General features: G+C 40.4%; 1 protein-coding gene, 1 non-coding gene and 1 pseudogene across 2 annotated transcripts; 1 reads left to right on the top strand and 2 right to left on the bottom strand.

Annotated features, from left to right (window-relative positions):
- Window positions 1–5098: 5098 nt before the first annotated feature.
- Window positions 5099–6551, bottom strand: LOC146625198 (uncharacterized; annotated as a pseudogene).
- Window positions 6552–15950: 9399 nt separating this feature from the next.
- Window positions 15951–16022, bottom strand: trnap-ugg (transfer RNA proline (anticodon UGG)). The gene has a single exon. It is a non-coding gene; the product is annotated as a tRNA-Pro (tRNA).
- A 48094-nt stretch (window positions 16023–64116) lies between these two features.
- prmt6 (protein arginine methyltransferase 6) lies at window positions 64117–65191 on the top strand. The gene has a single exon (XM_085361952.1). It carries the CDS (start codon window positions 64130–64132, stop codon window positions 65183–65185), a length of 1056 nt encoding a protein of 351 aa, XP_085218078.1. The 5' UTR covers window positions 64117–64129; the 3' UTR covers window positions 65186–65191.
- The last annotated feature ends 6898 nt before the right edge of the window (window positions 65192–72089 follow it).

The raw sequence follows: 72089 nt of genomic DNA, 5'->3' as shown, positions 1-72089 counted from the left end.
AATAAAGTAGATTGTATTTCCACGTGGTACATCAAAACAATATTTACTGGAGACCTGAAACATTTAAGACAAATATTCTTCTATTATTGGGAATTTTACAAGAATACCTACCAAACAGTGGTTTAATAACATTCACACGACTATAAAAGTTCCTGAAAGCAGAAAATTGGCAACCAGCAGGGTACTAATTTGCCATCACACACAGTATAGCACCGGTCTTTGATATCTTTTATCACTTCATTGCAATAGCTGATAAATTTGCTGGCAAGAATTGCTTCACCTAATCAGGAAACTGGCAAAGCAATTAGCCCACCAATATTGAGAGGTGATTAAGGAGATTTTTCTGTCCATTGTCACTTCATATTTTTAAGAATAAAAGTAATCACGAGAAGCAGGATTATGGATCGACTCCACCATAACAGTGTGGAGAAATTTCTCAACTCGTGGATACGAAACACATAGTGTTTCCGGACAGCGACGATACCGTCTGATAATACTTGCCTGCAACATGATGGATCTTTCTAAAACATTCTCTTGGACTCTTACCCTGTTAAACCCCCACAAAATGGCGTAAAGCGTGTTGTGGTTCAGGGTAAAATACACTCAGTTATTGCATATAAAACCAACTTCTCTTCCTCCATATTTGAGGTGTCATGAGAAAACAGCACCGCTCATTGAGGGCTAAAACAAGGAAAGAGAAGAGAGGCACGAGGATTAGATAAAGTCTGGCACATACTGAGATGATAATAAGCAAGGCTGGAAAGTGAGGGGAGAGAGCGAGAATGGAGAGAGAAAAAGAGAGAGACAAAAACAGATGAAAACAGAGAGGGGGCGGTTATAAAATGATTAAGGGACATGCTATATAGAATTTCCTGATTTGAAAAACACAAACAGGTCTGTCAGATGGCTCTGCCTCACCATCTGTTCTCTCCTGCCAAAATGTACAAGCGATGCTTCACCTTTTTGAACATAAATAGATTTCTGATCCAGAAATATTATTGGCCTTAGAAAGTTTGGTGGTAGCTGCACATGTGGAAACAAACATGTCCGGGCACATCAAGTAAAATCAATTGTGTAAAAAAAAAAAATGTATTTGAACAATATTTTTCTGTGTAACCCTTTTTGATGTGATGTAGTTAGGAAACATTGTTGCAGTGTTTATGTTCTTAAAATGAGTACATAACCCTACCATCTGAACATCCCTAGACAGATTCAATATTTGGTAATGCTTTTAAATATAAGTCAGTCTGGTACACAAACACTAACTACATCAATAAATATAAAGTACAATTTTCCATTTTTGACAATGCCAAAAAAAGAAAAGAAAGGAAATAGAGATATTCTTTGAAAGTGGAATTAATAGCATAGCAGACTGCCAACACATGGAAAACTGCTTGGAAGTCTAATTCGCTTTGGAAAATTTGGTGTTAAAGATAATTACACTCCAAAAATGATTTCCCTTCTTTGGACTTTGAGACTGTTGGCTGTTCCACAGCAAAGACTGCTGTTTGGTTTCTGGGTTATAGTTGTTGACCCAGCTGTGACTACCACTGAAACCTCCAGATGATGGTTGGGTCATCCCAGGTTTGCACACTTCATTACAGACTTGCTTTTCATCTATGAGATCACAACTGAGCAAGATTTAGACGCGCTGAAGTTACAGCGATCACCTGTTGCAAAGATAATTGTCACACAGCAGGAAGAGTGTCTGAACGTATAAATAGCACATGTTAGCATCAGAAGCTATGGTGTCTGTGTCAAGTGATTCCCCCTTTAAAACAGTCTTACAACTACTTGTCCTGTTCTCCAGTTTGAATCATTTTCTACGGCTTCGTTTTAATAATCCCTCACTGTTCCTGAACCTTTCTTACATATTAAAGACCATACCTTAAAATGCATTGCTTTGTTTCCCAATGTCTACTTTGGGCTAGTCTCTGTGCTGCGGACCTAGCCACTAGCAAAACCAGCCCTTAAGCAGTTAGCATCACCTTAGAAACAGTCAAAATAGCTTAATAACTGTTTTGTGGTGATGGCCTGTGCTGCTTTTTTTGCAGGTCTGCTATCTAGAGCTGTTACAGATTATTAAAGCATGTCATAGATGATGTAGACAGCAAGCTTTAAGTGTATGTCACTGTAATAACTTGCATTCTTCATACATTCTTAGTATAATAGGGACACTGGCTATGGATGTCTATAGAGAGAGAAAATAGATGACTGTGATGTTTATTGCAACGTCAACTGCATTGGCTCCTAGCGACTTTATCCTAAGAGTTAAATCAGGGAATACATAGGCTGTATTTTTATTTAAACCTTGACAGTTCTGTGTTTCACATGCTGTATTATTACCATTGAGTAAAGGGTTAACAGTGCATGCTCTCTAAATACTTTGCTGGTATTTTTGCATCATACACCCTCTGGCCCCTTCTTGTCCGGAGCCTGTGAGTCTGGACACAGAGACTGAAGCCCAAAGTGCTACTGGCTGGCTAATGCTGCTTGGACACACATGTGTGCACACCTACACACACATACACACCTTCTCTCTCTAAAAGAGACATTTCTTTCGCAAAACCCTGTGGCACGTAAAGTGCACTCGGATTTGGTCACATACACTGTGTAGAGTACAGTGGGAGAACCCGATATCTCTCACAGTATCATTCAAAAACTATTGATTTTTAACGTTTCATAAAAGGAAGGTGCATTATAGTAATATGATGCCTGCTAATCTGAGCACTATAATAAATGGTTGCAGATAACTCTGTAATCATTTAAGTTTCTGCTTACTCTGAGCGTACAACTTCAAAGGTAATTATTTCAAGGGTTTTATTTAAGGTTCTACATGTAGCTTTGGAAGTATGAATGAATAACAGCAAATGCATATTTTTTTGGCATTTTAATTTGTTCGCATGCACGAGGAGAAGCAACAGGTTTCAGAACGTCTGCCATAAGTAACACCCCATTCTGGTTTTAATCCAAATGCAGATATTTTAGTGAAATCAACAAGTGCATGCAGTTTTTGAAATACTAAAATATTAAGCTCCCCACGACTTCTAAGGCAGAAAATGCACTTGACACTTTTATTAAGCCTCAAGGGGGAAAAAAACATTGCAGTTCATTGAAAAGCACTAACATAACTTTTGTTTTCCAGAAAAGCTTTGCCAAAAGATGAAACTTCATTCATGTGTCAGAGTGGGTCAGAATTTCTGCAGTTCTGCTTAAAAGAAAAAAAGCAGCACAGCATTTTATCATCCATATAATTCCACTTCAATGCCACATTTTTAATTAAGGATACTGTATGGTTCCCCAGTAAAGATAAATTAAACATTGTACACATTTACAAATCTGCAATCACAGCAGTGCTAAGCATTTACACAATCAGAGAAAATGCTCTTACTAAGCAGTATTAATTTATAAGACATTACAATAGCTGACATAAAACTAGAAGGGAAATGAGAGTCCTCATCATATTACAAGAGCTATTCCGATGGTGTTTTACCTCTGTAGTCCTCCTGGATGATTACAATAGTGCCACAGTGGGAGGTGAAATAAAGCTGTACAGCTGGATATAGCTAGCATCAGATGACTTAATCAGGCCATAAAGAAAGCCTCACTTACAGATGCTGTGTTGCCCCTGTGCTCCGCATTTCATCAGCCCCAGGGAAAGGTGAAATATGCTTCCTCTGAAGGTAATGTGCCCTATCTCCGTCCAAGCGGTGACAAATTTATCGCCCCCTCGACTATTTACAATCCGTCTGAGCCATGATGATTTGGCTTGTGTTATTTAAGCTGCAGAAGTAAAGCCATGTTACTGCTGTTCTGAGGTGCCAACAAAGGGGAACAGCAAGAAAAGGGGGAAAGTAAAAAAAAAAAAAAAGGTACCACTTTACAATAAGGCTCCCCTTATAGATGCTAATAAATAGTTTATAGCTATATTATTAATTAATTTGTAAATGCTTTATAAACCATTATTAATGGTTTATTATGCATTAGTTAAGGGTGAGAAAGAGGAAAAAAACTGACCGGTTTCTTGCCAAATAGTGAGCCAAATGTGTTCACCTATATATTTCATCTAGAGTTGCTATATTAAACATTTCAGACTAAGTTACTATCCTGTAAGCACAATCAGCATTTGTAAACATATTTTTTATCATATAAAATTGTACTTCAGAAATGCATTATAAATATCCACAACTATCAATCGGAGCTTTGTTGTAAAGTGTAAAGCATAAAACCATTTATTAATGAATAATAAATATTTATAAATGCCAAATGGGAGCCTTATTGTAAAGTGTAAAGCATGACACCATTTATGTATGACTAATAAACATTTATAAATGCCAAATGGGAGCTTTATTGTAAAGTGTAAAGCATGACACCATTTATTTATGACTAATAAACATTTATAAATGCCAAACGGGAGCCTTATTGTAAAGTGTAAAGCATAACACCATTTATTAATGACTACTAAACATAAATGACAAAAGAGAGTTTTGTTGTAAAGTTTAAAACATGTCAACATTTATTAAGGACTAATAAACATTTATAAATGCCAAATGGGAGCCTTATTGTAAAGTGTAAAGCATAACACCATTTATTAATGACTACTAAACATTATAAATGACAAAAGAGAGTTTTGTTGTAAAGTTTAAAACATGTCAACATTTATTAAGGACTAATAAACATTTATAAATGCCAAATGGGAGCCTTATTGTAAAGTGTAAAGCATAACACCATTTATTAATCACTAATAAACATTTATAAATGACAAAAGATAGCTTTGTCGTAAAGTTTAAAACATGTCAACATTTATTAATCACTAATAAACATTTATAAATGACAAAAGATAGCTTTGTCGTAAAGTTTAAAACATGTCAACATTTATTAATCACTAATAAACATTTATAATTGCCAAAAGTGAGTCTTAAATGTATAATGTCACCATTTATAACACTTAGACCTAAATTACAATCAGTGCTTGAAATAACATTTAACTACTGTCAAAAATGGCAATGTATTGTAAGAGTAACACATGTAACATTAAATGTGTTTTTTAAAACACCAAACAGTCACCCACTCCAAAAAAAGTTCATGCCAGACTGGTTCAAACTGGAAATATTTTTTGTATGTCCTTAAATAAGCGTCCCAGTGGTCCATCAGGGTGTCGCGAACCAAGCCAAGATGACCACTCAAGAACCATCAGGTGTTCCTCCAGCAACTTCTCAGTGCGATTTCCTCTTAGTCTACGGACATGTCCTTTGATGGTCATCCAAGCCCTTTCGATATGCTGTGTATGACTGCCAGATTGAGGATCTACAAACCACCTGCTGTGATTTACAGTGTAATGTCTGTACCCTATGTTTGTCAAAACATTTTTCTAGGCTCTCCACTCATCACTGATAATGGCACTACCCAACTTAACATGCTGTCTGATCAGAGGAACAAGGTGGCGCCTTGATCGTTTTTCAACAAGTTTTAACACGAGCCTTCGCCTTTTGTCTTTAATTCCCATCATTCCAAATACCCATTTCTTCCTTTTCCATGCATTTCCAAAGCGTCCACGTGCATACTGAAAACAAAAAGAATAAAATTAAACAGAATTAAAATGAAAAAGAATAAAATTAAATATCTACAAAGAAACATTCAAAAAGATGGTTGCTTCTACTAATTTTTTTTACTTATGGTAAAGGTTTCCATGTTTAGAGGACACAGTCAGATCTGCATTGATTCTAACAAACCTGTCTGACAGTTTACCAACCTTTCGCTGATGACGGAGACAGCTTTCATCTATAACCACAAATTCTCTGTCACCACCAAGACGGTGTCCATTGTTTATTCTGTGTCTTTTAATTGCACGTATACAAACATGTCGAATGTGTCTTGCCATGCTACTTAGTGTTCTGGAGCTGCCAGCCACTTCATCATCGATCATATCTACTTGTCTGAGCCTGAGCCCTTGTGAAAATCTGTGATAGAAATTGAGGCAATTATTACTTACTGAGGCCCTAATTTTATTTCACAAGTCTCGTATTGGTGTTCAATTATGAAAGGTGCATTGCTATTAATCTCTACATCTACATATACCTGTAAATGAACTTCATCCAACTGAAAAGAGATGTTTTTGATTTCTCAAAGAGGGAGCCAGTTCTAATTGTTCTGGAAACTCTCCTATGACTTGCTCTTTTGCAGCACCTGAGAACATATCAATGAGTTAAGTAAAGAAATGGACCCTTAAACAAGAGCATTAATTGAAAAGATAATCACAAAATTAAGTATGAAGAAAATAATAATGAAAAGAGGTTAATGCTCCCTCTTGCATTGATAACCGAAATATTTTGTTATATTTACTACATGCACTACATTATCATGCATTATACATACCACATATATTGGTCTTTCTTCACCACGGAAATCATTTTCATCTTATGGTGACAAACAGGACATCTAAGCTTCTTTTTTAGCAGGTGTTTCTTCTGCAGCCATTTAATGAGCCTTAGTGCCTTATATTTAGTTTGTTTTCCTTCTATTCTGGTGCGCAATCTCATTCCCAAAGACATTCTGGTGGAAAAAAATGAGTAATTTATTTTATTATCACCTCGAAACACCGTAAAATACTCTATGGGAGTCTAGTGCAAATCGGTTCAGAGTTAAAGAACTTCACATGCTATATAAAACAAGCCCTATAATCAAAAATAGTCCCACGCAAAAAAGAGGATTGTCTCACCTGTTATAATGTATCTCCGACTTTGTTATGTAGATCTAACCCGCTGGATTCATGCTAAAAAAATATGTTCTGCTGCCAAAGGGAGGGAAAACAAATTTAATTTAAACGCAGAGGAGTGTGGCAGGATGAATGTTATCCTTCGGTCCAACCCACTTTCAGCCTGGCCCATTAGGGGGCGCTGGTATAAATAGTGGCCATTTGAGTGTCTCTGCGTCGCTTGCCTGTGATCTCCTTTTTGGTCACCTGACTTCCCCTCGGTGTGGTGGAGATCATTTGCGGGTTATTCTTCTGAAGCCCCCATCGCGGCTGGTCGTAGCTATAGAAGCCTCCTCTGAGCTATTCTGCTTACGTTCTGTGACCCGGCTTATTTGGTACGTAATCAACTTTTGTTACGCTCTCTGCCTTCTATTGTTCTTTTATAGTAATTATTTATTATGTTTCGCAGGAAGTGTGGGCCTTAGTTTTGCGCCAAGCTACGCGAACTGAAGTGCTGCTGTTTTGCCTTGCTGTGCTTTTACCGTCTGTTCCCGTTGTGAGAATTCTTTCCCTGCTGCTGTCAGCTTTTACAGTGGACGTCGGCGTGGACAACGGCCATATGCATGCCGGTTATCGGAGTCAGCTGGCGTGCATATTGATTGACTGTTAACTTATCGTCGTGTGGACGGCAAGTTGGAGCAGTACGGCGATTCCGTTTGCTCCAGATTTTAGAGTTTTATTCAGATTGTATGTTGTTTTATTGCTTTTTGATTTGTAGTTTGGATTTTCTGTTACACCACTGGTGGGAGGCCCTTTTTCTAGCTGTAGATCACCAGTGTGGTCCTGCAGTTGGGTTATCCCCTGGTGCTACACATTAGTTTGTTGTAATATATTAACATTTTCTTTGTTTCTTTTATTCAGATGCGGAGTGCCGACGTGGAGGAGACTAGGGTGCCTTGGTGGTGGGATCCCTTGAGTGTACACACCTGCCTTGTCTAGTTTATTAGTGTGAGTGTGTGATAGTGTGTTGCACTTGTGTTTTGGTGTGTTTTCTTTCTTTAGTTGTGTGTGTGGCATCCCTGCCCCTCCACTGGTAAGCCTCAGCTCTGAATACCTTTTTAAGCATATTTGTATTTGAATATTTATGATTATGTTTTTATTCGGTGTTTTAAATAATTACCAATAAATTGTCAATTTGTTTATTATTGAACCTCGTCTCTGGATTGAGTATAGCGAACCTAAGTGCCTTTTTGGTGATTTAGTGTCATTTCCAGTATTCTCTGGGTGAAATTCCCAGGGTGGCGTTGTCGTTCTTTAAAACTGAAGAGTATTTACTTTATATCCCAACCTCGTCTCGCCACAAACTTGGCGTTGTCGACAGAATATACTCTTTAAAACAGAGACGTGTGTTCTTCTTTTTTTGTTTGGTGTAACGTAAATAGTTTTTTTATATTATTTTGTACAGAATAAAGGCAAAGCAGCAGCTACTTTGGTGTGGGATTTCACAGCTGTGTTACAGAGATGGAGGAAGAGTTACAGGAACTCAGGGACTTGATCGCGCAGCTGAAAGCAGACAACGAGAGGCTGCGTCAGGAGAGGGCTGTTGGGTCAGGTACTAGTGCTACACCTTCTACTTCAACTGCATCATCTGTGAACCCCCCAACGGCTGGTGTCTCTGTAGCAGAGAGACTAGTTTTTGTGCCCCGTGACAGAAAATGCCCTATGTTTAGAGGAAAATCAGGTATAGGGTTGAATGAATGGTTGGAGGAATTAGAAGGTTGTGCTAGAGCACGTCATTTGTCTTTGGCTGATAAAGCATTTTTCCTGTTTGACCACCTAGAAGGAGAAGCACGTGAGGAGATTAAATATCGCTCTAGTGCAGAGAGGACTGATCCTGCTAAGATAATTACTATATTGCAAGAACTTTATGGCTGTTCAGAATCCTATGTAGCATTGCAGGAAGCTTTCTTCTCTAGAAAACAGCAGGAAAGTGAGACACTGCAAGAGTTTTCCCTCGCTCTCTTGGGTCTTATGGAGAAAGTTAAATCGAGTGCCCCCAATGGCATGCCCAATGCTGACGTTTTATTAAGAGATCAATTTGTTGAACAGGTCTTAGATAGTACCTTGCGGCGGGAGTTAAAGCAGTTAGTAAGGAGGCAGCCCACACTGACATTGCTGGAGATTAGCGGGGAAGCTATTAGGTGGGAACGTGAAGGGTTGCCTAGTGGCGTTAGGCATAGAAGCAGTTCTGTCCCTTCTGTTTATGGCATTCAGTATGGGGTCCATAGCGGTCCCTCAGGAATAGCTCAGTCTACCCATTTGTCTGAGATGAGCGAGATGAAGGAATTGTTAAAGCGCCAGCAGGAGCAACTTAATCAGCTCACTCAGAGCATTGCTCGATTGCAGGGCCCCCATCGAATGCCTCGCTCAGGACGGGGCGACTCCATTATATGCCGTCGTTGTCAGCAACCTGGACATGTTGCTCGGGAGTGTGATGGGGAACGCGTTCCTCGTTCCCGGCCTCCTTCGCAGGCCCCTCTGCATAATCGCAGGCACTCTCCTTTAAATACGGCTTCGGAAAACTAGCACCCTCCGTATTGCCGAGCCACAGTTCGGGTGGGGTGTCTATTGGCTCAAGGGTTGTTTCTAATGGTCCAGAGGCAGTCTCGAAATTAATTTCATCCTGTCCTCATATAGATGTGGACATGGGCGGTATAAAAGTACCTTGTTTGGTTGATACGGGGTCCATGGTCTCTACCATTACTGAAAGTTTTTTCCGCCAGCATTTTGAGTCCTGGGGTCAAGAGCGTCTCCAAGCTTGTCATTGGTTGCAGCTTAAAGCGGCTAATGGGTTGTCCATTCCTTACCTTGGCTATATCGAGCTAAGTGTAGAGCTCTGTGACAAGTTTCTTCCACAGTGTGGCGTGTTGGTCGTTAAAGATCCTCCAGGTGCAGGACCTTCCACGGTTCCGGGTGTATTGGGGATGAATGTCATTCGGAAGTGTTACCACGAGCTCTTTGGGCAACACGGTGAAGCATTGTTTAGTTTGGGCTTTGTCACCGAGGCCCCTAAACCCCTTGTGCAGGCGCTGCAAAAGTGCCATGACGTTAGTATAAGAGCCCCACTGGATTTGTCTGGCCATGTGAGAGTGAGGGGTAAGCGAGCATGTTGCATTCCGGGTGGTGTAATGAAAGTAGTGGCCGCCACCTGTTCTGAGCAATATTCAGGTGCCACTGTGTTATTTGAACCTACTGATGTTAACTTGCCTGCTGGACTTTTAGCGTCCCCTGCATTGGTTCGAGTGGTTAGAGGTACTGCATACATACCAGTTGTTAATGTAGGGACTACGGCGGTCTTGCTTTACCCTAGGACCGTTATAGGGACCCTGGAAGATGTTCATGTGGTCAGTTTGCCCGCTGGTGTGACAGAAATACCCCCTAACGTAGCCACAATGGCATCTCACACCGCCACTCCTACTGTGCAGGATCAGATGGAAGGGATTGATTTGTCTAAACTGTCAGCAGAGGAACAGGGACGGGTGAGGTCTCTCCTTAAGAAATACAGCTCTGTCTTTTCTGCTCATGATACTGATTTGGGTTGCACTAACTTGATCTCCCATGACATTCCACTCTTAGACGATATCCCCGTGCGGCAGCGTTACAGGCGCATCCCCCCTTCAGAGTACGAGGTTGTGAAAGAGCATATTAACCAGTTGTTAGGGGCCAAGGTGATTAGAGAGAGTAGCAGCCCCTATGCTTCTCCCATTGTGCTCGTTAAGAAGAAGGATGGCAGCCCGCGCATGTGGTTGATTATCGGCAACTGAACAACAAGACAAGGAAAGATGCATTCCCCCTGCCGCGCATTGAAGAATCCTTAGATGCGCTGACTGGTGCCCGTTGGTTTTCCACCATGGATTTAGCAAGTGGCTATAATCAGGTCCCAGTTACGGAAGAGGATAGGCCCAAGACTGCCTTCTGTACTCCTTTCGGCCTATTTGAATGGAACCGAATGCCATTTGGGCTCTGTAATGCCCCTAGCACCTTCCAGAGACTAATGCAACGCCTTTTCGGTGATCAACAGTGCCAGTCTCTGCTTCTCTATCTTGATGACATTGTAATCTTTTCATCAACAGTATCGCAACATCTTGAGCGGCTGGATGTGGTGCTAGGTCGGCTTCAGCAGGAAGGTTTAAAAGCCAAGCTTGCCAAATGTGCCTTTTTCCAGCGGGAGGTTCGCTACCTAGGCCATGTCATCTCCGATCAAGGTGTCTCTACGGACCCTAGCAAGGTGGAAGTGGTGGCTAACTGGCAGCCTCCTAAGACTGTTTCGGAACTACGCTCCTTCCTTGGGTTTGCCAGCTATTATCGCCGTTTTGTGGAGGGTTTTGCCAAGTTGGCGGCACCTCTGCATAGACTGGTGGCAGAGTGGGGAGGCAGAAAATCAAAGAAGAGGTCAGAGCATGGTGTCGTGGAGAACTGGACTGCAGAGTGTGCTCAAAGTTTTGAGGCATTAAAGACTAAACTGACAACAGCACCAGTGCTCGCTTATGCAGATTTCTCTTTGCCTTTTATTTTAGAAGTGGATGCCAGCCATGCCGGCCTAGGGGCAGTGCTTTCCCAGGAGCAGGGAGGTAAGGTGAGGCCAATAGCCTATGCCAGTCGGGGTTTGAGGCCCACTGAGCGCAATATGCTAAATTATAGCTCAATGAAGCTGGAGTTTTTGGCACTTAAGTGGGCCATGACTGAGAAATTTAGAGAGTACTTGTTGGGCCATAAGTGTATTGTTTACACCGACAACAATCCTCTTAGTCACTTGTCTTCTGCTAAACTTGGGGCTACTGAACAGCGCTGGGCAGCTCAGCTCGCTTAGTTCGACTTCGACTTAAAGTACAGGTCAGGAAGGAGTAATAAGAACGCAGACGCTTTATCTCGCCAGCATCCACCTGATCCTCAGGAGATTAAAGCCATGGTTCCTGGTACAGCCTTGCCTGGACCTCTTCAACAAGCCTTGCGGCTGGGACCAGCTGAGGTATCACAAGCTGCCATTACGGTTTTGCCCCATCTCACTACTCCTGATCTTCATGCCCTCCAACAGGTCGACCCAGTGATAAAGGAGATCTTGGTGTTCTGGAGACGGAAGCAGCGACCCAGCTTTGAGGAGCGGCAGCAGCTTGCTCCACTTGCTCTGGTGCTGCTACGACAATGGGATCATCTGATTGAAAGGGAAGGAGTTCTGTATCGTCAGGTTCATCTCCCTGACGGTGCCGAGGTGGTACTTCAGCTTTTGCTGCCTAGTGCACTAATTGAGCAGGTGTTGACTCATGTTCATCAGGAGCACGGCCATCAAGGTGTGGAAAGGACCCTAGCGCTTCTCCGCTCACGGTGCTACTGGCCAGGTATGTCTGCTGAGGTAGCTCGTTGGTGTCAGAGATGCGAACGTTGCCAAGTTGCAAAAGACACCCAACCAGCAGCTCAAAGTTTCATGGGACATTTGTTGGCTTCTCGACCAAATGAAATCTTGGCCATTGATTACACCTTGCTCGAACCTTCCCGGAATGGGCTGGAGAACGTTTTGGTGATGACTGATGTTTTCAGCAAGTATACATTGGCTGTCCCCACTCGTGACCAATGTGCTGCTACAGTGGCCCAGGTTCTCGTGACTGAGTGGTTTTCGAAGTTTGGTGTACCAGCGCGTATCCATTCCGATCAGGGTCGTAACTTTGAAAGCTCCCTGATCCAGCAGCTCTGCAGGTTTTATGGTATCGAGAAGTCCCACACTACTCCTTATCATCCGGCTGGAAATGGTCAGTGTGAATGTTTTAATAGGACTTTGCACAATTTGTTGCGGACCCTGCCAGTGTCCAGAAAAAGAGACTGGAATGTATGTTTGCCCCAGTTACTCTACTGTTATAATACCACTCCCCATCAGGCTACTGGGGAAACTCCATTTTTATTGATGTTTGGGCAAGAACCCAGGTTGCCAGTGGACTTTCTGTTGGGCAGAGTACCGGACCCCATCAGTGGAGATGTGCACGAGTGGATTCAGGAGCATCAAGCCCGGCTACAGGTTGTACATGAAGGAGCCAAGGAACGATTGCAATTGGCTGCCGACCGCAGAAAGAGGCACCATGACAAAAAGGTGAAAGAGGCACCATTGAATGACGGCCAGTTGGTGTTCCTGCGCGATTTGAGTGGAAGAGGGAGATGTAAAATCCAAGATCGATGGAAACCAGCGGTATATAGAATCCTGAAGGCACCTAAAGGAGGTGGGGTAGTATATACCATCGCACCTGCAGATGATCCCAGCAGCGTGAAGCATGTTCATCGTACCTTGTTGAAGGCTGTGATAACGGCAGCCACACCATCAGAAGGGCCTGCTCCAAGCAGTAGCCCACGTGGCCCAGAAATATCCTCCCCAGAACCGGGACATGACTCATCAAGTGACAGTGACCTGTTATTCCTGAGCGTAGGAGCTCCTCAAGTAAATGTTTCACCATCTTACAGCCCAGTGGCAGTGATTCCACGTAGCCCTGAGTTGTTGCTCCGGCCAGAAGACCGAACTTCCGATGTCCCAGCCACTTGTACAGTTACTCCGAGTGTAGCACCAGTTCCATCTAGCTCTCTTCCTGCTCCCTCTACGAGTTCTGATACAAGAAATGTGGTGGTGCGAAAAACAACCCGGTCCACAGCTGGCCAGCATTCAAACATCCATCATCTCCCAAGACCAACAGGGGAGGTGGCACAAGGGGCTGCTGATTCTATTTCTGAGCTTAGGGTACATGCTGTCTCTGCATTTTTTAGGCCTTGGGACTAATCTGGGTGTCTTTTCATCGTCGGGGCGACGATGCAAGAAGGAGGGGTAGAATGTGGCAGGATGAATGTTATCCTTCGGTCCAACCCACTTTCAGCCTGGCCCATTAGGGGGCGCTGGTATAAATAGTGGCCATTTGAGTGTCTCTGCGTCGCTTGCCTGTGATCTCCTTTTTGGTCACCTGACTTCCCCTCGGTGTGGTGGAGATCATTTGCGGGTTATTCTTCTGAAGCCCCCATCGCGGCTGGTCGTAGCTATAGAAGCCTCCTCTGAGCTATTCTGCTTACGTTCTGTGACCCGGCTTATTTGGTACGTAATCAACTTTTGTTACGCTCTCTGCCTTCTATTGTTCTTTTATAGTAATTATTTATTATGTTTCGCAGGAAGTGTGGGCCTTAGTTTTGCGCCAAGCTACGCGAACTGAAGTGCTGCTGTTTTGCCTTGCTGTGCTTTTACCGTCTGTTCCCGTTGTGAGAATTCTTTCCCTGCTGCTGTCAGCTTTTACAGTGGACGTCGGCGTGGACAACGGCCATATGCATGCCGGTTATCGGAGTCAGCTGGCGTGCATATTGATTGACTGTTAACTTATCGTCGTGTGGACGGCAAGTTGGAGCAGTACGGCGATTCCGTTTGCTCCAGATTTTAGAGTTTTATTCAGATTGTATGTTGTTTTATTGCTTTTTGATTTGTAGTTTGGATTTTCTGTTACACCACTGGTGGGAGGCCCTTTTTCTAGCTGTAGATCACCAGTGTGGTCCTGCAGTTGGGTTATCCCCCGGTGCTACACATTAGTTTGTTGTAATATATTAACATTTTCTTTGTTTCTTTTATTCAGATGCGGAGTGCCGACGTGGAGGAGACTAGGGTGCCTTGGTGGTGGGATCCCTTGAGTGTACACACCTGCCTTGTCTAGTTTATTAGTGTGAGTGTGTGATAGTGTGTTGCACTTGTGTTTTGGTGTGTTTTCTTTCTTTAGTTGTGTGTGTGGCATCCCTGCCCCTCCACTGGTAAGCCTCAGCTCTGAATACCTTTTTAAGCATATTTGTATTTGAATATTTATGATTATGTTTTTATTCGGTGTTTTAAATAATTACCAATAAATTGTCAATTTGTTTATTATTGAACCTCGTCTCTGGATTGAGTATAGCGAACCTAAGTGCCTTTTTGGTGATTTAGTGTCATTTCCAGTATTCTCTGGGTGAAATTCCCAGGGTGGCGTTGTCGTTCTTTAAAACTGAAGAGTATTTACTTTATATCCCAACCTCGTCTCGCCACAGGAGCTTATACAACCATCCAATCACAGTTAACTTTATTAAGGAAAGCCCCTCCTCTCAGAGCGTGACAGGCAGTGGAGCGCTCTGGAAGGTCAAGCCAAAGGGGCACGAACAGACACACTGAAGGCGCTCGTTCAAGTTGCTGCGCCATGGATGGAGCAGAAGATAAAAATTTGTGTGCGTCTGCGACTTACACAGTTAGCACACGTTCGAAGAGATACAAAAAGCAGAGACTGGATGATCTAGATTGCACTAAGCCAACGACGTCAGCAGTTAGACATGAAGGTGAGTATAATGCTAGCTAGCTAGCTACCGAGCCATTTGGCTGCTAGCTACAGTGGCTAACTAACATCACATAACATGTGAATAGCTCTATTACTATTGGTTATTCCAAACGATTGATATCACTTAGTTGTATATTTTTAGTTTTGTTTATGTGCATCATTAAATTTATATTAAACACCCTGGTAAGGCAGTACACATAAGAATTATTTGCCTTGTTTTAGAAATGTCTGAACCACCACATGTGTATATAACATAATTTTTACAAAGTGGCTTTTTATAAATTCAAGTTGTAACCGTTTTTAATCAATATTTTATTTGAGTTTCCCAAGTTTAGATTATAAATTATTTTAGTATTGTAATTTAATAATTGTTTGTTCTTTAGATTCTTCTTCTAATCCTGCCCCTACTGCAACTGCCCTTCTTAACAAGGAGCGAGAGAAACTGACTTTTCTTAAGGAGGAACTGGAGCGCGACACCCTGATGGACCACTGGGACGCTTATTTAAGGACATACAAAAAATATTTCCAGTTTGAACCAGTCTGGCATGAACTTTTTTTGGAGTGGGTGACTGTTTGGTGTTTTAAAGTTTCCATTAGGTGATAGTACCTGGTTACAGGTATTTTTTTAGTACCTGCCCAGTAAGGTTTCCAAGGCAATCTCAAAATGTGACATATACAGATTGCGTGGCAGGGACTGGGCAGTCAATGGCATCACTCAATGAGTCATGAGAGTGACTCTTTCACAAAATCAAAAACGTTATTTTAGAAAGACAAATTGGTGTCAGACATCACATTGAATGGTTTGGCACCCAACACATTTACAGTGCCCCAGAAGGAATGTGTCTTACCAAAGAATTCCATGAAGCTAAGAGCCTGTGATTTTAAGGGGGCTCGTCCGGGATTTGAACCCGGGACCTCTCGCACCCAAAGCGAGAATCATACGCCTAGACCAACGAGCCACAGGAAGCCTGCGTTTAAGTCTGCAACTCTGAAAGGATAGACTTATATCGGCCTTCAATGTCACATGTCTGAACGATTTCAGACCTGTGGCACTCACCCCCATTCCCGCCAAATGCCTGGAGAGACTGGTCATTAAACACATCAGAGCTGCTTTTCCACCATCCCTGGACTCGCACCAGTTTGCATACAGGGAGAACCGGTCAACCGAGGATGCGATCGCCACAGTGCTGCACACATTACTGAAGCACTTGGAACACAGGAACACCTATGCACGGCTCCTCTTTGTAGACTACAGTTCGGCTTTTAATACCATCCGGCCATACAAACTCCGTCCCAAACTCCACCAACTGGGACTTAACTCCTCTCTGTGCAACTGGATTGTGGACTTCCTCACTAACCGTAGACAGAGTGTCAGAGTGGGTAAGAACACCTCTTCCACCCTTGTGGTCAACACCGGTGCCCCTCAGGGGTGTGTTCTGAGCCCTCTGCTATACACTCTCTTCACCCATGACTGTATTTCCTCCTGCGCGTCCAATCTCATTGTTAAGTTTGCAGATGACACTACAGTGCTCGGACTTATATCCAACAATGATGAGACAAACTATAGGACAGAGGTGCAACAACTAGAGTCATGGTGCCACGACAATAACTTGGTCTTAAACACCAAAAAGACCAAGGAGATCATTGTAGATTTCCGGAAGAGGGGTCATAACAACCATCTGCCTCTCTTCATTGGCAGTGAGGCGGTGGAGAGGGTGAGCAGTTTTAAATTCTTGGGGGTAACTGTGACCGAGGACCTGTCCTGGGGCAACCATATCACCTCAGTTGTACGGAAGGCCCAACAGCGCCTCTACTACCTGAGGAGACTGCGGAGCGCACACATTCCCAGATCTCTGATGTTGAACTTCTATAACTGTGCCATCAGCAGCGTTCTGACGTATGGATTTCTAGTGTGGTTCCCCAGCTGCACCAAGGCCGATCAGCAAGCACTCCAGCGGGTGGTGAAAGAAGCTGGCAGAATTATTGGAACAAGTCTGCCAGAGATCAGTAATATCTTCCCCACTCGCTGTCTGAGGAGGGTGCACAGTATCCTGCGGGACCAACATCACCCTGCGCGCCACCTTTTCCATCTGCTGCCCTCAGGGAGAAGGTACAGGTCTATACAGGCCAGAACATCCAGACTGGCCAACAGCCTGTATCCACAGGCTGTGAGGCTCCTGAACTCTCTGCCCCCCTCTCACGGACAATAACCATATCCAACTTCTTAATAGCAATGAACTGGTCTGCATTGGTGCATCATATCTTTATTCTCTTCCCCCTCCTGCCCCCCCCCCCCCTCTTTCTTAAATAGATAACTATCATATCTGATATCATATCTCACAGTACAATAATATTGAATGGGTTGCATTGTTGTATTTTGTCATGTTTCTCAGGTCTTTGTCTGAATTTCTACGAACATTATTGCTAAGGATTGTCTTATTGCATTGGAGTCACACTGGGTTAAATATGTACACTTGGGTTTTAAGGGGTATTTATTATTTTCTTCTTTTTTTGGGTTGTATGGAAGCCCCAAACGCAATTTCATTGTTCTTGACAATGACAATAAATAAATAAATACTAAATACTAATTTCAAGCAGGAATGGTGTTAAGCTCTCTTCAGTATTCATTTTTGTACCTTCAGGCCTTTGCTACTGACAAGCTCCAACAGGGATGACTCCAGAGGGACTGCACACAGTGAATGAGAAAAAAGGGTTCCCAGTCATCCACGTCATGGTAGTCTGATGAGCTTTGAAAGAAAGCAGCTGGAATTCTCTAAGTGCCTTGAAGACCTTTCACCTCTCCTCTGAGAACCTTCGTTAGATCTAAAACTAAATGTTGGAGAGTCCCAGGTATTTAAACCCCAGAGGGGGTTGTCTTTACCAGGGTCGTTGACCAACTATGAAACACATCACATGAGCCAAGGGGTGGAAAAAAGGTGTGGGTAATTATCAGCAGAGGTGAAACCATTATGAGACCTTCACATATGTAGTTTAACGTCTTTACACCGAAATTGAATGGCCTCAATTTCGATCAGACTTTGTGATCTCTAATAGCCCTTTTCCACTTGCACCTACCTAGCTTGGCTTAACTTGACTCAGCTCGATCTTTAAAGTTTCCATTAGGTGATAGTACCTGGTTACAGGTATTTTTTTAGTACCTGCCCAGTAAGGTTTCCAAGGCAATCTCAAAATGTGACATATACAGATTGCGTGGCAGGGACTGTGCAGTCAATGGCATCACTCAATGAGTCATGAGAGTTACTCTTTCACAAAATCAAAAACGTTATTTTAGAAGGACAAATTGGTGTCACAGATCACATTGAATGGTTTGGCACCCAACACATTTACAATGCCCCAGAAGGAATGTGTCTTACCAAAGAATTCCATGAAGGTAAGAGTCTGTGATTTTAAGGGGGCTCGTCCGGGATTTAAACCCGGGACCTCTCGCACCCAAAGCGAGAATCATACGCCTAGAACAACGATCCACAGGTAGCATGTCCTTAACTCTTCAACTCTGAAAGGATAGACTTAAATCGGCCTTCAAATTCAAGCAGGAATGGTGTTAAGCTCTCTTCAGTATTCCTTTTTGTACTTTCAGGACTTTGCTACTGACAAGCTCCAACAGGGATGACTCCAGAGGGACTGCACACAGTAAATGAGAAAAAAGGGTTCCCAGTCATCCACGTCATGGTAGTCTGATGAGCTTTGAAAGAAAGCAGCTGGAATTCTCTAAGTGCATTGAAGACCTTTCACCTCTCCTCTGAGAACCTTCGTTAGATCTAAAACTAAACGTTGGAGAGTCCCAGGTATTTAAAACCCAGAGCGGGTTGTCTTTACCAGGGTCGTTGACCAACTATGAAACACATCACATGAGCCAAGGGGTGGAAAAAAGGTGTGGGTAATTATCAGCAGAAGTCAAACCATTATGAGACCTTCACATATGTAGTTTAACGTCTTTACACCGAAATTGAATGGCCTCAATTTCGATCAGACTTTGTGATCTCTAATAGCCCTTTTCCACTTGCACCTACCTAGCTTGGCTTAACTTGACTCAGCTCGATCTTTAAAGTTTCCATTAGGTGATAGTACCTGGTTACAGGTATTTTTTTAGTACCTGCCCAGTAAGGTTTCCAAGGCAATCTCAAAATGTGACATATACAGATTGCGTGGCAGGGACTGTGCAGTCAATGGCATCACTCAATGAGTCATGAGAGTTACTCTTTCACAAAATCAAAAACGTTATTTTAGAAGGACAAATTGGTGTCACAGATCACATTGAATGGTTTGGCACCCAACACATTTACAATGCCCCAGAAGGAATGTGTCTTACCAAAGAATTCCATGAAGGTAAGAGTCTGTGATTTTAAGGGGGCTCGTCCGGGATTTAAACCCGGGACCTCTCGCACCCAAAGCGAGAATCATACGCCTAGAACAACGATCCACAGGTAGCATGTCCTTAACTCTTCAACTCTGAAAGGATAGACTTAAATCGGCCTTCAAATTCAAGCAGGAATGGTGTTAAGCTCTCTTCAGTATTCCTTTTTGTACTTTCAGGACTTTGCTACTGACAAGCTCCAACAGGGATGACTCCAGAGGGACTGCACACAGTAAATGAGAAAAAAGGGTTCCCAGTCATCCACGTCATGGTAGTCTGATGAGCTTTGAAAGAAAGCAGCTGGAATTCTCTAAGTGCATTGAAGACCTTTCACCTCTCCTCTGAGAACCTTCGTTAGATCTAAAACTAAACGTTGGAGAGTCCCAGGTATTTAAAACCCAGAGCGGGTTGTCTTTACCAGGGTCGTTGACCAACTATGAAACACATCACATGAGCCAAGGGGTGGAAAAAAGGTGTGGGTAATTATCAGCAGAAGTCAAACCATTATGAGACCTTCACATATGTAGTTTAACGTCTTTACACCGAAATTGAATGGCCTCAATTTCGATCAGACTTTTTGATCTCTAATAGTCCTTTTCCACTTGCACCTACCTAGCTTGGCTTAACTTGACTCAGCTCGATCTTTAAAAAACACATTTAATGTTACATGTGTTACTCTTACTGTCACGGTTCTGGGTCCGTTGGACCCAGTAGTTTGAGTTTTATTATGTTTTAGTTTGCATCAGGGATTGTTTTCTTGTTCTCTTGTAGTGTTGATGATGATGATGTTTATTATTTGAGTTTCATGTTTCTGTGGTGTTTAGGATTTGTTCTTCGGTTGTGTCTGCTTAGTATTTGTCTAGCTCCATGTGCCATTGTCTGTCTGTCTCTCTGTCGAGTTTGTGTCTTAGTGTGATGGTTTCTTGTTCCTGTTTTATTGTGATGGTCTGCGTCTCATGTGAGTGTGTTCAGTTTTACCTTTGTCTCGTCTTGTTGATCATTCCCAGCTGTGTCCACCACCTGTGTGTAATTCCCCTGTGATTCTCCGTGTATTTAAGTCATGTCTGCCGTCATTGTAGTTGCTGGTCCGTCTGTGTATTCCACCCTGCGTCATCTGTGTGTTTCCCTGCTGTCAACCGCCAAGTGTTTCTGCTCATGTTCAGGTTCGTGTTCTGTAGTTAGTTTGTTCCCAGTCTAGTTAGTCATAGCTCCCTTTGCCGTTTGTATTTACTTTCATGCTCAATAAACCACGACTGCCTGCGTTTGGATCCTCCTTCATTGCCTCCACACGGCTCACCTCACTCGCCGTGACACTTACAATACATTGCCATTTTTGACAGTAGTTAAATGTTATTTCAAGCACTGATTGTAATTTAGGTCTAAGTGTTATAAATGGTGACATTATACATTTAAGACTCACTTTTGGCAATTATAAATGTTTATTAGTGATTAATAAATGTTGACATGTTTTAAACTTTACGAGAAAGCTATCTTTTGTCATTTATAAATGTTTATTAGTGATTAATAAATGGTGTTATGCTTTACACTTTACAATAAGGCTCCCATTTGGCATTTATAAATGTTTATTAGTCCTTAATAAATGTTGACATGTTTTAAACTTTACGACAAAGCTATCTTTTGTCATTTATAAATGTTTATTAGTGATTAATAAATGGTTTTATGCTTTACACTTTACTACAAAGCTCCGATTGATAGTTGTGGATATTTATAATGCATTTCTGAAGTACAATTTTATATGATAAAAAATATGTTTACAAATGCTGATTGTGCTTACAGGATAGTAACTTAGTCTGAAATGTTTAATATAGCAACTCTAGATGAAATATATAGGTGAACACATTTGGCTCACTATTTGGCAAGAAACCGGTCAGTTTTTTTCCTCTTTCTCACCCTTAACTAATGCATAATAAACCATTAATAATGGTTTATAAAGCATTTACAAATTAATTAATAATATAGCTATAAACTATTTATTAGCATCTATAAGGGGAGCCTTATTGTAAAGTGGTACCAAAAAAAATTCATAAGATGTGATCATGTTCTCATAAGCTACTGCTGCTGGTTTACCATATCATCATTAAGTAAAATAAATAAATAAATAAATAAATATAAAAAAAACACCCAGCACGCCCCTGCGGGCGGTTTATCCTTCAAGCTCGGGTCCTCTACCAGAGGCCTGGGAGCTTGAGGGTCCTGCGCAGTATCTTAGCTGTTCCCAGGACTGCGCTCTTCTGGACAGAGATCTCCGATGTTGTTCCCGGGATCTGCTGGAGCCACTCGCCTAGCTTGGGAGTCACCGCACCTAGTGCTCCGATTACCACGGGGACCACTGTTACCTTCACCCTCCACATCCTCTCGAGCTCTTCTCTGAGCCCTTGGTATTTCTCCAGCTTCTCGTGTTCCTTCTTCCTGATATTGCTGTCATTCGGAACCGCTACATCGATCACTACGGCCGTCTTCTTCTGTTTGTCTACCACCACCATGTCCGGTTGGTTAGCCACCACCATTTTGTCCGTCTGTATCTGGAAGTCCCACAGGATCTTAGCTCGGTCATTCTCCACCACCCTTGGGGGCATCTCCCATTTTGACCTCGGGACTTCCAGGTTATACTCGGCACAGATGTTCCTGTACACTATGCCGGCCACTTGGTTATGGCGTTCCATGTATGCCTTGCCTGCTAGCATCTTGCACCCTGCTGTTATGTGCTGGATTGTCTCTGGGGCATCTTTACACAGCCTGCACCTGGGGTCTTGCCTGGTGTGATAGACCCCAGCCTCTATGGATCTTGTGCTCAGAGCTTGTTCTTGTGCTGCCATGATTAGTGCCTCTGTGCTGTCTTTCAGTCCAGCTTTGTCCAGCCACTGGTAGGATTTCTGGATATCAGCCACCTCCTCTATCTGCCGGTGGTACATACCGTGCAGGGGCCTGTCCTTCCATGATGGTTCCTCGTCTCCCTCCTCTTTCTTGGGTTTCTGCTGCCTGAGGTATTCACTGAGCACTCGGTCAGTTGGGGCCATCTTCCCAATGTATTCTTGGATGTTCCTTGTCTCATCCTGGACTGTGGTGCTGACACTCACCAGTCCCCGGCCCCCTTCCTTCCGCTTAGCGTACAGCCTCAGGGTGCTGGACTTGGGGTGAAACCCTCCATGCATGGTAAGGAGCTTTCTTGTCTTTATGTCAGTGGCTTCTATCTCCTCCTTTGGCCAGCCTATTACCCCAGCAGGGTACCTGATCACGGGCAGGGCGTACGTGTTGATGGCCCGGATCTTGTTCTTACCATTCAGCTGACTCCTCAGGACTTGCCTGACCCTCTGCAGGTACTTGGTGGTTGCAGCTTTTCTAGCGGCCTCTTCATGGTTCCCATTCGCCTGCGGGATCCCCAAGTACTTGTAACTGTCCTCTATGTCTGCAATGTTGCCTTCTGGTAGTTCAATCCCCTCAGTTCTGACTACCTTCCCTCTCTTTGTTACCATCCGACTACACTTCTCCAGTCCGAACAACATTCCAATGTCATTGCTGTATAGCCTGGTAGTGTGGATCAGTGAATCGATGTCTCGTTCACTCTTGGCATACAGCTTGATGTCATCCATGTACAGGAGGTGGCTGACAACTGCTCCGTTCCGTAGTCGGTATCCGTAGCCAGTCTTGTTAATGATCTCACTGAGGGGGTTCAGGCCTATGCAGAACAGCAGTGGGGACAGAGCATCTCCTTGGTAGATCCCGCACTTGATGGTGACTTGTGCTATGGGCTTGGAGTTGGCCTCTAGTGTTGTACGCCACATCCCCATTGAGTTCCTGATGAAGGCTCTTAGGGTCCCATTGATCTTGTACAATTCTAGGCATTCCAGTATCCAGCTGTGGGGCATTGAGTCATAGGCCTTCTTGTAATCAATCCAGGCAGTGCACAGGTTGGTCAGTCTGGTCTTGCAGTCTCGGCTGATTGTTCTGTCTACCAGTAGCTGGTGTTTTGCGCCTCTGGTATTCTTGCCAATTCCTTTCTGTGTCCCGCTCATGTATTGACCCATGTGCCTGTTCATCTTAGCCGATATGATGCCTGACAGGAGCTTCCATGTAGTACTGAGGCAGGTTATTGGTCGGTAGTTGGAGGGGACCGGTCCCTTCTTGGGGTCCTTGGGGATCAGGACCGTCCGGCCTTCAGTTAGCCATTCCGGGTGTCTCTCGTTAACTAGCAGCTGGTTCATTTGTGCTGCCAGACGCTCGTGGAGTGCAGTCAGCTTCTTCAGCCAGTATATATATATATGTATCTGCTGGGGACAGGAAGAGACTGAACAGGGTGATCCGAAGGGCCAGCTCTGTTCTAGGATGCCCTCTGGACCCAGTGGAGGTGGTGAGTGACAGGAGAACGGCGGCTAAGCTGTCATCCCTGATGGACAACATCTCCCACCCCATGCAGCAGACTGTGACAGCACTGAGCAGCTCCTTCAGTGGGAGACTGCGGCACCCACGGTGTGGGACGGAGAGATTTCGCAGGTCTTTCCTCCCCACTGCTGTCAGACTCCATAATAAAGACTTTAACTGATCAAGCACACACATCCATACATATGCAATAATACTAAGTGCAATAATCCTTTCTGTCATCGTTGTATTTTTACTCAGTTGTATATAGTATTTGTATTTGTATTCTATTTTTATCTTATTGTATATTTATTTTATTTTATTCTACTGTATATAGTATTTTATTTTATTCTATTCTGTACAGTTGTGTACTGTATTTATTCTTATTGTATTCTAATTTTTGCCTCATAACTTTTGCACTGTCCACTTCCTGCTGTGACAAAACAAATTTCCCACGTGTGGGACTAATAAAGGTTATCTTATCTTATCTTATCTTATCTTATCTTATCTTATCTTATCTTATATATATATATCGTGCAACCATTGCAGCTTGAATCACAAATATATATATATATATATATATATATATATATATATATATATATATATATACTGACAGTATTTCAAGGGCTAACTTGTGACTACATCATGGTCAGGTAGCCCAAGTTTTCAAAAAGCAATTAAACCAAAAGGAAGTGATATTTCTCTCAAACCCACCCTGAACTTCTCTCAGAAAGCTAATTAGCTAGTCACATTTAATGAACTTAATTAGCCACATTTTAAACTACTATCCACAACAGTATTAAGATATTGATTAACTAATACGTCCGACATGTATACAGCCATAATCAATAAAAGTTCATTTGCACTCTCTAAATTATGAATGATCTGTGCTTGCCTCAATAATTATCCAGTAATATTTTTGTATAATTAAATACACCTCATAAGCTTGAGTTACACCACACATCTTACATTCTGAACTGCTCAGTCAGCTTCATTTTAGCTCTATTTGTTTATAAAAATTTGTAGAAAAAAGAAACTTAAAGCACTAAGATATGAATACTTGAAATTAGTTTTGCATGCTCTTAATAAAAGAACATTTCAAAAGGACCATCTTTCAGATATATATACAGTTCTACATATACACACAAAAAGCCTCCGTTCCAATTATTCACCTCAGCTACTCTGTAGATTCATTGTTAACTGTGCTTATTATGCTGAGCGGCCACAGTTTGCATGCTACTGTATGAGCCAAGCTGCTGGACAGATCAAGACCAACTTCAGGTGCTCAAATAGCCGTTTGACCAGCTCTGCTTTACATTTATCATGAGCTCAGTGTCTAAATGTGACAGTCACAAACTCTATTGAACCTATTTAGGATTTATTGGCCTAAGATTTTTAAGATTGTATTCCATTTTTTTCTACTTTATTAAGCATATTATAGAAGAAATGTAGTTCTGCAAAGTTTCAAAATTTTTCTATTAAATGACAGCATTAATAGCTGCTATGCTCTGGCATATTTCTTCCTCTGTTTAATGCCTATGTAAGATAGCATTTTATAATGATCATTCGAAATAAAAGCCAGCACTGACAAAATATTTACCACAACCCTAATAATTTCTTTTTAGCACTTAATAAAAAGTACACAGTAATTATAGATTGGAATACTGAGATTACCTTTTGTTATAATCTATCCAACAAATGTTGAAATATTTCAGTTTGACGGTGTAACTAACTGACTGGCATTGCCCTACCTTTAACCATATTATATATACTATGCCAATAGCACTAGAAAATCATTAAATATTTACTAAGTTACTTTTAATAGTAATGACCAGATGCAGTTTTTAAAATAAACTACAAAACATCCGACACCACAAATCTTGGTAATATGAGGAAAGCTGCTATGGTGAATGTGAAGTCTGACAAAATGAACCTCTTGTACAACAGCAGTCTTAAAGAATACTGGAATCTGTTGAAAGCTGCTTCATAGATGTATCATCAGCTCTGTATATTCTAAACTGTATTCTCAGGAAATTTAAAGCTGACTTATCTGTAAACCCTCATTTTTTATGTAACATGATGCAGCTAGATTCTGACGATGGGGTAATAATGTTGCTCTTGAATGTCAGAACACTGCGGTGTTAGCACAATTAGAAGCAATAATGTTACAGTTCTAAAGGGCAATATAGTAGCAGAGGAGACCTCATGCCTTCATAACAGCTGAGATGTGATAGTGTGTGCTTCTCCAGATATGTTTATGGCACATTTAGAAAGTATTTTAAGTATTTTTAAAAAACATTATATTTGGATTGTCTTGAGCCCAACAATGACTGATTAGTGTGATTAGCAAAGGTCATTAACCTCCTAGGACCTGGCGTCCACATATGTGGACATCACGTTTTGGGTTATTTAGCCCAAAATACTCAATTATGCTCTACAAGGGCCTGATATCCACTTACGAGGACATTATACTGCTACTGTTCTATCAAAATTTTAAACGAATATCCTCATATGTGGCTCTTATTTGTCTTACAAACAAAAACAATGTAAAAAAAAAATCTGGTAATTCTTTGTTTTTACATTCATCGGGCCCCAATCAGCCCAAATATCAAAGAGAAATTAAAAATGCATGCCGTGGAAGAGTTCGGGTCTTAGGAGGTTAAATAGGATGACAAATTTAGCTAACTTAAAGAAGCTTAAAATATAACACATACACACCTGTAAGACTGAAGAGCTGAGTCCTTAGGGTGTTATTCTGGACAAACACTTTTAACAAGACAAAAGAACCACACACCGGTCACTCAAAGCTATTTAAAGTTATTTAATTTATATTAAAAAACTGAAGTCTTAAAATAATTTGAATTAAAACAAACTGTAGTTTCCATAAATAACTGTAGAAATAGCTGTTGTTACATAAAAGAACTCAAAGTTGTTTTCTTATGTGACTATATTGACACAAAATTAGAGATGTATCTGCCTAATCATGAATGTGTTTATCATTCAAGGGAGGTGTCGTTGTCATTTGTCTTCTTTGGATATACATGGCTATGAAGAGTTTATAGGTTATTTGCAAAAAATTGGCTTTGGGGGTGATTTTGAATACAACTGTAAAGAGGTTAAATCTTGGTTCAAACAACCTCAGTCATATTCAGTTTGGATGCTTCATCACAAGGATTCTTATGATGACAGGAAACATCACGTTTATATTTTGGAGGTATCACGGTAAAACTAAATGACTGTAGCACATATTATGAAACTCAATTACAAATAATCTATACTTCTGTTTGCATACTAAATATACCAATTTACTAATTCTGGGTTACATTCAGTGTCCAGCCAGGACATCACAGATTTGAAATTATAGATTTGAAGATACCACACGACGGCCATTTAACTGCAAATTAAAGGCATTAACCAGCCTTGGGTTTATATAGGAATATAGCTGAGTTAAGTCTCCGAAAGTGATGCATCACAGATGAGTTGCACTAATCATCGCAAAGTTCTAATAATCTGTCTTGTTTTATAAATTAGATGGTACATCTTCGCCAATGTGTCTGAGAGTATTTGCAGTCAGTCAGCACATGACCCTTTGGATGTGTTGCCTCCCACCAGGTGACCTTGCCATCAAAACAAGTTATTGCAACCACTTGCAATTAGTCCCCAAATTGGAAATCTTTTGAAGTTGCAAGGAGTCGGCGCCCACTGAAAACACTACATCCAGATGAACAGAATCAACTTTTTTGGATTTCCTTAGGTGGATGATTGAGCATGAATCAAGACAGTGGTGGTCAATGGTGTATCCAGTCCCAAAGTAACTATTGACCATGTTTGGGGCCTTTATAGTTTGCTGGTGTTTTTAACATCCTTTCTTGAGTTCGCAGCCTCTCTCAGCACATATGTTCCCAACATTCTTTGCCTCAGCCCTGTGTGAATAAGATTTCCTTCCACTTGTCCTGCTCTCCAGCTTCTCTCACTAGTGGCTTAGAAATTATGATTGCCTGTTGTACTATGACTTTGCCAGCCACTGCCTTTCAGTCACCTACACACACTTCTATTTTAGCATCAGGTCCCTTGCCTCCTTTGCTTTGTCTGTCTATACCCCACAGTTTTCTGCTTCCTCTTGCTCTTCCCCTCGTTCCTCCACTCACTTCAGTGCTCTTTACAATATGTCGGTGCAGATCTGCCTCACCTTTGATATTTCAATATAATGTCGATGAAGGGTGGTGGACCCAGCGGATACAATGACAGAAGTCTCTTCTGACTTTCTCTCCATTTCTGGGTCTCCATTTTCAGGCAAGACAAGAGGCCGAACAAATAACCACAACTAGTATTTTTTGCAGACACCATAGAGGATTACAAAAGTTACAGTGTGCCACTTGAGTAGTAGTAGTAGTAGAAGAAACTAAAAAATAACAAATGCATAAAAATGTATTTTGCAACTTCAGTAAAGTCATATCCACTGTGACTAGAATGCTAAATTGATGTATAACAAAAACATTGTACTCACTGTCACATCTTTTGCAACAATATAATGGAATTGGTCAGTGGCTCTAGCACTTGCAAAGCTCAGCAATTTTAATATTTACAAGTGTATGTGTGTAACATTTATGACCCTATGAATAAATAAACCCTAATGACTTTCCTGTTTTCAAAATAATACTGACCATATGGAATGTTTATCATGAGGTATATTAACACAAAGACATTTGTGGTTCCCAGATGACAAATTTTTATAACTGAGTAGATGCCCCAACTAAACCTGCACAAGCGCGAGCTGGTTGACTGATTGGTGTAGAATAAAATGTCGAGATGTAATGGAAGGTGATTAAATATGGTGCAAACATACATATTTTAGAAGGTAATTTCTAATGACTGCTAATGCCCTTGGTAAAAATTCTCCATCGCTTTGGTTTATGACAAAAACCAAAATATAATGACATTCCCTTTCACCTCAGTGATCTTGTGCATACCCCTATTTAATAAGTCTAGCCTGCTAATATGCTAACCTAAATACAAGTTAACAGAGAAAACAATATACTTTATAAACATCAGCGTGTTAAGCTGGTTTTAAAATCCTGCAATTGTGTCTTTCCACGTACAGAATTCCGTTCGTTAAGAGGACGGAGAGGGGTATTCACCCACTCCAGACACACCGATGCACAGTCAGAAGCTTGGACTGTGGACCTGTGTGTCTGGGGTGGAAGTGGATGATCTAAGCAACTGTCAAATGACAGTTGGAGTTCACCAGAACAGAAGAACCACGAAAAAAACTTCAGAGATAAAAAAAAAAACAAAAAAAAAACACGGCATGAAGACCACAGAGAGTCGTTGCAGTGAACATTTTTCATTGTTTTTAGCACTCGGTTTGACTTCAGCTCTTTGTGTGTTAGAATGTCACTTTTCTCTGCAGCTGACTGAACAACAACAGTATAAGCAGCAGTGGTCCACAGACTGAGTGTAGTGCTGTGGCCATCCCTGGATTGGAGCGGACAGTAAACGTGCTATCGCTGCTTGGCCACAACACCAGCTTTAGCCTTATCATTGCTAGCACGTTAGCTTGCTAATATGATGTTCATTAAATTCAGAGTTGCTAACATAGTTGAAAATATCATTCACCATTGACCAGGAGTATAGGTGAAGAACTGTTCACATCACAACAGTTCTTCACAGTTCTTCACACAAAAATGGCAAAACTCACAACAATTATTGAACCTTATAGATTTTCTAAATATCCCCAATGGAACAGAAAAGCATCAGAAAAGCATTAGGCATTAGGGCAGCATTCTCCATTTTCCTCTCAATAACCTCCATATTTTACATATCTATGAATAAATGCCAATTATGAAGCAAAACTGATATTTGTCAGACTAATCTGAGACATCTTTGAGCTAAACATGGTTAAATCTTATTGAATACCCTTCTGATAATACAGGATATCTACAATAGATTACTAAGCACCATGACTAAAGAGCATATTTTTCTTTTCCATCATTATCGTCTATCAACTTGTCTCTTTAAAAGGCTAGTGTAAAAATCAAATAATATCAGGGTTTAAACTTATTTTTATAGTAGATTTGCTAGCAGTACAGTATAGTATTATAACTAGATTTCCAGAATACTGCTATAAGATTTTCTGAGTTAGTTTGCAGTTATGATTAGGTCTCAATATCCTTACAGAGATGCAGTAGATGTATGCATATGTCTATGTACAAGAGATAAAGGGAAATAGACAGAAAGGCAGAATATTTGAGTAAAACTATTTTTCAGTGTCCAATATTAGAACATGGCCCGGGGATAATGGTTAGCGCTACGGCCTTTGGATTCCTAATCCAGAAGACAAGGGGTGCAGATTAATCATGGAGGGAATCTATCTTAGCGACAGGTCACATATGTTTGGTAGGCATTAGCAGGGTGTAGAGGGTTAATACACAAGGCCAAAGAAACTGTGATCACTTCAGCAGATGTCCTTCTGTAGGTTTGGAGTATTAAAGGCAAACAAACATTATTTTTCACGAGAAATGTAGCTGTGTTTTTCAGCCTTAGTGTTTACTGTTTACAATTCTTAATGCCACTTAAGAGCTGCATAAAGTCACTGCATCAGAATTTCCTGATACTATTAAAGTATACAGTAGAGTTCAGCTGCTGAAGCATGTGGTGTTTGGTGTTTTCATGCAGCAGATGAAGGGAACTGTGCTGGGTAGGATCTTTACCATTAGCCAGCCCCCTTGCTGTTAGGACCTTGCAGCTACAGACAGCAACGAGTCTAGAGTCTATGTCTAACTCTGGAGAAGAAAGGCGATACCTCTGTCGCCTTCCCTTCACTTCATTCAGACATGAGCTTGATCAATGCCTTGGCTCTGTATAGACTGGAAGTGGTGTACTTAGGCGTCACTGCACTCGTTTGTGTAGTCTATCCTGCCAGCTCTCCTAACCCGCACCAGTCCAATCACAGTTGTGAGGCTTTTAAATGAAGAGTTAAAAGACTCACTTGTTAGTTATTCTAAGTGGTTGCTCTATCCTTTGTCTTGATTTTTTCCCCCACAATCCATTCAAACAGTGTTGCACTTTCTGTTCCATTGCATGTGACCTCAATGGAAAGATAAACAGCAACTACTTGTTAAGTGATCAACAATGGGGATGACATCATTATGGGCTGAAATATTAGCCGAGTCTTCGCTATCTGTACATTCCTACATTCCTGTCGCTTTTCCCTGGACCCTGTTTGCATATTCATTGATGGTTTAATCTCCTTGACGTGTACCCAAGGGAATCAGGAGGATAACCTGGAGAGTTCATCTGTGCCTGTGTTTATCTCGGCCGCTGCATGGGGGGTTGGTGTTAGGGTGCAGTGCAGGTGAGCCAGGGCTCAACTGGGTGTGTGCATACATGATTTATGTGGCTTATACACAGAAAGGGGAGATAGAGACGACCTTCTTTGCAGTCAGAGCCAAAGCTCTTTCCTTACATGTTGGAATGCACTTGATTACTTGCAGGCATGAAAATACTATAGAAAAAAAATGTCACTTTAGAGCATACAGCTTTAGTTGTTGAGTGTGTTGCCTTTAAAAATGCAGCGTTTCTTTTTTATAGTCTTGCATTTTTAGCCTGTACTTGAAAGCGGCTCCGCATTGAGAAAAGGTCTGCATTTTTTATCTTCAGAAATGTTCATTTTTCTGCCACTTGTTGTTGACTGACACAACAGGAATTCAGTTCACAACCAGTTCATGACCAGTTTTACTTTTGCTTGTAAACCTCAGCTGCCAAGGATGCTAGACATTTTTTTTTTCATTTGAGGATGTAACATCATCAAGTCAGGAACTATGAAAGCATGAGGTGACACTGAAGACCGCATTAATAGAACATGAAGTGCCAGTGCTGAAGTGCAAAGCAAAATAACAAAGCTTCAAACATTTGCAATGAATTTGCTTCAGAAAAGAAAGGGGAAAAATCAACAGGTTCATAAATCACATGGTTTAAATGGAAAGTGTTTTATGAGATTTGTTGGAGGACGTCTGCAAGAGCAGAACAGTAATTATGTGTCTTCTATAGTTGCTTTAGAATACCCTCTAACCAGATTTAATATACTTCACATAAGCTTGTAATGGGGCTGCTGGTGCCCACAGCGCTCACATGTGGTTTTACAAAATGAACATGTTTCCCGTTGCTCCCTTTGCCCTTTGGTTCACTTTGACAATTCAGCATAAAATGAATCGGGTGCTTAACTGTGAGCGCTTTCTAATCCGTGGAAAAACAAGACAATGTGTAGCAAAGGTTGCATTCAGCTGTTTTGTTTGAAACCTTGCTCATAAGTTCAGTTGTTATGATTGATTCTGTGTTTTCAATGGCATACAGGTGACTGTAAAACATTCTGAACCTGTCGCCTTACAGCTTTGATACTCCTCTGTGTCTCTGAGCAGATGCGTTGTAAAGTATGTACTAGAGACACATGAAGAAGTTGGAGTATTGCAACTGGTCACTTTATGCTTTTAAATGTGCTCAAATCAATGTTCAATTCACTCTGCTAGGATCATAGTTCCTTTACATTTCACTCACCTTTAGCTTGAATCTTATTAAGTATATTAAGCCCTACAATGACTTGTTGAGATGAATGCGGATGACAGCTAATTAGTGCAGATTAAAGCCCTCCTGCTTCTTGACTGCACATTCTATGAGAAATGAAAAGAAGAAATCATTTACCTGTCCTTAATAAGACTGAAGTAATCACCCACTGGCTATAAAACACATTGGTTCCACTATATCATATAGAGTTGTTTATATGACAGGTCTGTCACAGCTGTCAAATATAGGCCGTGGAAAGCCTCGAAAACATGACTACAGAAGCAGCATGTTTCCTTAGACGAGATTGCTCTGTGGAGGTGGCGAGTGACATGTTTATCCTTAATTTATTGGCAAATGTGTCTGTGTATATTCATTTACATTCCCTGCTGGGAAACAGCTGCTGTTAGTAGTGGTATACTATAAATGGACAGTCTGTGATCTTATTTCTTCAAAGGATTGGCATAGTAGTAATTTACCACATGTTTTTAAGTTCCAAAGATTACAAACTGTGCATACATGATACAAACATAAACCGACACAGCTTCACTCTGTCAGTCTGTTGTGATTACAGCCTAATCAAGAAGGACAGTTCAACCACCTCGAACACCTAAACATTATTTGCCAATCAGGTGTCAGAAAAATGAGCTACTCTGCTGTCAAGTTTATTTTCTTTAGTCACGGTGCTGATGAAGTGCAGTGATGTTTGCGGCACGTTAATCTAGTTTATTGATGATCCTGCACCCAGAACTGTAGTGACCACACATGAGAGGTGAGCAAATAAAAAGCAGGAACTATCAGAGCTGAAGAAGTGGTTTCTGGAAAGAACAGCATGTAGTGACAGTTTTATGTTGTATTGTTAGGATGCCATGTTGCCCGCTGCATTCGACAATAGAGAGTTGTCAGAGCAGGCGATCGTTGCTCAAGAGTTGGCAGTTCGTCTTATGATTGAAAGGTTGCCGGTTCGAGCCCCGGCTCGGACAGTCTCGGTCGTTGTGTCCTTGGGCAAGACACTTCACCTGCCGCCTACTGGTGTTGGCCAGAGGGGCCGATGGTGCGATATGGCAGCCTCACTTCTGTCAGTCTGCCCCAGGGCAGCTGTGGCTACAACTGTAGCTTGCCTCCGCCACTGTGTGAATGAATAGTGGAATTGTAAAGCGCTTTGAGGGTCTCAAAAGCGCTATATAAATGCAATCCATTATTATTGTCAGAGCAGGTGACAGTGACACTCCTGAGGACGTAAACTTTATAATGCTCAGAAACAATGTGCAGATTCAATACCCAGGCAAAATTTAAAATGCATAACTTCATAAGAATTTCTGAAATTTGATGAAAAGTATCGAAGCACCCTCAAACGCTGTGCTCTGTTTGGGTCTAGCTTTTTCTGACATTAACATCATATGAATGAACATGAGTTGAACCAGTAAATTAGATTCTGAATTTTCTTTTCTTTTTCTTTTTGATAGAATATGTAAAGACTGGGTTGCTCTTACTGACATTTATTTTGTAAAACTACTTGTCAGTGGAAAAGGTCTAAAACTCCTGCCCTAGTATGTCAGTGCTTATGTTAACATACACACTTGTTGCCTTGTTATAGTCTTATCTTGGTTATATCCAGGCGATATGCTGGGATTTGTAATGTAGGGGGTCCTCTGAGGAATCGGGGTTGCCATGATCAGGAACAGTGACAGTTCCTACATTTGAAACAATTTATTTATAGATATTAAAGATCAGGCTTATGATTGATATCCTTTGACAAACTGTACAGGAGCAGATTTGTGCTGACAACCCTCTGCTCTGAATATGAAGTGTGAAAAACAAGCAGCTGATGAAAATAAAACCTTTCTGTAATTTCTCTTCCCGAGTCATCCATATCACATATACAGAAAATAGGAGTGAATTAACAGCATAAACCAGACTTTATAGTAATTCAAAAGGGATTCGTTTCGCTTTTTGCACTATCAACACAAATACAAAGAAAAAACAATGAGGAAATGATTAAACTAGCCAGCCAGATGTAATTCAACTTATATTCTTTTCAGGCCAAGGCAGCTGGATTGCCACCTTTAACATATTGAAACATTGTGTCTCGAGTAGACCCACATTACATTTTGTAAATAGTGTTTAGTTTTAAAAAAAATGAACCATAGGGTGTTTAAGCAGAATATCGGCCCTATTTAGGTTCAGTTCTAAAACAAAAATGTGTAGGTTTCTGGCCTTTTTCACCTTGTGCCTTGCCATCTCTCTGTTCACCCCGTCTGCATCTGACTGATAAAGGGTCTGCTTTTAGGAAAACCCATTATCGTTTGAAGGGAAAGACAGCGAAACATCCGGTACTGGCAAGTTCCTGAATTTTTACTCCTCTGCTGCAATTAGTCTAAAGATGTATTTTAGACAGCGTTTTAATTATTAAGACTGCAAGTTGTACATACACTGTATATATACATGGGTAAAGAAGGATGGAGTGAGGCTGGTCATGCTGATTTTAAAGAGTCCCACTATCTTTAAAGTGGTATATCTAACTTTTTTTTACTGGGGTGCGAGTAGAATTGTATCTGATATTGTGTTATTTGAGAATGTCCATGTTTTATATATATATATATTTTTTTTTTTAATATAATTAAAATCAAGGAAGCAGTTTGCTTTTAGGAGTACTGGCAATATTGTCTGTAATATACATGCCTTTACAAAATCAGTTGCAAAACAAGTGGAAAAAGTACTGATGATGTTAGGAGGAGTGAAACGAGACAAATAAGTATTCAGACACAAACCCACTTCAAGATACTTCTGGTTTGCAATGTATTATTAGATGGAGATTCCTAACAGGAGAATTGAATGTGATGCCAAGTCATGTTCCTGAGACCTTTTTGCCATTCTGAATGACTTCTCTTCCCTATTTATACACGCTCGTCCCGCTGGCAGCACCTGCCTATGTCCACACACCATGTCAATTTAATAAGGGACGCATAAACAGCCTGCTACTATTCAGCAGCATGAGACTGACTTCATGTAAGCATGTTCTTGATTTATATTCACAGTCACACTCAGGCCCACAGGCTTTTTTGTATAATTTCAGTCAAATTGGTTGGCAAAGTGAACTTGCATTTACCGAAGCTGTTATTTAGCCACGAGGTCAGAGCTTTGATCACTGCAAGTGTTTCTGTTGACAATTCACTATAAGTCACTTTGTTTGGATGCGTCGACTACACCCATGGGATTTCAATATTTGAAGTGTGCTCATGTTAAGCTACACCTCGGCTTAAATTCCACATCATTCTCTAATGTTTGTAGAATTCCCTGTTCAATCACCAATCTGTGCAGTGGTTACAGCTTTATGAGGGAAACTGGAGTTCAAACACCAGAAACTCTTTAAACTGAAGCTTTTGTAAAACAGTTAGTTGTTATTTGTTAGCCAAAAAACTGGCAGTTGCTTTCAAGGACTCTCCCTCCCTGATTTCTATTCTTGGCATTCTTAAAAAGCCTCTAAGACAGCATGTAGACCAAGATGTGACAGTCAAATTCTCCACTGAAACTAATTAAATTCTTCTTTGGTTGTTCCTTAATGGACAGTTCTGCCCATTTTCAGTACTAAAATCTATCTTCCTCTGCCCCTTAAGGGAAAACTCTGATCATAGGCCAAAAGTCTGACTGAGTCCCAAAGCCTGCCGGCTTGCTGGACCCAGCAGAATCAGATCATAATAGCAGCTTTAAGTGCCTCGGACGCTGATTCTTCATGTTCCCCGTCTGAGGCACTTGGCTTCCAAGATTTAAACTTTTTTTTTTAAACAAAATGATTACTTTCTTGACTGTTCCCAAGTACATTCTGCAAGTGTGAAGATGCTTTAGCTCTTTGTGGCGATTTCATTTCTACACTGCAATGTACAATAAATGCAGAAGAAGAAAAAATCCACACTTTAAAAAATGCCAGAGGTGAAGGAATTTTATTGTATCATATTATACAGAATTAAAAGTCCTTGTTGAGGATGAAAGGTGCCTGCAATAATCTGTCTCCTCACAGCATAGCATTGAAATCTTGAAGTCTTGAAGCAGAGAGTATTGTTCCAGACCTTGCTGAGGAAATCACAACACATACTGCAGCTATCAGGTCATGAGCATAAATATGCTGTCACATTTTAGAGATGTACGTTTTTTGAACTGTGATGGAGAGCATCGGAGAGGTCATATGTGACCCAGCCCAGTGGGATGCTGCAGTTCATGCTGTGGCTGAAATCTTTGGCCTGTTATCTCAGCAATCCCCCAGGGGACAGACAGGGACATGTTTACTATTGACAACCCTGGAGCTGCTGAGGAAAATCAGAAACTCGCCTTCGTCATATTTGATGATCACCGACTGATATCCAGTATTTATTTTATGTTTATTTTTTTCCCGTGTACAGCACTAAGCCATCACATACATATCCTTCCATTTAAAGTGTTTTGAGTGTATTCGCTTCTCAAGAACCACTGATGAAATAAATATATTAGCTTCAACGCCTCACTGATAGGAGAAAAAATCCATACTAAAGCCCCTTTTTCTGTTGCCACTAGACTGACTCTTCCAACAGAAGTCCACCCCTCTAACAGCTGAGCGAATGAAGGCTAAGAGCATAAAAAAATCCAGAGAAGCTACTGATGCATGTGAGCGAGGGAGGATTATCCATAAACACTCACTTTCTTCAGGTCTTATTAAATCACCTGGCGTTCTGTGGCAACTGGGTTAAGCCATTCACAGGGCCATGGGCAACTCATAATGGTATGAGCTCTCTGGCTGAAACCTCCAGTCTGACAGTGCTTTAATAAGCTGCCGACTGACACTCCCAGGGACTTGAGCGCAACTCTTTGGGAAGAACCTCACTCACCTTGACAAGTAGGTGTGCTAGGTGGTTCTGAAAAAAGCAGCAGAAACAGCGCAGCTAAAGTGAAATCACAAGATTTTAAATTAGATGTCAAAGTTCCTGCAGATGACAGCTGAGTTAAGAGAGCCAGTGTTCTGTGGAATGTAATATGCAGCTACAAACAATAAATGCGGGCTTTCGATTAACAGCTCTGTTACGCTTTAAATTATCAGGCTGTGTGGTAAATCTTAAACTAGTTTATTTAAGTGAAGGATAGCCTCAACGTTTTATATCGGTGTTCACGCACAGTGATAATAGCCTCAAGCAAAACCAATCTCGTGATGGGGGGCGATAAATAAAATAGTAAATCTACATTTAAGTCAGCTGAAAGTATCAGAAAGCCCTTTATTACTTGAGTCAGGGCAATAAGAGTGCAGCGGCACTGTTAAAGGCGCTGCAACTAACATTAAGGGAGATGGAAGAAATCAAGCGGTAGCTCACCTAATTGCATGCAGAGATAGGCTGGATGCGTAGAAGCAAGGACTGCAAATCCTGCAAGGAAATTACCTGGTGCTATGCATCTCATGAGTGGGACACATTAGATACATTAGATATCTCCGTGTGGAGAGAGCATTTGAAGTATTCAGGTTTATCAGCAACTGTACTTCTATTCACTCAACTTTTACGGCCCATTTCCATTTCGTGTTGTTGGGAAACTTTTTACTTTTGCTAAAGGCCACCCCCCAGAACGCTGGAGGTATTCTTCTGTACATCAATGAAACAAGCAACAGCAACTGCATCAGATTTTTAAATATGCTGGTAAGCAGTCTGATATGTTGAGTCTCCAGGCAAGTAGTGTCCTGAGACTTGCTGGTCCTTTCATGCACAGTGACCTAATGGTCTGCAGACCTGTATAACAGGAGCAAAGATATTGTTTTCAGTTTGCCTTTCCTAACCCGTGTCGACCCTCTAAAATTGGTTCACCGCCCCTTGCTGCTGCCTCTTTATCACTATCCAGATGAATAACTGTTGCAGCTGTGGCCAGTGGAGCTTGGAAATAAATGCCCCCCATTAAAGATTATGGCTATCAGCGCATCCCTGTATTGACTCAGCTCCTCGCCATGTAAAAGAATGCCACTGCCTGTCCCCAATTAGAGCCCTATCGCTCCCTGTTTCCACTGCCCGGTCATAAAATATAATGTACTTAGCTGTCACTCACAGGTTTTGTCCTGCTAAGAGAATATGCTACTGGCAGTTTAAAGGCAGATAGATACACAAGCTTTAATATTATAGGTGCAGCTGTAACACTGGCCTGTGTGGTAAACCTCTCCCTTGTAAAGGATTTATGCATTTAGTGTGGCAACAAATCTTACTAGAACTTTCCACTTAGGACTACGGATAAAGCCATGCAATCAAGAACTCCAATGTCCATGCATGACTAGACACTTGGATGTCTCACATGTCCCTGTGGTAGGTAGTCCGGGTGCTCAGTTTTCATTCTATCACTTTCACTGATGTTCTTAATTTCTCTAAACATTTAGATCAAAGTAATTAACTCATCATTGGGTGGAGTTATGCTCAGAGTTACATAATGTCACTCAGAATTAGAGTATTTCCATTTTGCATTTATAGTTGACTAAGCTGCGAAAGTTCAGAGAGTTGACAGTGTAAAAAACTGATCAAAACTGAACAAGACAAATAAAAGTTATTTAAATTCCTACAGCTTTTTGCAGGTATAGTAAAAAAGCAAATCTTCTGTTCTTCGCATTGAATTTTCACACGATTCAAGTTTAAAGTTTCAATCTTTATGGAGACTAAATTCACGTCAGCAGATAACTGTTACGCCTACATTTAAAGCCTACAGGGATGGAGTACCTGATCTTAAAAAGAATACGACACTGGAAGAAAATATTAGGAGACAGTGCATATTACAATAATGAGACATCCAACATTTTACCATGAGACATAACTGTCTCATCCGACCAAGTCATATTCCAGACAGTAAACAATGGCTTTCCCCCAATTAAATAGTTTGACAGCTCAACCAAGCTGGTTGTGAATAACTGTAATTAGTTACATTTGTGTAGATTAAAAAAATGCAAACTGTTTTAAAACTTACCTCTCCTCTGCACAAATCATACACAAAATAACTGGCCCAAATAATTATCCAAATAAACTATACTGTCAAAACAAATGGCCCATTAGCTGTAATACACAGCGAAAGATGATTTAGCTTTTGACATGCATAGAAGTACCATTTAAAACTCTGCAATCATACTTCCAGAGGATTTGCTGGATTTGCAATTTAATACTAGTGTTTCCATTATGTCAACAGTCTTTACTTCCATCTATTTCCATTTTAGTTAAAGTAATGTTGGTTCACTTGGAGCAGATTGTATTATTCTGTCTTAAATCCTTAAAGATGTCAATGACAATGTACCATTACAATATATGGGACATACTACATTTACAGACTCATGATGCTATGCAGCGCATGAGGGAAAATATAAAACTGAAGCAACTTGGCACCAATGAGCTAAAGCCCAGCAAATAGTAACATCTGTCACTATTATCTGTTGTGGATTCAGATCAGTAAAAAAGGCAGATAGAAGTACATATGGATATAGTTTAGAGTTTTATATGAAGGCTGTCAGACATTAAAATCCCAATCCTTTCCGAATGCAAAAAAATAAGCTTGCTTGCCATGCAGACCATTGTCACAAACAGACCTTTTGTTAAAGACCCCCTTCCCTTGGGTAGTACACTTAAACAAGGCCCGAAGGAATCTTACTGAATGCAAAGGAAAGTGCAACAAAGAACTGTAAGCTGCCATTTTTCTTTGTTAATAAGCCTCTTTTGCATTCGCAAGATTCCTGTGAAAAATAAATAAATAACAGCTTTCAGGAATTTAATATTGCCTTTGTGAGTGACTGCTCACTTACTCCAGTACTAAGTTACAGAAGTATCATCGTATGCTTTATATAATTATGAGGTTACACAAAATGGGAACAAAGGGTTTGAAATGGCCTACTACTTAGTGAGATCACATAACCCCTGGTTGATTCAATAGCCAACTGATTAGGGAGCATACCATGAGGGTATGTATCAAATAAAGGCTCAAAATACCAAAAAAGCTGATCTTCAAATAGCAACTGTGGAATGGCTGCAATGTAATCCCACAAGGAAATTATCTTCATAAAAGTGCTTGTTTTTGCCTCTCGTGGGCTCAGATTATTATAAGTGTCTGATAGCTTCATGAAAAGGATCCCTGCAGAGATAGAGTTGTCTAACATGTAACAGAAGTCTCCCTCAAAGAGAGGTTTGGCTCTGAAATCATGCTGGGAGTGAGTTTATTGCAGGAAAACATCGGTGTAAACATGAATGAAAAGTTGAATAAAGCTGTCTGGGGAGGAGTGGAGTCGATGGAGTACGGGAAGTTTACCTGAAAGATCAAAAAACCAGCGGTTTGTTGTCGTGCGTTTCTGAATTGTGGCAACACAATGGCAAATGGCACGCTTCACTTCACAAAGTGAAGGAGCAGGGACACAATAAAGTCGTGGCTAATTGTGCTCTGAATGGATGGAAGCACTCCTGTCCATGTGCAGTGCCCAGTAGCCCATTGTGTTTGCAATGACCATGCTGACTGCATGCCATAGCAGCTATTTATGGCTGTCAAAAGTGGGAAGAAATCTGATAGCACAGAGCTTTTTTTTCTAGAAAATAGAAGAAGTACTTCAAATGTGTCTGCAGACAGAATGGAGTTCCTCTTTGGCTAAAATTATTTGTCGACCTGATGTCAGTGCACCCAGAAGCTGAGTATGATAACATTAAACAAAGATCCCAAGAAATTATCAAAAGAAAAATTGTTTTAGCTTGTATGTGGCAAAAACTTTGACCCCAACATTTGCCCCATGGGACTACTTTGCAGCCACTTCTTGGTTACTGGTTATAGCTTTCTGACTCCGTAACTCCTTTTCATTAACAATCTGAAATAAGGGTGGTGCTGGTTATCTGTATACTGCTTACATTCAACAGTACTGACAGACTGTATAGGTAAGATGAGGTTAGATGAAGTGCACAATGCATGCAGGACATCGGTCTAATTTTTATTTCAGTGTGTAATTGCTTGACTTCTCATTTTGAAGCCACACACTGAAGAATTTAGATATCCATAATTCTTAAATATACTTTAGTTGTGCCTGACGCTGGTTTCTAATTTTTTCTGTCACACTTTTTTCAAACAAAATCAAGAATTACCCTTTTAATACATCTCTTAAAGTTTTTATTATCTCTGTAAAATTTCACACAATTACCAAACCCATTGACACAAGCAATTTGCGGCAGTTTAATGTATTGTCTCAAAAGCTATTTAGCTTCACTTGTTTCTGCATATTGACCCTCAGTCCCACACAAGGATCTCTTTACAGCTCACTTCACATTTAATCCGAGAGCCAGGAACATAAACCAGACTGTTACACTTGCTCTGTTTGCTGCAGCAACCGAAGCAAAGGGACAGGAAATCATTGCCATCAAAACAACTCTGGCAAAGGTCAGTCAAATCAGGGAAATTAAATTAGTCACCTTGAAGAAAAGCAGAGACCCTTGAACAGATGTGTTGTGTAGTACAGGAGGAGGAGGTGCTTAATTGCTAATTAAGAAGTGTAATTAGGCCATGACAATAAAAAGGATTAAAATGATTAATACAGGCTTTGGTTTACATTTAGAAGTAGACAACAAAACAGCGGGGAACTTAAAGAAAATGTAACTACTCTTTTGTTCCATTTCACACATCACTGTCAAGCGCTGCAGGAAATTCTGCGGAGCCTGTGATCCTTCATACTTTCTACACAGTGAAGAGAATGCAAAGTATGAGTCTGGCACTTTTTGAGATTGGATCATTTTGAACATCTTTTAATAGCGATAGCATTCAATTTGCAGACAATCCTGTGCAATCTCATCTTAAAGGTCTTGTCTATGGTATTGTAGAAAAAATATACAGAGGGGAAATATATATGTGAGGGGTTGAAAAGGTCACGTCTGGTATATTTGTTCCTATTGTAGGTGCCGCTGGGTCTTTTCAGTTTCAGGATTCATTAGATGAGCACTTCATTCGGTTTTTAGTGAGGTTTCATTATGTCAGGTAACAAGGGACGCTTTACTGATGAAGGCGCCCATTGTGTTTGCACTTGTCGCACACTGCAGGGGGGTTGAAATAACACATAATAAATAAAGAGCTGATCTAACATCTGCAAAAAAATCTTTATCTGCAACTTGTGGAAACAGAGTGTCTTTTTGTGAATGGAAAAATTGTAATTTGAACTAAAATTTATTAACAATATTGAGTTCCTCAAAATTGTACATTGATTTTCTTTGAAAATGTAAAGTTTTTACAATAATGCAACTTACTAATGTGATATAAAGTATTTGTTGAGGTTTGGATGTAACATTGTTTGTATTTTCTGGTGTATTTGAGGTGAAAATTTGAGCTTTTCTCATTAAAAACTGAGAGGATTCCATCACAAAAATCTAAAGATATTATTATCATGAAATTTGCAGTTGATGACTTATATTATAAATATCATTTTTGTGCTACAAGTTTTAAATATGGAAATGAGTCATTATCTGTAATTTGAATACAGCTCTGAATATTGGATGACAACAGATCTAAAATTCTCGTTTCATTCAGTTGATATATTGGAGTGAAAGTTTTTGGCTGTTTTGGATGAAGCAGGCTTTGAGTTATGTACAAACCTCTTTGTAAAATCTCAGAAAACAGACAAATAAAGGTTTTAACAAATAAATACGACCATGAAATGGCGCATGTTTGTTATTAACATTTAACAACAACAAATTATTTTTTGTTGTAGGTTTTTTAAATGTGTAAATATTCAAATGATGTGACATCTCATTAAATGCCATAATAGTCCACCCTGTGTACTGTTTTGTGAGTTAATTAGCTGGGACCCATTATTCACTGGTGCTGCCTTCCCTTTTCCTGTTTTTCCTATATTATAATTGTATCTCTTGAACTCTTACCTCCTTCATATTTTTGTTTTTAGCCTTTACCATTTGTAGAGGGAAATGTCAAAATATATGATCATTGCTAAATGCCCTCTGCATTTATCAGCTAGTTGTTGTTTTTTTTATTCGAATTCATACTGAAGTCATCCTGCACAGTGTGAGCAAATGAAACCATCACATTGGTGACTGTAAAGTTAACCCTGTGCTAAAGGAAGCCCAAAATGCTCTATATATTGAAAGAAAACTGCAATTTTGGGGGAACTATTTTCTTCTAATTTCCCATAATAAGCGGCTGCTGTGATAATATTATCAAATAATTTTGCATCTTTAAATGCCACAAACTCGTTCTACTTGTGACCACATAATCTTAGCGTCCACCCCAAAACTTCTAGATGCTGGTGCAGAGATTTGTCCACTTCTTGTTGCACACTTAAACCAAAGAGCATGGAGTCTTAGTCCCTACTGGACACTGTTTCCCTTAATGGTCTAGCAGCATTTATCTGACCATGTTTAAATGGATAGACATATTGACACATCATGTTCTCCTATGAAAAACATAGTTGGGTTTTTGGCTGCATTACAGTATTAGGCTACTTTAATGTTACAGTATCACAATTAGTCAAACACAACCAGTGGTTCCAGTGTCCGGCAGAGCAAAGATAACAGGAAAATCAGGAGTCACATGCCGATGTCAGTTGTAAACTTTGATGAAATCTGTTGTGGTAAGGAAGAAAAAGTACAATAAACAATTAAAAAACTGTTTTATTTCTATATCTCTGCCTTTCGTTCAACCTGTGCATGCTAAAAAATCACCCAGTGAGAGCATGCAAACTGGAAAACAAAAGACAAATGAGACTGAAATCAAATAAGTGTTTATGAGAATTATTAACTTTTGCTATCCCTTTCATCTGTAAAGAGAATAACACAAGAATTAATAGCACAAAGGTTACAGTGATACACTAGGGTAAGGCATTTTATGGTGAATATTCAAAGGAGAAGCCCAAAGAGAATCAACTTCTCAACTAAAGGAAAATAAATGTCCCATTTTTGACAGGGATAAAAGTCTTTCCTTTTCCGGAGCCACTGTGTGATGTCTGTATGTGACATTTCATTCCCAGAATAACTCCCATAAGATAAATGCAGCTACACCTTCTGCAACTCACACAACCCCGTCTAGCGTGATCATGATGCAGCTTGTTTGTCCAGATCCATAACTGCTGAATATGAATATCAAAACTAGAAAGTTTTTTAGCCATGAGTCCCGAAAAGTTAGGGTTAAGTTACCAGCTACTAAACTGCTTTTAATGACCCAGGCCGGTAGATGTTTGCATATGGTGTGAGCATTTTAAATCAAACACCATTGGCTCCTATCCCCACTCTACAGTGCACAATAATTATCTTAAAAACATAGTGAAGACAACAAAAGCTTTAGCCTGTGGTGTTTAATTTAGGAAATGCTTCACATTTCTGTTTTCAACAAACACTTTGCACTTATAACAGGCTACAGTCCCTCTACCATACTAGTGAGACTGACAAAGAAGGCCATTATCACTGATTAACACTTTTTTTTCCCTTTTAATTCTTAATATTTTTTGGTTTGGCTTTCCTTCCTAATTAGTGTACCCGTTTCAGGACAATAACATTGAAAACACAATGCGTTCCCTGTTATTAAAGCCTCTTTTTTTCCCCACATATTGAATGAAATAATTGAATGAAAATATTCTATATGGACTTGCATCACAGGCAAGGCAGGAAGATGGAAAAAAATCCAATTACAATGTTTTTGAAAAGAAAATGCCAGCATGAGTTCACATTGATGTCTTGCATAAAACAAAGGTTCATAGGGAGTGTGTTCGAGTCCTGTCTGTAAATTGCATCCATGTTTTGCCAAGGTAATGCTGGAAAACAAGGGATACTCCAGAGGGAACCGTTTCCCAGTGCCTTTAAAAAAAGCTTGATCCAACTGAATGTGTTCTTGTTATATTAGAAAGAATACAGATAAAAAAAAAAGAGCAGAGTGAGACTCAGATGGTTATTTAAAGCTTATTAGCAGGATACAGTGGGGCATTACTTAGTTCCATGCTGTGTGGCCTGCCAACTTGACTCCTATCTGGGGATCCCACAGCAGAAACCTGTCATCTACAGCACATTGTATGTCTTTGCACTTTTCTTCCAGGCAATGTGGCAAACTCTTTACTGGCTCTCAAGGGATGGAGAATGACCAACTTTAACTAAATGTCCTGTTCAGTGGCCCAGTGTAGCCATTTAGGAATGCAGTGGAACGCTCCCTCTGGCACATACTACCTCCCCAATTAGAGGTCAGAATAGAGAATAGAGGTACTTGGACAGAGCATTGCTTTAGATATATGATGTCATTGTTTGGGGATGAGCACAGACCACAATGATGAGGTATGGCTCAGTGGAAGTACGGTGGCCCCTAGAGACAAAGCACGTACAAACTCCAAAACACTTACAAAATCCAAAACACGTGCAAAATCCAAAACACATGCAAGCTCCAAAACACTTACAAAATAAAAAACACATGCAAAAGACAAAACACGTACAAAATACAAAAAACATGCAAAATACAAAACACGTACAAAATACAAAACACGTGCAAACTCCAAAGCACTTACAAAATCCAAAACACGTGCAAACTCCAAAACACGTACAAAATACAAAACACATGCAAACTCCAAAACACGTACAAAATACAAAACACATGCAAAATACAAAACACGTACAAAATACAAAACACGTACAATATACAAAACACGTGCAAAATACAAAACACGTGCAAACTCCAAAACACTTACAAAATACAAAACACATGCAAAATTCAAAACACGTACAAAATACAAAACACGTGCAAAATACAAAACACATGCAAAATCCAAAACACATGCAAAATACAAAACACATGCAAAATACAAAACACGTACAAAATACAAAACACGTACAAAATACAAAACACATGCAAAATTCAAAACACGTACAAAATACAAAACACGTGCAAAATACAAAACACATGCAAAATCCAAAACACATGCAAAATACAAAACACGTGCAAAATACAAAACACGTACAAAATACAAAACGCGTGCAAAATCCAAAACACGTACAAAATACAAAACACGTGCAAACTCCAAAACACATGCAAAATACAAAACACATGCAAAATACAAAACACGTGCAAAATACAAAACACATGCAAAATACAAAACACGTACAAAATCCAAAACACGTGCAAAATACAAAACACGTGCAAAATCCAAAACACGCGCAAACTCCAAAACACATGCAAAATCCAAAACACATGCAAAATACAAAACACGTGCAAAATCCAAAACACGTGCAAAATACAAAACACGTGCAAAATACAAAACACGTGCAAAATCCAAAACACGTGCAAACCCCAAAACACGCGCAAACTCCAAAACACATGCAAAATCCAAAACACAACGGAAGTGCTCCAGGACGCTAGGGGCAATGTTGAGCTTTTGTTACCTAGTAACTACACAAGCCAGGAAGTACCAATGACAGGATTTGGGGTCTGCAGCCTTAAAGGCCGCATTTTAAGGCCGATTATGTCACAGCGACACGACAAAGACTGTCCCAATTCAAAGGCTGCTCGAAATGCGGCCCTCAAATGCGTCCTTAATTTCCCTGAATTTTAAGGATGGGTCTGTGTAGCCTTCATGGCCCAACATATCCCAGACTTCATAGCGCGGCGGTGGTTTGGATAATTTTGCCGAAAAAAAACGGCAGAAGCGGAGCGGACGAAGAGTAAACTTCCAGAAGTAAGTACTGAATATTATGTCACTTATTTATGCGCAAATGTTTTTATAATGAAGAACATTAAAACATTACTGTTGGCAACATGTCGGGAAAGTTATGTGACATTAGCGACGTTTGTACTAACTTGGTTTTAAAGCCTTCACTTCAAAATATTCGCCGTTCAATAGCTGACTTTAATCTTACAGAGAATGTGATGATTTTATGCGTAATTAAAGTCAGTCATGTCAGTCAGCTGACGGTTCACTCCTTAAGCTGAAAGAAAGATGCTTTAATCACAGGAGTCACACATGTGTCCACTGTACCATCTGGGAACTCTTCTTGTTTAGCACTCGTAATGACACAAACACTAAATCCTCCTTCTCTGGTGCTGTTTTGTAGCAGTGTGTACACCTGAGACTGTCACCTGTCTGTCTGTCCTGCACTCTCTCTCTGTTTCTTTCTCTCTGATTGTGGAATAAAAGTATGAACATGTATTTATAAGTCACACTTGTGTTTGAATCCTGCAGCTTATCACACATTTGATTTCTATGTGTGACACCTGCAAGTGTCCAGAGTGAGAACAGACTGAGGGACCCACTGCATTACATCATCTGTGAGGCTTTGCACCCCTGATGATCCACCAGGACAATCTCAGCAGTATGTGAGGAAGAGGAGGAGGAAGAGCCAGCAGCAGCTGACAGATGGAGAGAATAGACAGACTGTTCCCTGTTTGTGAAGGACTGCTAGAAAAGTTTAAAATAACTAATTGTCTGTCCTGAATCAGTCTTATTAGGTAATGTTCAAATAATTTTATCATTCCAGTGTTTCCAGTGTGGGAGAAAGTACTCAGGGCCTTCAAGTTACGCACTATGAAAGGCAGCAACAAGTTTAATGTTCAGAAACCTAAAGTCTGTATCAGCAGCAGAATGGAACTAAAAATAAATGTTTGTTTCAGTTCTATGAAGCTTTGAGTATTTTGGATCAGTAGCACTGCTGTGTTTGTTGCATCATATTGCTGTAATTGTTTATATGCTTTATATATTCTGAGGTAAGTTGATCTATAGTGTTACATCATATTCTATAAGGATGTTATGTGTTTGTATACTTTCTGCCCAGTTTGACCCATTTAGCAGACGTCAGCCTGTTTAAAGCTCTGATATCTATTCTGTATGACTTAAAGCAGTTATGACATGGTCTGATTTTCTCACCCAATAAAGGAATATTTAATACATCAGTCTACTCTTCATTTTATCAGAAACATATATATACTATTATATATTGTACATATATTTATTAGTTTCAGATGTAGCCATTCTTGTATTTTGCTTGTTTACATTATTGTATTTTGCACAACTCTGTTGCTTGTGAAGCTCGCACACAAGAATTTCACTCACATGTGCTGTACCAATGTACCTGCACATGTGATGTGACAATAAAAGTGATTTGATTTGAAACAGCTCACAGCTTGTACATTTTCTTTTTACACATGTATGTAAGCATTTGAGCCAAATTTAGTAATGCCAACATACTGAAGGAACAACATTTGTCTCTTATATATGATACACCTATATATGCACTGTCAATATACATTTTGAACCAGCTGCAGATGTCAGAGTAACAACTGACTGACCCCCACATAAAGTGCGTTACAGTAGTCCACAGGGGAAGAAATAAAAGCATGGATCACGGTTTCAAAGTGCTGCCTAGAAAGAAACGATTTCACTCTTGCCAGTCGCCTTAAATGATAAAAATGGACTGGTCCAACTTAAAACCAAGGGCAGTAACAACAGGTTTAAAATAAACCTCCAGGGGTTCCAAATGAAAAGAAGAGGACTCACAGGGGCCACTGGGTCCAAACACCAACAAATCTGTTTTCTTTTCATTCAAATTTAAAAAGTTTAGAGCCAACCAAGCTTTAATGTCATCTACTAGGCATGTCAAGAGAGGTTTTATTCAGATGCCATCCTTCGGCTTCAGTGGCAAATAAATTTGGCAGTCATTCCTATATACTTGTCTTTGAGTGAAGATTTAAGGTGGTAAGACATGTAAATAACTGCAACTTGAATCTGTACTGAAGCTCAGTATTTGACAAAGAGTTCATGTTCACTGCTGTAATACCTAATAATGACTAATATAATAACCATAATATTGTCCATATTATATTTACATTACCAAAGTGATATGACTTTAGTCTCATGAACAACATTAGCTAATTGTTATTTACTAGCTAATCTTAAATGACTGTTCAGTACAGAAATGAAGCCCAAAAATCATGTTTTACTGTCCTGTGGTCTCAGCCTCAGATACTTATCAAATCACACAAAGCTCTTGTAGAAACAAACAAACAAATGAAAAAAAATATGTTCTCCTTCATTTCTGTCAAAAAAAGTTGTATGACACGTTTCCAGCTGTTAGTATCATAGTTGCTAGGCAACCTGGGAAGCGCAACGGAGACTAGAGCCCATGTGTTTGCAACAAACTTGCCGTTTATTTTACAAATCGAGCTCAACACTGCCCCTAGCGTCCTGGAGCACTTCCGTTGTGATTTGGAGTTTGCATGTGTTTTGAATTTTGTACGTGTTTTGGATTTTGCACGTGTTTTGGATTTTGTACGTGTTTTGGATTTTGCATGTGTTTTGGATTTTGTACGTGTTTTGGATTTTGTACGTGTTTTGTATTTTGCATGTGTTTTGAATTTTGCATGTGTTTTGGATTTTGCACGTGTTTTGGATTTTGCACGTGTTTTGGATTTTGCACGTGTTTTGGATTTTGCATGTGTTTTGGATTTTGTATGTGTTTTGGAGTTTGCATGTGTTTTGAATTTTGTACGTGTTTTGAATTTTGTACGTGTTTTGGAGTTTGCACGTGTTTTGAATTTTGTACGTGTTTTGGATTTTGCACGTGTTTTGGATTTTGTATGTGTTTTGGATTTTGTACGTGTTTTGGATTTTGCACGTGTTTTGGATTTTGTATGTGTTTTGGAGTTTGCACGTGTTTTGAATTTTGTACGTGTTTTGGATTTTGTATGTGTTTTGGAGTTTGCACGTGTTTTGAATTTTGCACGTGTTTTGGATTTTGCACGTGTTTTGGATTTTGTATGTGTTTTGGAGTTTGCACGTGTTTTGGAGTTTGCACGTGTTTTGGATTTTGCACGTGTTTTGGATTTTGCACGTGTTTTGGATTTTGTACGTGTTTTGGATTTTGTATGTGTTTTGGAGCTTGTACGTGTCTTGGATTTTGTACGTGTTTTGGATTTTGCATGTGTTTTGGAGTTTGCATGTGTTTTGGATTTTGTATGTGTTGAGGAGTTTGTGCGTGCTATTTGGAATTTGTAAGTGTTTTGGAGTTTATACATGCTTTGTCTCTAGGGGCCACCGTATGGAAGTGCAAGGTAAAAACAAATACCTATATCTATATATATCTACATATATATATATCTACATATATGTGTATATAAAAAACACCCAGCACGCCCCTGCGGGCGGTTTATCCTTCAAGCTCGGGTCCTCTACCAGAGGCCTGGGAGCTTGAGGGTCCTGCGCAGTATCTTAGCTGTTCCCAGGACTGCGCTCTTCTGTACAGAGATCTCCGATGTTATTCCCGGGATCTGCTGGAGCCACTCGCCTAGCTTGGGAGTCACCGCACCTAGTGCTCCGATTACCACGGGGACCACCGTTACCTTCACCCTCCACATCCTCTCGAGCTCTTCTCTGAGCCCTTGGTATTTCTCCAGCTTCTCGTGTTCCTTCTTCCTGATATTGCTGTCATTCGGAACCGCTACATCGATCACGACGGCCGTCTGCTTCTGTTTGTCTACCACCACTATGTCCGGTTGGTTAGCCACCACCATTTTGTCCGTCTGTATCTGGAAGTCCCACAGGATCTTAGCTCGGTCATTCTCCACCACCCTTGGGGGCATCTCCCATTTTGACCTCGGGACTTCCAGGTTATACTCGGCACAGATGTTATGGCGTTCCATGTATGCCTTGCCTGCTAGCATCTTGCACCCTGCGGTTATGTGCTGGATTGTCTCTGGGGCATCTTTACACAGCCTGCACCTGGGGTCTTGCCTGGTGTGATAGACCCCAGCCTCTATGGATCTTGTACTCAGAGCTTGTTCTTGTGCTGCCATGATTAGTGCCTCTGTGCTGTCTTTCAGTCCAGCTTTGTCCAGCCACTGGTAGGATTTCTGGATATTAGCCACCTCCTCTATCTGCCGGTGGTAATATACCGTGCAGGGGCCTGTCCTTCCATGATGGTTCCTCGTCTCCCTCCTCTTTCTTGGGTTTCTGCTGCCTGAGGTATTCACTGAGCACTCGGTCAGTTGGGGCCATCTTCCCAATGTATTCTTGGATGTTCCTTGTCTCATCCTGGACTGTGGTGCTGACACTCACCAGTCCCCGGCCCCCTTCCTTCCGCTTAGCGTACAGCCTCAGGGTGCTGGACTTGGGGTGAAACCCTCCATGCATGGTAAGGAGCTTTCTTGTCTTTATGTCAGTGGCTTCTATCTCCTCCTTTGGCCAGCCTATTACCCCAGCAGGGTACCTGATCACGGGCAGGGCGTACGTGTTGATGGCCCGGATCTTGTTCTTACCATTCAGCTGACTCCTCAGGACTTGCCTGACCCTCTGCAGGTACTTGGTGGTTGCAGCCTTTCTAGCAGCCTCTTCATGGTTCCCATTTGCCTGCGGGATCCCCAGGTACTTGTAACTGTCCTCTATGTCTGCAATGTTGCCTTCTGGTAGTTCAATCCCCTCAGTTCTGACTACCTTCCCTCTCTTTTTTACCATCCGACTACACTTCTCCAGTCCGAACGACATTCCAATGTCATTGCTGTATAGCCTGGTAGTGTGGATCAGTGAATCGATAGCAATGCAGCAATGCTGCTGGTGTAACTTCCAAAATGATTTGACTCTCATTTGATAATACTGTTTGATTCAGCAGAGTGATGCTGTGGTGGTTTTGCATTTTCATTCATAAATTGTATTTCTTGTGTATTGTTCATTTTTGTTGAGTTTTTATTCCTTTAAAGGGGTTTGTTTTTTAAATGTACGCTTTTACTCTCTATTTCAGCTTCATGCTTGAGGTTGAAATGTGTCCTGTAGTCAAACTATCTGCTAAAATCAAATATGATGACTGACTTCTCACATGCTGATTAAATTTGTAGTTTTGGTGTCACTGGACACACTCACTGACGGGACATTCACCGAGCTGACTGGACTTGTTTAGGCAGTGCAGTGATATAGCAACATTTACCATACATTTCCAAACAGTTTGTGCTGAATTTGAAAAGCAAATGTAAAAAGGGGATCAGTCATGCTGAATTAACTGATTTGTTCCAGGTTATTTTGGGCTTGTGGACAGTGGCTTCTACTTTATTTCAGCAAGGTTACAGAACAGGATGTTCAAAATACCACTTGCATATTGCATTACTTATTATGTTTGCTGTGCAGTGTTTTGTGCGGGCATAATAAAGTCTTAGACGTGTCATTCTCAGCTAAAGAAGCCTGAACGCAGCTGCTCCAATCCACCACTGTACATGCACAAAACATACTCATAACAAACACTTTTATCCAAAATATCTGAATCATATGTCTGAATGTGGCGCACAGTGCTTTCTGTCCACTTAAGGTCTTTAATTTCACAATTCCATTTCAACTGAGGGAGGTTGCGAACAGATCAATGTGTGCAATTAGACACACACAGCCCAGCAATTAGCAGTAGTGCTAATGTGCTTGAATGGATTTTCCGATTTGGTTGGAGGAAAGCAATACGGTACAGCTAAATCTTTGGCTATCTGTCCCCAGTCAGCATGCCCCTGACAGTATACAGTCAGAGAAGAGTGAAGCACCTGTACCTCTTACCTCTCTCCAGAAATGATTGTATCTCTAAACGCAAAGGTGGATTTTACATTTTTCACAGCATTTTAATGGAAAAACTATTTTTGCAGTGAAGGCTGAATTCCTCAAATAGTGTTCCCGAGTCTTTTTTGTATCGTTCATGCGTCAGTCATCAAGCTGCATATAACACACTTGTGTCCACTAACAGTACCACTTTGTGATTACCGATTACCGCACAATACAAAAGGCACAACAGAGACAAATACACTGCTGGGATGGGAGTATAGTTTAATGCTTTGCTTCCTGAAAGCATACAGATGGTCAACGGAATTATATTTGAGGTACCAGAGTCATTTACGGTGAGCGTACAGACGGTGTGTCACGTCCTGATTTAGGACGGCTATAGCAGGTCAAGTGATGCATTTTTCTAGAACTTTTGAGAGGATCATGACAAAAACAGAACATTCAGCATTTATCAGTTACTGTATTATTAATCACAACAAGAATAACAACACAACGAAAGTTTCCTTTTAGAAGTATCTGTGTAGCTCTCCAGTGCGGTTGATACAGCTCCTTCTGTCATGATACTGCATAAAAAAGAAAGATGAAAGCACATTTTTTTACTTCTGCTTGCAGAGAAATGTTTATCATTTAATTAAAATCATTAGTCAATTTAATACCATGCATATTTGATCATATGATCATTAGTATTATAAGAATATCAATTTTAGCAGCTTTAAAAGTGTGCTATGAAAGGAATTTCATATGTGTGAGTGGCTTCTGGAGGCTGATTTGATATAATGTAAACCTAATACGCCGCTATTGGTGACTTATAGTCTTACCTTATCGCTTAATACCTATACTACCGTGTGTGTGTGTGCATGCATGTGTGTGTGCATCTGCCTGTTTAAATAAACACTCCACACTCTTGCACTGACTAACAGGTTCTCTCGTCCACTGTTTGGTCTTGCATGGAAGATGCACAGTACCTTACCAGAAAGTGAATACTGCCTTCTGTCCTTCTGGGAAAAAAAAGCATTGATTTTTACTTTGCGGCACCCAAGGTCAGCGTGAAGAACAAGCTGGGAGGATCTTATCACCTTAGAAGTACAGGCCTTCCTCTCGGTCTATTTATTGAAGGGAAAATGCACACAAATGAAGTTGAGAACACAGCTGGCTGACTTACTTTGACCTTGCATGTACAAATACAGCAATGTTTCAACTTTGAGGTGTTTAAAGTTCGAAGTGTTGGAACATTTCAGATCTTGCTCTGTGTCTTTAGCATTTTCTTGGGTGTTTGGGATATCATACTTTAACTGCAAAAGACAAGACATGCGTAGCCTCGGAGGCAGAAAACAAGTAATGGGACTAATCATTGCAGATGACGGCGCTTTCAAATTAATTCTTTCCCAGTGAATGACTTAAACCTGGCTCAAAATGCATGAGAAGAACTAGACCTGACAGCACAACACAGCAGGTATGGCTCCATCAAAGACTAAATGAAGAAGGCACATTTTCCAAACACAAACACTCTCATTCCAGGGCTGGGTTGGGTTTTTTTTGGAAATCCCCCATGACACATCCAAATGCGTCTTTATTACTATCAATCAGCTTTATTCTTTCATTTCAGTAAGTCAAGTTATTAATGTGCTCGTGGTGCGTGAGTAGAATCCCCAAAATCCATGTTATGGGTTTTTTTCCACACACATAGTAAATGATGGAGGAATTAAATAAATCTAAACTGGAGATACACTCTACAGTACTTTGTTGCAAAGTACATCTAGAGTAGGTCATAAAAGTAATAGTTGGTGTTTTGTAAAATATGCCTAGTTGCTTTTTTGCAGATGCGTGATACCAGTATGGTGTGTGTACTGCAGGCAGCAGCCAGCTTAGTTTAGCATATAAACACAATCAAGGGGGAAAAGCTGGTCTGGATATACTTAAAAGTAATGTAATGTTCTTTTATCACTGCAACGACAATCCAAGATGTCACTGCACAGAGCTCGGCTTTGCTAATATACCTCACTCTTTCAAATTGTTAACAGAGGCTTTGTGTTTTCTGTACTCACATTGTCTCATCAAAATCAGTGAGGCAGCTAAAAGAAGGCATTCATAATTTGTCAAACTATTTCTCTAATGGAGTTACTGGTAAAAATCTCTTAATAACCATAACTGTTAATCCCCCTGGGAGTTTGACACTATTGGGTGTTTTCATCTGCTCTCACCACTGTGACAACAAAGGGCCTTTACAACTTGAAATTTTTCATATCATGTGTAATCATGTGAAAGCAGCTAGCATTATGCAGTATGTCATCCGCTCTTCCCAAGTGGGTTGATCCTATCATGGCAAACGCAGCATGCATTTGCATGTAGTTAACAGTATTCTCAACTCTTCCTCTACCCTTTGCCTCGCGTGCTTGTTTTGCATCACAAGTGAATTATAGGCTTCTTGGCAAAGGAGTGAAGGCTGAATTGATTTTTCGTGGTTTGTATATGGTTTGGGATCAGTGGTGATTTATAGTGCTGGTCCTGATGTTACTGTGGCAGTATAACATCAAACTCCACGTCTCATGTGTAAGGCAAGGTTATCGGGTAACCCTGCTGTTCACAGAACACTAGTTGCAGTTTAGCAATGGCCCCACATTTAACCACAAACCTGTGTGAATGCATTAGTCCCACCAGAGTCTCATTTGTCTATTTTTGGCCTCATATCGGATTATAATTCACTTCAAATGAAAAAGTTGTAAAAGTGATGACTCAGGAGATTTGTATGAGCAGAGATTTTTGTTGTTACTACTGAATTTATAAACTTACTTCAGTTGATTATTGTCCTTAAAGGAGGCATAATTGCCATGACAGGCTTTCATGACTGAACCATACAGATTTTCCCTGATAATTCTCGTGACACCATCAGGTGAAAATTTTTGTCTGTACTTTGTTTAAATGCACGAGTTATTGAGAATCTTTACAATTATAACGAGTGACTGCAGCATCACGGTAGTTGCTGTAGTTGTCTTAAAACCTGGAAAAAGCAGATAAATCATGAAAAATTCCACAACTGCTTCTAAGATATTGCTTTTCAAGCACTATTTATAGTACTAGACTATAAAACTATAGATTACCTCCCAATCTACTCACAGATTGGGAAGTAATACTGTTAGCATACCATACCAGCCTAATGTGTAAAACACTTTAAAAACAACCACAATGAACCAATGAGCTGCACAGAAGAATAAATATGTAAAAACAAATTTAAATGAAAAAAATTACAGAAAATTAAAAACAAAAAATAGAAAATGAACATGATTAAAAATTTGAAAAGAAAAAGTGAAGCTGGCTATCAAATGATAGATTATTATAAAGACTGGAAGCAGGTGATATATCTAACTTGGCTGTTTCCATTGTTTTTACATTATTATCAGCCACCTACTCTGTGTATCCATGTAAGGAAATTAAGACTTTTAACTCTCTTACTGTAATTTATCCATAGAAGTATTCATTTTCTTGATTTATTGTCAAACATAACATTTTATGTTGATGTTTAGTTCTTTCTGTTATCTTGCCAGACACTGATATGTCAGTAAGTCTTATTGGTATATAAAAATGTAACATTTAGTCTAAGTTTTGTCTTTTTCCCCCGGTGTGTGTAGATTCAACACACATACATGTGATCTGTGTTATATTTCATATATTAATAGTCATAATACATCCAACACATCCAAAGTGTTTCAGTGCATTTTCCTAAATGTCAAACTCTTGAACTATTGACTATCAGCACAGTTTTTTAATGTAGACTATTGAAAAAAAAATCATATTTTTAAGTGGTATAATCTCTGAATGTTTTGAAGAGTACTAACAGGACTAATGCAGTGCTTCCTCATTTTCTTATCAAATAACCCCCATTAACAAACAGACAATATTTCCATTTTCCAAATTGCACAGAGGGTTTGTCTTGGAGTCAGCATAATTTAGCCATAACAGCTGTCGCATGCAGATTGTGCTTAGTAATTCAATATAATTGCAGTGTAATGTAACTGATACCAGTGTGGCACAAAGGAAGTGAGTCTCCACAAAACACGGACGTAATTAATGAGTTGATTACCGGTGTTCTGTGTTGACAGGCCGAGGTCCTGCAAAGTGATTGGTTGGAGGTATAGAAAGGAGGCAAGCTGGGGAATCGTGTGTGTACGTGTGATGATTTGTGGACTGTACAAACACGAGGAATGAAAATGCCTGGGGTTATAACTTTTCCACTGATAAGTACTGGCGCACTGTGTCCGTATAGGGAGATGTCAAAGCATGGAACTAGATAACACACACTTGGAAAAGGCATCCAGAAGGATTCATGCGTGAAACAGTCTTTTGGGTGAGATGAATTATGTTTGCTGTAAGAAACGGGTGAATAAAGAGTTGAAGAAGAGATGTGTTATGACACACCAGCATTTACAGATGGTGGGGCTCTTTCTCTGAGAGTGAGATATCAAAGTAGCTTGGTATTGATTCCTGGGAACAATCAATATGAAGCCATTGCACCTTAGTATTTGTTGCTCAGCAGTCTGCCTTCCTCTAAAATCTGTGATCATGACACCACAACTGATGGCTGTGTGTGGATGCTTGTATATATTCAGTGTTCATGTGTACAAGTTTACTGTGGGATAGTTTTAAAGCAGCTTTGTTATGCTTTCTGTGTATGAGTGTGTACATACCTGGATGTGGCATGTTGTTTCATTGCACGTGTGTGTTTACTGCAGAAGCTGACAGGTCCTGTAATAGTGACAGGATGCAGGCAACTCCCACGAGGCCGTGCATGCTGACAGCAGCTGGTCGAGAAAAAGAACAGCTGCTGATGAGCTACCAGTACAAAGAGCCCACACTGAGCCTCGCCTTTTATCTCTCCATCCTTCTTTATTTATATGTTCACTTACTCTTTTACTAATTGTTTATTTGAATTTCATTAAAAAGCAAAATGGTAGTTTGCTTTTTCTTGATGTAAAAACATTCTGTCTATAAACTGAAGTGACACACACTCATACACATGCAATGAATTCTGTGATTCTCCACACACAACAACACACAGCTGAAGCCTGAGGAAGGAGAAGAACAGGGGAGACAGAAAGCCAGTTATTGATTTTTCCACGACACCCCTCATTGTCCAAAGTGATCTGCCATTGGCACCACCATGCTTGACCAACTCGGTCTTTCCCAGCATCTCCTCCCTGGATTTTCTGAAAATGTTTAAGTCACAAAGAGTGCATACAATATAAATGCTCTGCCTTTTCTTACACCTGCTCAGTCAGTTGTATGTGGGACTAGGTGTGCAAACAGGACTTGGCCCAGTTTAATTAAGAGGATAATGTTGCATGTCTCTGCAAATATGTGTGTTTTTAGGATGCTGCACTCATTTGAGAAAAGAAGTGAATGCTAGGCAGAATGGTTTTATAGTTAGAGTTTAAAACTGATCAGTAGTATAAGGTTTACATGCATCTGTGAAAGTGTGTGTCCATATTTGAGTTGTTTTTCAAGTGTATAACTCATAAATGGTCAAATGCAAATGAACAGTGTATTACAGCCAGTGAAGAGATACAACATTGGTGAGGTTTTGTTTTGAAGCATCAGGTTTTTGGAGCCAGACATTAAGATTTCTGCATGAAAAGCTAAATTGCTAATTCATCAGCTAATGCTAGCAAGCTTCGTTATCAAGCTGCATTCATGGACCGTTTGGCTGTATTGCACAGAGTGACTGACGTCTTGACTGACTGCCAGTGTTAGACACAAATAGCCTTGATTTAGAAGATTTGACTTGGGTTTGAATTAAGGTAAGAGTGAAGGGTTTGTAATAGAGTGATCCAGCTTGCTAGCTAATATATGAAGAGTAAAATGCACAGACTTTCTGAACAGTCTGCTGTTGTAATTATTTGGTTTCATTTATCAACCCAGACTGTTGCATCTTGGCTATTTAATTTGTAATTGCTTTAATGGGAAGCAATATTTTTTTTAAGGTGTCTACAGTGGACATAATCCAAGGTTTGTAAAATCATGACTTTCATTCTACTGTCAAAATGTAAATCAGTGACATTACAAAGGATTTATTTTGCTGTTCTCATGTAATAATGCATTTTGCTGGACCTTTTTCATTATAATATGAAAAAAATAAAATTAATACATAAACTGAATCTTATATAGCGCATCTATTCTACTTGACCATTAAAAGCGCTTTATACACGTCTCATTCACCCATTTGCCCACGGATACTTTGTGATGCAGACTGGGTCAGCCAGGGATTGAACCACCAACCTTCCAATTAACAGACCTGTTTTACTTCCTGAGCTGCTACCCCAGGTATTTTAGCCTTTGAAAATTTCAAATTTTGAAAAATTCTGAAATAAAGATCTACTGAAAATGCTTAACTCAGCATACCGTAATTGTGCTTCATAACTTTATCAGAAATTGTATCAGATCAAACATTATTCAGAAACAGTCAGTTTCATCTTTATTCACTATGTTGCCATAAGTATTTGCTCGTCTACCTTCACACTCATATGAACTTGAGTGACAGCTTCAGCTAGAGTACTTTAAACCACTGCCTCTGATGCTTTGCATTGTGCTTGGTGATGTAAGGCTCAGATGCAGCTGCTTGGCCGTGGAAATCCATTCCATGAAGCTCTCGACACACTGTTCTTGGGCTAATCTCTAATATCTTTATCCTTCAAGAGAGGCCTGGGAGGGTGCTGCACAATATCTCTGTTGTTCCTAGGACTGTGCTCTTCTGGACAGAGATCTCTGATGATATTCCTAGGCTGCAGCCACTCCCCCAGTGCTCTGATTAGCACTGGGAACACTGTTGCCTTCACCCTCCACTCCAGCTTCATCCAGCCACTGGTAGGACTGGCCTGTGTATGTCTATGTGTTTGCAAATTTGTATTTCTTAATATAGCCTATACATTATCTGAACTCTTCATTCCTGTCAGTTCAGCATGAAAGTCATAGGTTGTTGAATATTGATGTTTTTTACAGTAATACTAGTTTCTCTCCTCCTCTCAGTCTTAGTGGATCTCCTTTTATTGCTCCCCATACACAGTTGTATGTGGAGCTGAAGGCTCCATGATTATTAACATTTATCTGTTTTGAAAGAAGATTTATTATAAATCTGAATTCTTCTGATTTTCATATTTCTCATCTTCCTGTGAATGCGATGTTACATTTTCCATTAGTATTTATTTCACTTGTCATGCTCATCCCACATTGTGCGTACATAACTTCGCAGTCACCAAAATTCGTATCAGTGAAGGAATTTTTATCATATCACCACTAAATACAGGATAAAGAAGCTGAAAAAGCGCCACAGTCCTGGTGTTTGCTAGTATTAATAATAATGGAGGTGGCATTATATTACACATTGTCACCAAGCAACCAGGAGCATGCTGGTCATTTCTTTGTACATTCACAAGGTCTTTGCACTGGGAATGTAAAGTTCAGACTGTCAGTTTTACAGTGTAATGCTCTGTGGCATCTGAGGGAGAACATTCAACAGAAATAGCCAAACTGCTGCTCATGCCAGTGTGCAAATGCATGCTTGCACACAGCACATTCAAAAGGCAGCAGGCATACCAACATAACTGTCGCTCACCACCCACCCTACTTCCCAGATTTGTCTTTTCCAACTTGGTCTACTTCCCCAACATTCACGTTCAATTTTCCCTGTTTTGACACAATGGAGGTGATCTAGCATGCATCAAGAAGGCACCAACACAAGGGGATGGAGTGGGACTTGCATGGAAGAATCTAAAAATCATCTCAGTGTAGAGGTCCAGAGATAACTTTAAAGGGTGAGGAAGAAGTTAAATCAGTTCAAGTTTTTGATTTTTCTTCCGTGGATAGGATCACACCATAGATGAAAGACATAACAAGCCTGCTTGTAATTAAAACAATTTGTTGGCCGATACAAATGACTCCTAACCAGATTTACCTTTACTTAATATGGTGTCATTTGATTGTTTAAAAAATGTAAATCAAAATGTATTTATTTTTTTCTCATTAAAACTAAATGCTTTTGCAGGCCCAAAACATACATACTAGTAAGCAGAGCAGTAGGCAAAAGAAATGGAAAAAGCATATATATTCTTAATACAGAAACTGGATGGGAAAAAAAAAGACATATTAATGTGGTTTCTCACAGTGTATGATCTTACAAGGTGGCTCTAACACAGTCACAGTACGACCTTACCATTTGTGACCCAAATACTGAGACGGCAACAAACTTCTGTGGGCCTGAATACATCCTGCACAATATAGACACTTACTTTAAGGATAAAGGTAAACCACGGTAGCCATTTCCTTGGGCGCTAGGTGTTGGCTGTGTCTGGACCTGGCAGTGCTTCTACCTAAAGCTTGAGAGCAGAACACATCCAGCAGCTGCTTGTCTGTCTGTTCTGTCTACCCGCGACAACGCATGCAAACTTGCCTGCCAAGTATGTAGAATCACAGTCTGAATGCTTCAGTCTGTATTTCACAGTCCAGTAATCTATCCTATTGTTTACTGCCATTCCTCCTTTGCGCCTCGTCCAACTTTGAATCTGACCAGTCAGATGTGGGAGGCCAGCCTCTATAGTTGGATTAGTTAAGGCTTACACTACAAGTAAATATTTAGTGTTAATTTTGTTTGTGATTTATCATAAAGGCACCCACGAAGACGAACTGCAGCTCTGAATATAAAATCAGTGTTTACTCCAAAGATGGGTCTTACTTCCCCTTGATATAAGCTGCAAACATATAATTTAATGTAGAATCCTTTCCTTGATTTATTCTTCATATACTTTTGAAAAGATTGAATAATTAAATGCACACATTTCCCCATGAGCATCTGTGCTTTAAAAACAGCACTGGATATAAATTTAGAAGAAGCTTTTAAATGTGCCTGCACGCACAAACACCCACCGATCTACCCACACGCATGCACACACAAATTCCCATATAATGTATTTTTTTCTTATGTTGCGATGCTATTATTTCCCCATTCCTGCATTACAATGTGCTGTCTTGAAAACAACAAACTACCCGACATCTTGCTGTGCACAAACCACAGCTTCCTTCTCTTGCTTTTCATCTTTGTGAAATGGGATACAGCTCCTGCTCATTTGTCCAGCATCTTTTTGCCAAAGATCTCTGAAACAGAGTGGAGAGGGTCCCACAGGACTGTCTAGAAGAGAGAAGAGCTCAGCCAAAAGCAGGTATACTCTGCCTGCCATAACTTTGGGGAAGGCTCTGAAGTGGTAATGGCCACGCTGTATTCTGCAGACACTGTAGATGTGCTATAGAAGATTAGGCTCTGTACTAATTATAAACAGTGAAATGCTGCCAGCAATTTATTGCTTTGATTGTAAAACCCTGCAAAGGCAATATGACGAGAAGAAGCTACCTAAAGAATGTTATCATGCTTCTTAGACGTCTTGCGGCGTACTGTGTTTATATGGTCTCTCTAACCTTAAAGCTACACAGCCTGATACACATAAAAGTAGTTTGTGTATCGGTAAGCCCAAATTATTAGGTTATTGCTAGGCTTCACATGACTTCAGCTTCCTGAACAGAAATGCTTGTAATTAATAATTACAAACAACCATCTATGTTATGACTGAAAACATGTGGTGGCTTATACTAACTGAAACCACTGTATCATAAGGGGGCTTGCCATCAAGCAAACCCCTTTGTAGGATTTCTGAACAGACTGAGGAGGACTTATCTGCTGTAATCCTGACCGAGGCACCATGATGATGATGGTACCAAAATAAAGCTACCCTTAATTTGACAAAGTGTAAAATAAATTATAAGAATTTTACACTTTTGTTTCAGGAACATGAGAGTCCAGATTGATACAGCACGGTCAAATGATGTGTTGAATAATGCTAGTCATTTGTCACATGATTTATGTGATGATGATGGTGATGAGATGATAAATACTTTATCATCCCATATTTAGGAGGCTCTTTTGTCACAGCTGTTGAAATGATGATGAAATAATAATAATATGTGGCAGAGGCCTTTCTACTAGATACATAATAGTTTAGCAAAATATAGTATTTGGTATGAAAGATTTCCTCTTTCTGTTCTTGTACAGCTGAGCTGAATCAGTCTTTTTGAGAAGGTGCTCCACTACCTGTCCGGTAAGTGGTATAGAGGGTGGTCAGGATTATTCATGATGCATAACAGTTTGTTCAGTGACTTTCTCTTCACCAAAACTTCACATGTGTCCCGTCTGCAGCCAATCACAGAGCCAGCCTTCATTTTATTCAGTCTGTTGGTGTCACAACACACTGCTGCTCCCCCAGCAGACCCAGCAAAGCACACTGCACTCACAAATGACCACTAGAAAACGTTTAACATTTAACTGCAAACACACTGAAGTATTCCATCTTCTTTAGTAAAAAAGAGAATCTGCCCATCCTCTTCTTGTATGTTGATCTCTCAGTTCAGCCTGCTGTGCAGACAACCAGGTATTTGTACTCCACCACCACATCAACATCCTAGCTCAGCATGTAGCTGTCCTCTTCCTTCTCAACTCGATCAACATCTCTCTGGTTTTAAGAAACAGAGGAGTTCTTCCAGACCGCTCCTCAAAATCATCCAGTAGTGCTCCGTCCTCCTCCTGCAAATACATCTAACTAAACTATTAGTTGTACTGAAATCAGCAGCATTTTTTTTTCATTTGAAATGTAGTATTACAGTCATACTACTGTTACTTTTACTGTATCGAAGCATTTTCATAATCCAAACAGTAACGTTTTAACTGACACAGTAAATAGTTTTATCAAAAAACTGCAACATCTATATAAGTATCCACTGTCAGGTATCACCTGGACTGGAGTTATTCCTTATGTCTTTATCTTGTCCTTTATAAGAAAGGAAAAACTAACATTTTCTCCAGAAATAATCATACAGTCAAAATGAAGCAGTTAATTGTATGTTGCACATGGTTAAAATGTTGATAACCCTCATAATTATTATACTAGTCAGTGCCATGGAAATATCACTAACGCGTGCAGATATGACAGTGCAGAAGGCGCTGTTTCTCTCTCCGACACTTTAGTTTTTAGAAGCTCACGTGTACCACCTTTCACCTGACAGCGAAGGCAACACGGCATGGCCGAGGTTTGCTTGTGGGAATTGTAGTCTGATTTGCTTGAGCCCTTCGTTGTGACGTGCCAGGCGAAACTACAAGTCCCAGATTGTTTAAGGCGGAAATAGCGAGACAAAACACGGCTAGGCTACAGCACAACACGGCAGAGAAGATGTCGCGTGTTGTTAAAAAGAGAAAACTGGACGAAATCCGACAGGATAGGCTTTATTTTGACAGCTATTCCGATGTGACTATCCACGAGGAAATGATAGCAGACCACGTCCGAACCAACACGTACCGGACGGCGATACTGAAGAACAGTGAGTCAGTTCGGGGTAAAGTTGTTCTGGACGTCGGGGCAGGAACCGGCGTTTTGAGCATCTTCTGTGCTCAGGCTGGAGCTAAAAAGGTGTACGCCGTGGAGGCCTGCTCAATAGCGGAGCAAGCCCAGATAACAGTCAAACACAACAACATGGAGGACAGAATTGAAGTCATTCGAGGAACAGTGGAGACGGTGGACCTGCCGGAGACCGTGGACGTGATAGTGAGCGAGTGGATGGGTTATGCCCTTCTGCACGAGTCCATGCTCAACTCGGTCCTCTATGCACGCGACAAGTGGCTGAAGCCGGGCGGCATCATTCTGCCGAGCAAAGCCGAACTCTACATCACACCTGTTATTGACCCGGTGGTGGAGGACCGCCTGCACTTCTGGTACACAGTCAAAGACCAGTATGGAGTGGACATGTCCTGCATGTCCGGCTTCGCCCGGAAATGTATCATGAACTCAGACATCACTGTTAGCTCTGTGACCTGCGAGGATGTACTCTCCCACCCGGCCCGCTTCGCCGAGCTCGACCTGCACTCGGTCACCCCGGAGGAGCTGCGGTCCGTGAAGGGCCAGTTCAGGTGCGAGTCGTTCGGCTCGTCGGCAGTGAACGCATTCTGTGTTTATTTCACGGTGACTTTCCCGTGCCCGGATAGCACGGCTCCCCTCGTTCTCTCCACGTCTCCGTGCAAACCAGAGACACACTGGAAGCAAGCGGTGCTGTACCTGGACGCTCCGGTGGAAGTGGTGCAGGACACACCGATTACTGGAGAAGTTAGAATGTATCCCTCAGAGGAAAACGCCAGGCATATATGTATTCACGTGGACTACTCTATAGGAGAGCAGAAGCGACAGTCCAAGACTTTTTCCATCCCTGATTGGAGCTCTGAGGCTCAGCCATAGCGTGCCATCAACACCAAAATGCACTTCATTCACCATGTGTCACACCTGTATGCCCGAGTCCTCTTATTGTGTCATGGTTATCCATGGATCTTAAAATTCCTGGGAAAATGAGGCAGTGGTGTCACTTTATAATATATTGGCAAAAATATAATATCACAGTAGGCCTCCCCAGCAAATGAATGGACAGCTGCAGATTAAGACACAGAATAAAGATTGGCCAAGGAATTTAACCTTTTTGTGCATGTGCATGTCTAAAAAGTAAAAGCACATTTTCTTTATTTAGTGTTTGGGTTTTAATTTTGTATGTTTGATTAGTTCTTTTACAATTCATTAATTGATTGAATCATTCATGAAATAGCCCCTGAAATACAAAAGGAAAACAGCCTGTTTATGCCCACATCTTCAAATGTCTTGTTTTTCTTGTCTTAGTAGAAAACACCTTCAAAAATTAGTTGTTTATCAATATGTTTAAGATGATTTAAAAGTTTTGATACATCAGTGTGTACTAGGAAGAAACCTTCAGAAAGTCTGGCTAAAAGAAGAGTTTGAGGTGAATTTGTAGCTGCTTGTAATCAGTCGCTCTGAGGCAGGTTTATAAAATGTTAAATTCAACACCATGCTGCAGGCATCTGATATTCTGATAAACTCGGCCATTTATATTGTGTGGAATCTCATCAAAATTCTGCATTCAAATGAGCATCAGACCAATATATTGACTTGGACTAGCTGCAGTCAGGCAGGAGGCTGCATCCTACATGACTTTGGCTGCTGTTCAGTTACTTTTTAATGAAGTACCAAATTGGCTCATTATTTTGGTTTAAAACTAGGCTGCACTGTCATCTGTTGATAGAAAACACCAGCCTAATAAAAACTTATAATTCTACTAAAGCATTCTACATAAAAAAGCACAAGATATCTTGCCAGTATACCTGTTTTTGAACAGTTTGAAATGATAGTTTTATAAACTTTACCAGGCAGGAGTTTCAAAAAGTAACTTATTTATTGACTGAAGAAAGAAAAAAGTCATCTGTTTATGTCGGAGTTTGCAGTGCTTGTTTTCAGGTATAATGCAAAACTTTGATTAGTGGGCCAGAATCAGATTTAGAGAAAAGATTCATTTGTTCTTAATTTGTGGGTCTCAGTCCTTTTTCAAAAACTTTATTGCATTCAATCACGACACACACCACTCACCTTAACACTGCTGAACAACGGCAGTTCTTAGCAACGACACTCCAGAATGGGGTAGCTCCCTTCAGCAGAACAAAGTGCCCCGCTGCTGTGCTAAAGAGAAAAAATACCTCCTCGCGAGACACGACAAAGACCCCAAAGCATTGGCTTGACTTTTAAACCTCCCGTATCCCCATCCGATCAGAACTCTACAGGAGATGCTGGGACATGTTGCATCCATATCCCAAAGTTCCCAAATGAATGCAGACTGCTCCATGCCAGACACCAGTGGACACAGGCAGAGGTTCTGTGCCCAAGGAGCAGGAATGACACCTACTCATTATTGGAAAGGCGAGCTGCTGTTTCTGTAGGTGCTTTGAATCAGAGACAATGTGTTGATTAAACCTTTTGTAAAGACTTAAAGCCAAAGCTTGTGGAGTAAGAGCATGCAGCCTCTCTGATGCAACAGTTAAATACAGATTCCTGACAGTGTTCACTGATGATTGTTCTTTCAGGCCCTATTATCACCTGGCATTCATGTGTTTCTGCATCATCAATACAAACATTACCCATTGTCTAATGAGCGTATGTAAAATTAATCATGAGCTGTAGTGTCTGCAAATCAATCCCATTGTGTATCAATTCAAAAAGAAGTGAAAAGGCCGAATCGCTGTAGCTAAATACCTGCTGTCCTTTTGTATTTATATTTTAATATCTTGTATATATTGCTATATGCAGTTCTTCTTTGCAACCCATTTTGGGCCAAACTTATATGCAGTTTTATAACAATGGAAAAATCTTCTGTCTGACAACTTACTGACATTCAATCATTTCTCCAATCGACTGCTTAGTGTGTTTTACAAAAGGAGAAGCAGATGCAGAAACATCATTTATAATATCCAGTTACTGATATGAGCAGCTTGAAATGTAACTAAGGTAACATACTGAGCTTATGGTCAGTTAGATGTACGAGCTTTATAAAAACAAGCCGTGTCAGTTAAAGTCTAAAGATGAAGTGTGCAACGGCACTTTAATAAATAGATATCCAGAATTAGAATTAATATTTGTATTTACTGCCAAATGTGCTTTACAAGCAGAACCAGGCAAAGAAATAGTTTTTATACTGTAGTTGTAAATTGATGTCTGTGGATAGGAGCTGGGCCAAACCTGGTTAAGCTCTTTTATCAGTCATTTGCTTTACTGGCAAACTTTTATATTACTGCTATAAAAGGGTCACAAAAGGGTTGTTTGCAATCAGAAACAAAACACGGTGAAATGCGATGGGCAGTGGTGCAATTTTTAAAAGAATTGTTCAAGAAGATGGATGGATGGATACTATCTCAAGTTTGTACACTTTGTTGTCTTGTATAGTCTCTTTAAATTAAAATTCAGCCTAATCTGATTCTGTTAATTTATAGAATTTTAAGTATAAAATGTAATATTTTATACTTAAATTGGTTTCAGAAAATGCGGGCTTAGTTATGACCACATCAGGTCATTGTAGTCAAATGTCAGATGGGGTTTCCACTGTGACGGGCTGTGTTCTACCACAGGTAGCGAGCTGGGTGGGTCTTTGTGAGTCGTTTTGCAGCACAAAAACTACATTTGTGTCCATACACTTTCCACACAAATTTAATTCTTCTTTTGCACCTGTCCTAATGCACACCCACAGAGACTCACTCTCTTCTTGACTTCCACAGGTAGCTGAAAAAAAAGCCCTGAGGCAGAACAAAGGAGGGTGTCCAGAGAATAGAAATGTCAAATGCAGCGCAGGCAGCCGCCGTTAAGCCCAGAATCGCACTCTTGCATGCACGGCCACTCTCGGCTGCTAAATGCTAAACTAATTGTGATCTATTCCTGCCTGAAATGATTTGGAAACCATTAGAAACAAGTGTTGAAACTCGAAATGGGATTATTTGGGTTGCATCGCACAGCAATTTAGGAGCCAATCAATAGACAATGTGCTTAATCTAACAGATTTCAAGACTCATTGTTCACTGGAGGTCTGGCGAGTGAGACGGAGACAGGACAGAGTGGGACTTGCTGAACTGGAATCACAACATGAAGCCATCTTTAGATTTAATTTTATCTAACTATAAATGTGATGTTATTAGCGTATAGCATTATATTACTGTGTATTCAAAATTATTTGTGTTGAAATGAAAATGTTTACTTTTGTAGCAAAATCATCAGTACTACTAAAATGCAGGATACAGTTATTCACTGTAAAGATGAGCAAATGAAAATGCAGGAATCTAGTACAGATTTATTTCTTGTAATAATAAAATTTCACAGTATAAAAATTCTGTCTTTATTTTAATCTAAAAGACTTAAACCATGTTGAATCACTGTGCAGAGTTCAAACAGTGAGGTCATAATATTGAAATGTACTGCTTTAAACAAAATGTCCCAACACAAAACTAAGAACGCTGACAGCCTTTTACATATGGATTCAAAAAAGACCAGAAATATATTTTATTAACTCACTGGCTCTATTAGAAGCCAAATTTAATAGTTTGGCACACAGATTAGAAATTTTGGGATTTTCTCCCAACCCTGCAATTGGATTGGACAGTTGGACAGAAAACATCTGTGATCAACAACAATTTATCACGGCTAATCTTTCTGTATGATTCAAGCAAGATATCCTCATTCTTGTTTTGTAGCTTTTCCAAAGCTGATTTGGCCGGCCTCTATGCCCCAGGTCGTGTTCTAACACCCAGTCTGAGCTTTTTGGCATTCTCCAGCAGCTTCAGTTCCTTCTTTCCTCTGTTGCCAAAACTCTCCCAGTTCATGCCAAAGAGCTGTCCTGTGTCGTGCTATGATGCCGCCGACACTGAAACTTGCAAGTCTATTTTTGATTTCATCTCTCCATAAAATTAGATGAAAATTGTGTTTCCTCTATCTGCCTTTTAACAAACTCTGACTGTTGTCAGCAAATGGTCCTTTATTGAATCTTTCCTGACTGTGTCTACAGTTTGCAAAGAAACCCTCAGTGTATTAATGTCAAAGCCAACTGTGTTCCTACAGACTATGAATATACAGTTTTCAAATGTCTCTATAGTTTGGGGGTGAGGGTAGAAAGAGACGGGGAAAGGACGTACAATTAGACTTATACTCTGTAATTAGTGCAACAAATGTATGATATTAGTTAAAAACATATATAGTGCATCATCAAAAAGGGAATTCTGGAAATATTTGATGATTTAAACACCTTCAATACTTTTTAATAGACTCCAGTAGCCACTACCGTTGAGGACATGTCATGAATTGATTCATGATGCAGAGCACTCATGCAGTATACCATCTTGTATAAGTGGAACTATTATGCCTTTCTACTGTCTAACAGTGCCAAAATCTCAGGCTTCAGACTGCTTTAAAAATTCAAGTTCTAAAGTTGTTGTTTTTTTCTGTCTTTGCCTCTTTCTGATGTCATACAGAGAGGATATCCTTTACGATGGTCCTCAGGTACAGAGTTGTGGTTGCGAGCTCAGCAGGCCCTCGGACCAGCTGTTTGTGAGGGGCAGCCAATCGCACAAAAATGGACCTATTTGGAGCTGTAACCTTAAAGGGAGAGGCAATAAACTGAGGTTCCACTAAGGTCCAACACATGATGCATTATTACATTTTTGAACAGTGAATCATGCAAAACTACCCTGCTAGATTGTAAGTTTAAAATATATAGAGGTAGAAGAGAGCATAGTAGGCTATATATATATATATATATATATATACATATATATATATATGAACCCATTATATATAACGGGTTTTCATGTTACATGTTATTATGGTGATATGGTGGCTTTGTCCTTGAGTTGTCAGCCTGTAGAAAGAACACAGTGTACAGTTCCTCACATCTGAGCCACTCAGCTCAGTTTACAATGCTGTTATTACCCTGAAAATTAATATATTTTGTTTGACATCTGTATTAACAGCAATCCAGCTGAAGAAAGAAACCTAACCTAACCGTACAGAATAACTTTGATAAAAAAGGCTTTTCACCAGAACCCGCAATGGAAATCTGTAAAACCAGTTCACACTTTATAAAATACTATTCGAAATGTGATGGATCTTAAGCTAGGCAATAGCTCACCTCCATATTCAACATTTCACTGCGACTCTGAGAGATCAACAAGTATGAATTATGCATTTTGAAACTTAAATAGAAAAATGTAAATCTGCGTAAAGTAATCTGGTTTGATTCGAGATAATTGTCAGTGTTGGAAGAAAGTAATTTTTCCCTGTTGATGTTTTTAATGATCAGATTAACATGCATATCAAAACACTCTTTATAGTTCAGCGTGGATCCTACATTTAATCCTATAAAAAGTGGAAAATCACTGACTGTGTATTTCAGAGCTGGATTCTGGTGGCACACGATATCTTATTGTAGCTGCTCATTCATCCTGATATGCTAATGACACCGTGAATAAGCCAATGGGATTCGATTCCCACAGTCGGTTACTGTAACCAATATTTCTGTCAGCATATCCTGTGAGGACAAATTGGGAGCATGGTATTGACAAAAGCTAATTTGGTGCAAGAGCCCTCAGAGTGGTGGACTTCATTTCTCTGGGGCCCAGCAGGCCAGACCATTTGTCATCATTATCATTAGCAACAGGAACTGAATAGAATAGAATAGAATAGAATAGAATAGAATAGAATAGAATAGAATAGAATAGCCTTTATTGTCATTCTACAGAGTACAACAAAATTGGAGTGCCACTCCCTTGGTGCAAGTTTCAATAATAAATATAAATATAAAATATAAAAAGTACAAAAAAAAAACAATCGTAAGTACTCAAACAATAGTATGTACAATATATACAGGATAGCAGCATTAATATAATGACAGTATGAATAGCAGCATAATATAATGACAGTGACGGTATGGAATAGGTTCAATTGTTTTTGTGCTTATTTACTACGGTGATAGCTCTGGGAAAGAAGCTATCCCTGAATCTGTTTGTCCTGGTTTTATGTGACCTGTACCGTCGGCCTGACGGTAATAGTTCAAACAGTTGGTTGCTGGGGTGAGAGTGGTCCTTGATGATATTGCCAGCTCTGCTGAGGTACCGAGAGTTTGCAGTGACCTCCAGGCTGGGCAGAGAGCAGCCAGTGATCTTCTGGGCTGTGTTGATGACCCTCTGCAGTACTTTCCTGTCTGCAGCTGAGCACCCTGCATACCATGTTGTTATGCCGTACGTTAGGATGCTCTCTATGGTGGCTCTGTAAAATGTCACCAGCAGCCTCTCCTCCAGGTTGTTCCTCCTGAGCACTCTCAGAAAGTGGAGACGCTGCTGGGCCTTTTTAACCACCGCTGTAGTATTTGCAGTCCAGGAGAGGTCATCAGATATCTGCACGCCCAGAAACCTCATGGAGTGTACCCTCTCCACACAGCTCCCGTGAATGTAAAGTGGGGCCGGGTCTGCTCTGCACTTCCTGAAGTCCAAGATAAGTTCTTTAGTTTTCGTGGTGTTCAGTTGGAGGTTGTTAACTGAACACCACTCAGTCAGTCTGTTGACCTCATCTCTGTAGTCCGACTCATCCCCCCTTGAGATGAGTCCAACCACTGTGGTGTCATCCGTGAACTTTATGATGGTGTTTGAGAGATGGGTAGGGGAGCAGTCGGATGTGTAGAGCGTAAACAGGAGGGGACTCAAAACACATCCTTGTGGAGACCCGGTGCTGAGTGTGATGGTGCTGGACCGGTGGGGGCCGAGTCTGACAGACT

Source organism: Diplotaxodon limnothrissa, linkage group LG9, assembly GCF_057381915.1.
Source record: "Diplotaxodon limnothrissa isolate DT_005_m linkage group LG9, D_limnothrissa_male_GT1.1, whole genome shotgun sequence".
Lineage (NCBI taxonomy): Eukaryota > Metazoa > Chordata > Actinopteri > Cichliformes > Cichlidae > Diplotaxodon > Diplotaxodon limnothrissa.
This window is presented reverse-complemented; position numbering and strand designations above follow the sequence as displayed.

Excerpts from the sequence above, each read along its gene's own strand:
- prmt6 (XM_085361952.1), top strand. The coding sequence starts at position 64,130 with ATGTCGCGTGTTGTTAAAAAGAGAAAACTGGACGAAATCCGACAGGAT.